This window comes from Crotalus tigris, unplaced genomic scaffold (assembly GCF_016545835.1).
Source record: "Crotalus tigris isolate CLP2741 ecotype Arizona unplaced genomic scaffold, ASM1654583v1 scf7180000024390.453493, whole genome shotgun sequence".
Lineage (NCBI taxonomy): Eukaryota > Metazoa > Chordata > Lepidosauria > Squamata > Viperidae > Crotalus > Crotalus tigris.
This window is the reverse complement of record NW_024100560.1, coordinates 69,202-130,149: the sequence shown is the minus strand read 5'-3', so window position 1 is coordinate 130,149 and position 60,948 is coordinate 69,202. Positions and strand designations below refer to the sequence as shown.

General features: G+C 38.7%; 3 protein-coding genes across 7 annotated transcripts; all 3 read left to right on the top strand.

The window, feature by feature from the left end:
• The first annotated feature begins 492 nt into the window (after nt 1-492).
• On the top strand, nt 493-3,028 carry LOC120301689 (olfactory receptor 14A16-like). 4 transcript variants are annotated; one of them, XM_039329223.1, is made up of 3 exons: nt 493-677; nt 1,539-1,588; nt 1,988-3,028. In XM_039329223.1, the coding sequence occupies exon 3, from the start codon at nt 2,019-2,021 to the stop codon at nt 2,931-2,933; it is 915 nt and encodes a 304-aa protein (XP_039185157.1). In that variant the 5' UTR covers nt 493-677; nt 1,539-1,588; nt 1,988-2,018; the 3' UTR covers nt 2,934-3,028. The 4 variants fall into 4 exon arrangements, with proteins under 4 accessions (XP_039185157.1, XP_039185155.1, XP_039185159.1 ...); XM_039329221.1 differs by having other exon boundaries at nt 1,539-1,742; XM_039329225.1 differs by lacking the exon at nt 1,539-1,588.
• A 12,728-nt stretch (nt 3,029-15,756) lies between these two features.
• LOC120301685 (olfactory receptor 14A16-like) lies at nt 15,757-22,132 on the top strand. Its single transcript, XM_039329214.1, has 2 exons — nt 15,757-16,658; nt 22,131-22,132. Coding segments are annotated over exons 1-2 (894 nt in total). The 5' UTR covers nt 15,757-15,766.
• A 7,983-nt stretch (nt 22,133-30,115) lies between these two features.
• On the top strand, nt 30,116-33,246 carry LOC120301683 (olfactory receptor 14A16-like). Of its 2 annotated transcripts, XM_039329212.1 has the most exons (3): nt 30,116-30,143; nt 31,698-32,302; nt 33,032-33,246. In XM_039329212.1, exons 2-3 carry the CDS (start codon nt 31,718-31,720, stop codon nt 33,059-33,061), a joined length of 615 nt encoding a protein of 204 aa, XP_039185146.1. In that variant the 5' UTR covers nt 30,116-30,143; nt 31,698-31,717; the 3' UTR covers nt 33,062-33,246. The 2 variants fall into 2 exon arrangements, with proteins under 2 accessions (XP_039185146.1, XP_039185144.1); XM_039329210.1 differs by having other exon boundaries at nt 31,698-33,246.
• The last annotated feature ends 27,702 nt before the right edge of the window (nt 33,247-60,948 follow it).

The following is a 60,948-nucleotide window of genomic DNA, read 5'->3' as shown; positions in this document are numbered from 1 at the left end:
GATCTGGGCCAGTTCTCAGCTCTTCATCCAGCCATGATGGACAGAATAGAGAGTGAGATTTCTTAAAACCCAGAGCTGAAAGTGAATTCCAAGTGATGAAATTTGCTTTAGGGAAGTCTTCTCATTTGATACAAGTTTCACGTCTCACAATTTGCTATGACTGCAGCCCCAATTCTGCTAATATAATTCTGAGATATTATTGTTCTACCTGATAACTAGTATGGGACTCTTGGGAAGTAGCTATATAATTGTTAATGACCAAATATGCTAATGAGCACATAGAAATTGGTTTTATTTCAGATTCTTATTATTTTAATAGGCATACAGAAATAAATTTTTAGTTTGGTTTGCTAATTATGCTAAGAAATACACAGATGTCTGTTTTATTTTGGTGTACAATTGTCTTGAGGGAAACAAAACTGATAATAAACATTCATAATAAATTAAATTGCAGAGAGCTGTTTCACTACATGAACATTAGATCAATAATAGGAAAATTTATCATTTCAAACCTCTCTGGATATGAATAAAAGAGATTATAATATTTCTAAATATCTTTTTAAAAATATGTAAATATTGTTGAAAATAAGGAGTCACATTATTGAAAGAAATATTGAGATGTCAGAAATCATAGCTATAATAGCTTGTATTTCATTTTCTGCCTGGAGGGACTACAGGTTTGTATGTGATGGGGGATGGGATTTATTAATCCTTTCTGCTAATATCTGATTTCTTATTCATTCAAAATATTTTACAGTGTGATTGTCATGTATATTATAACCTAGTAAATATTAAGGCAAAATTTATGTTGTAAGAAAAATTCATTCTTTCTTTACATATGTCATTAAATATATGCTAAGAAATCTAATATTTATTTATTACTTTAATAAATATTAATAAGCATTCAGAACAGAATCTCTATGACTGCAGATAGATATTTCACTACACAAAAATACTGATATTGACTTAGTGATAGTGTTCAGATACAATGAAGAAGTCAGATGCTTTTAAGAAAGACAATAATTTTTAACATTATTTATTAAAAATATGGAGCTCATACAATTGTTGTGAATCAGATTTCAATGTAGAGAGATCTCTGTATTTGTATTAATGGTACCTTTTACTGTATAATTTCCAAAAAAGTAGATCACACCTTCATGCATGTAAAAAAAAAATCAAATGTAATTGAGAGGGTGGAACTATTACTAATAAGTAAATTATCATCCACAAAGTCATTTCACAATTTCCACAGATATGAATAAAAAAAAGGATGGTAAAATTTCTCAATGTCTTTTTATTTTATTTTTTTTAAATATCTAAGTATTATTGTTGAAAATGTGGGTTCACATTTTAAAAAATGCTGACATGTCAGAGTTCAGAGGTAATGTGTATAGTTCTATGGCCAAATTCTGATGGAAGGTATATAGATGTATATTGAATGGGAGACTGTTTTTTTTAAATTGAGTTTTTATTTCCTTCTCATAACTGAACAAAGGGATTAATTTATTTGCTGATTTCTTTTTATTTATGTTTTACAGGGGGATCATATATAATACCAATAAGAGAATGTCAAAATAACAGTTATGTTGTAAGTAAAGTATTACTTACAACACTATCCCAATCCTTTTACCAGTGGTAAGGGATTGTGTCAAGACCAAGTATTCCGAGCAATCTTCCTCTGTTGAAAATTGATTTGAATATGTTTTCTTAATCCTAGATAATCTTTTTGATCAGGACAGAAGGTAAGAGAATTGGAAGGAGGAAAGAAAGAAAAATATCAGATTTATGACTAGTCCTTGAGTGGATCTTTGATGTATGGAGATTGACAGAATGTGTTCTATGCAAACATGCATTTTATCTGTGGTCTTAGCCTCTGTTCACTCCATCCATGCTTTATTATTCTTTTAGTTTTCTGTTCTCCCCACAGATAAAAAGGCCATTTCCCAAAATTTACTTAACTTCATCTCCCTCTTCTGCTTTCTTGCAGTTATGCCTTGCAGTTTTCTCTTAAATGACACATGGAGAATCAAACCACAGTGTCTTATTTTCTGCTCCTGGAATTATCAAAAAATCGGCATCTGCAGCTTTTTTATTTCTTCTTGTTCCTTGTGTTATACCTGGCAACTCTAGCAATAAATCTTCTCATCATCTCTGCTATAACTTTAGACCATCGACTACAAGGACCCATGTACTATTTTCTAATGAATTTGGCTGTGCAAGATCTGGGCATTGTTTCAGTTATTGTCCCCAAATCCATGAACAATTCTCTCATGGATACCAGACACATCTCCTATTTTGGTTGTGTTGCTCAAATCTTTCTCCTTCTCTCCTTCGAAGGTGCTGATTATTCCCTTCTGACTGTCATGGCTTATGATCGATATGTTGCCATTTGCCATTCTCTGCACTATGAAATGATGATGAACCAAAAAGCCTGCACTGAAATGATAATTGCAGTGTGGATTGCAGGTCTTCTCTATGGAACAATACATAGCATTGGCACCTTTTCCACTCCGCTTTGTTCAAATGTTATCAACCAATTCTTTTGTGAAACTCCACAGCTGCTAAAACTATCCTGCTCTGGCTTCAATCTACTAGAAGTTGGAATCATTTTGGCTTGTATCACTGCTGCACTAGGTTGTTTTATTTTTATGATTATATCTTATGCAGTGATCTTTAGGGCAGTGTTAAGAATGCCTTCTGATCAAAGTAAGCAAAAAGCCCTATCCACTTGTATTCCTCACCTTATAGTAGTATCTATGTATTTATTAAGTGGATGTTTTGCCTATGGGAGACCTCCCTCTAACACACCATCTTATTTAGATTTTGGGTTTACTGCTCTGTATTCCCTTCTTCCACCCCTGTTCAATCCAATCATCTATAGCATGAGAAATAAGAATATTGGACGTGCGCTTTCTCAACTGTGGAGATTCTAACAATTTTTTCTAATGTTGTTTTTATTCTGTTCAGCACAGATTTGTATTTTTCTGGCATTTCTTTTACTTCTATAAATAAAGGATTAAAGTAGAAAGGGATAATTGGGATGAAGGCAAATCTCACATCTCAAACCAGAAGAACCATAGAACTCTATATGCTGTTAGTAAATGCCCTGCATCCTTAATTACTGTCAATACACTCCATAGATGCTAAATATGAGTATTTGATAGCTCTGGCATTCCACAAACTGACAATTCCTGATTTTAGTGAAGTGAGGATCAGGGTTTAATGTGAATAAGGGAAACATGTGAAATCCAGAGGAACTTTAAATGCTGTTACCTATTTTTTCCCCTGTGCTTTCTCAGATAAAATAACAAACCTCTAATGCTGGCCTATAATATAACTAGTTAAAATCTCAACTTTTACCAAAGTACATGGGCTACTATAGTCCCTCTTGAAATGGTCATTTCCTCATGAACTTTGATACTTTGCATGTTTCAGTCCCTACAGTTTTCTTGGTAGCATTTTTCAAAATTGGTTTGCCATTGCCTCCTTTCATGGCTGAGAAAGAGGGACTGGCCCAAAGTCATAAGCTGGCTACATTTCTAAGATGGAATAGAAGTCCCAGTCTTCTGGTTTCTAGCCTCATGTCTTAACTTCTATATCAAGCAGATTTTCAGAGTCTTTAGCTCAGAATATTATTTCTTTCTCTATTTAAAAATATTAAATTTATTTAAAATGCTTGAGCAAAAACAAACACCTGGCAGGATGAGCCAGATGTGTGAGCTGAAAAATTAGGATGATATTTACCACTAATGAAGATAAAAATAATAAAAAAAAGATTTCAGAAATCTTACAACTTTTACAAAATGGAAGAGATAAGATATATTCCCTGGTCTAGTATCTGGGGAAGGGAAGATAGATAGATCTACACTGATTCATTATTTCTTAAGGACATTATTGAAAATAATGAATTTTATCCAAGCGACTGATAATGCATACCTAATACCATATTGTTATTTTGTGATCTCTTTGCTACCACCCTCAAAATACCAGGACACATAACTAAGTCAGAATATCAACAGTCAGCCAGAATCTGCAAAGATGAAGTCATGAAAGCAAAGATTCAGAATGAACAAAGACTTGCAACAAAAGTCAAAAATAATAAAAAAAGTTTCTTTCAACATATTAATAACATGAAAAAAGTCAAGAAATAGTCAGTCCACTAAAGAGAGAAGATAGCAAAGAAGTAACAGGCAATAGAAAGAAAACAGAGCTGCTTAATATCCTTAATGGTACTACATCTACATGGAGGGAAATAAGCAGTGGGATATGACAAGGGTTTAGGCCCAGTACTCTTCAATATCTGCATAAATGACTTAGATGAGGGAATAGAAGGAGAACTCATAAAATTTGCTGATGATACTAAGTTGGCAGGAATAGCCAATACCCTAGATGATAGACTCAAGATTCAGATGGATCTCGACATACTTGAACACTAACAAAATGAAATTCAATGTAAAGAAATGTAAAGTCCTACACTTAGGCAAGAAAAACCAAAAGTACACATACAAATTAGGTGAAACATGGCTTAATTGCAGTAACTGTGAGCGGGATCTTGGAGCCCTAGTGGACAATCAATGAAATATGAGTGAGCAGTGTGTGGAGGCAGCCAAAAAAGCCAATGCAGCAGAAGAAATTGCTTGGGATATTTTATTAGCAGAGATGGTGTTTTGTATATCACTCTAAAAGATGATTAGTGGAATAAACTATAATTTGCTGGAATGTAAAATAAAGTATCTTACAAATCATGATTATAAAATCTATTAACCATTTACAAAATGGTTTACGAAAGCACAATAAACCCTAAATTAAAGAAACAGTTGTGGGATTCAGTTGGTTTGCACGCTGGTAGCTAATTTTTTATTGCCCGGCCCAGAATGGACTTCCAGAAGTGGCATCCACACAGAGAACCAGTTGTTCACATATCTGAATCCCAACATTGTAAATAAGGATATAATAACTTATGGAGTCCAACATGTCACCATTGTTTTTATGTTTATCTTTTAAAAAAAAGTTTCAGCAGCAGAGTACTTGGCAATGTTATCTCTGCACTAGGTTATTTATGGTTTCATATTGATGCATGGGGGCAAAAAGGTTTCCAAAACTAAGAAATTTAGATACTTCTTTATCTGGAAAATATTATTTGGAGTATTGGATAATTCATTTATAAAGAAGTCTGGTAATGTCCTGCCAATCACACTTTGTGACTGTCCCATTACTGACTGAATTTAGATGTAGCCCTTGTTGAAGAGGGTCTTCTGAGTACTAGACATTTTTGCAACTATAGCAAAAAATAAGACTGAAAGATTGACAAATATGACTGGAGTTTGGTACTTTTTTCAATACTGTTATCATGTTTCTGTTCTTTCCTCTCACTACCCTCTCCTTTTTGCTTTCTACCTTTACTAAATATCAAGTTTTAGCTTTCCAAATTATATTTCTCTCTCACTTCTACTTTTTACAAGTGTATAATTTAATTTCATTATAAATGACACATAAATAATCAGCACAGTGCTTTATTTCCTGCTCACTAGATTTTCAGCACTTGACAACTGTAGGTTTTTCATCTGAGAATTACAAAAGCAAATGTTCTCATCATCTTTCCACTAAATTTGAATGCTTAATTGCACAACCCCATGAATTTCTTTCTGATGAATTTGACTGTGTGGGAACTAGGCTTTGTTTCAAACATTTCTTAAGATTATAGCAATTTTTTTCATGGCATGTGACATATTATTTACTTTGCTCATATTGCTCAGTTCATTTTTAAATCTCCTTTACTGCTCATGGTTTTTCCTTTCTCTAATAATAGTAGTAGTAGTAGTAGTAGTAGTAGTAGTAGTAATAATAATAATAATAATAAAGTTGGAAGGGACCTTGGAGGTCATCTAGTCCAACCCCCTGCTCAGGTAGGAAACCCTATACCATTTCAGACAAATGGCTGATCACAGCCAAGAGTCAGGGCTGTGATCAGGTAAACAGGCAATTGATTCTTTTGGATCCAGAACAATAAGTGCAGGGTGAATAAAGAGACGTTAAGCTCTATTATTAATCCATGCAAACTGATTTAAAATGATAAGATAAAAAGAAAGATTATACCTAGATTTCTTATAAGCTATCAGGAGCTCCTTAATAACAACATCAGACATACTCCAGGTGTGGCCAATTTCCACATTACCCAATATTCGGTTCTCTGCAGAAGCTCCCAGCTTAAAGGGCAATGGTAGTTTCTTTATTAGAACCTGGCACCATGAATTCATGGACGTGCTTCTATGGTCATGAGATGGCCAAACCTCAGAATTAAAAGTCTGAGAAATTCACAAGCACTTTGGAGTTATGTAAAAATTCCCCACTCCCTTTATTTAGTAAGCAAGAGGGAAAAACAAGTAGTTACAATGGATTTAAATTTTTTAGACTTTTCTTAATATGGAGAAATCAAAATGCGCTACTAAACTTGTCCATATACAACAGTCATTCGCATTGCCACTACACTGCATAACAACAACAACAACAACAACAACAACAACAACAATAATAATAATAACAATAATAATAATAATAATAATAATAATAATAATAATAATAATAATAATAATAAAGTTGGAAGGGACCTTGGAGGTCATCAAGTCCAATCCCCTGCTCAGGCAGGAAACCCTATACCATTTCGGACAAATGGCTGTCCAGTCTCTTTTAAAAACTCCCAGTGTTGGAGCATTCACTGCTTCTGGAGGCAGGTTGTTCCACTGGTTAATTGTTCTAATGGTCAGGAAGTTTCTCCTTAGTTCTAGGTTGCTTTTCTCCTTGATTAATTTCCATCTGTTGCTTCTTGTCCTGCCTTCAGGCACTTTGGAAAATAGCTTGACTCCCTTTTCTTTGTGGCAGCTCCTGAGATATTGGAACACTGTTATCATGTTTCCCCTTGTCCTTCTCTTCGTTAAACTAGACATACCCAATTCCAGCAACTGTTCCTTATATGTTTTAGCTTCCAGTCCCCTAATCATCTTTGTTGCTCTTCTCTGTACTCTTTCTAGAATCTTAACATTTTTTTTACGTCGTGGTGACCAAAACTGGATGCAGTATTCCAAGTGTGGCCTTACCAAGGCATTGTAAAATGGTATTAATACTTTACGTGATCTTGATTCTATCCCTCTGTTAATGCAGCCCAGCACTGTGTTGGTTTTTTTGGCAGTTGCAGCACACTGCTGGCTCATATAAAATTATTGTCCACTAGGACTCCGAGATCCCTCTCACAGTTACTACTATTGAGCAAGGTACCCTCTATACTATATTTTACGTATTGGGATTTGCGGCATTGAAGCGACAGACAAATTGTTAACCAAGCTCTTTCTTTTATTTGTTCCACAATGCAACTCAGCAAGCAACAGGTGCACAGGCCTTTTATAGCTTCCCAAACCCAATCAATCACAAGCACCTCTTTTCGCGCCTTGCGCATGGGCACAAGACCAGTGCCAACCAGTCTGGTTCTGGGCAGTTTCTAAGTTGCCCGGGACTGTTTGCAACATTTCTGGGCCTGCTGAATCACCTCAGCAGGCCCAGGACACAACACCCCTCTCCCTGGATAAAGCACACATGACTATACACACAAGGGGCAGGGAATAGTAATTGTTCAAGGGACAGGGAATAGTAATTACTCTGGCCAGCACACAGGCAGAGCACCTTTATAAAATAATGGGTTTAACTTAAACAAAACGCTTTCCAAAATCATAATTGGTATATATTACGCTATACTGTGTGTTAGTCAACATCATCCTGTTACAAACTAGCAAAGTTCCTCTGCAATGACAGAAACCTCACATAGTCTCCCAGATGCTTGGGAGGGGCCTTGGCTCTTTGTGATCTTCGCAGGGTCAGGGAGGGTGCCTGGTCTGCCAGCTCACCTGCCAGGCTAGGCAGACCAGGACTTCTACTTAATGGTGCCTGGCCTACCTGCCTGTGTGATGAGCTAGATAGATCAGGACTTTGATGCCTCAAATTGCTAGGTGACCCACCCTGCTGCTGGCTGGCTGGATCCTCTAATTCCCACCAGCTCCCCTCAGAGGGGTGGAGATCCCCGAGCCCAATGGTGGTGTGGAACTTTCCCAGTCCACAATGGACTCTTCTTGGGAACACTGTCCCTCAAGCCCGCAACCGGCAACGGACGTGGCCTGTGATCCAAAAGTGCCCCAGTAGCCCCAGTTCCCCGTAGAAGGGCCCAAGGTGCCAGAGTCAGGAACTGCCTCCATGGCAAACCCCCTGTCTTGTGAATTCCTGTTTGGTGCACTTGCAGATGCGCAGGCTGCCCCCCCCCCGGGAAGACTCCCTGTTTGGAGCAATAGCTGAACCTAGAGGATGCCCTTGCTCATCCACTGGGACATGAACAGCAGCCTGCGAAAATCCACTGGCACTGTAAGACTGTTTCCCAGGATTTTGAAGTTGAGCTTGTTCATGGTCCCCCCCGAGAGCAGAGCCAGGAGCTGAGATGTGGTTGGACAGCCGCCAATGCAGTTGGTCAATGTGGCGCCGAAGGACGCAGCCATTTCCCAAAGTCACTTCATATGATAGCAGCCCCGAGACCTTGCAGACAACAGCAGTGACACCTATGAAGCCACCCAGTCTGGGTGCAGTCTGTCCAACTTTGTGATGAGGCGGTGACCCCAGCGAAGTGGCAGTGCATGGTATGGTGTGGTGTGCAAGAAGGAAATCAGCTAACCTGTGATGCCAGCTACCATGTGTGAGTCTCTTGAGAGTGTCCTTCATTGTGCGTACCATCCTTTCTGCTTGCCTATTGGTTGAAGGGTGGAAGGGTGCTGACATTGCATGTCTGATCAAGTTGGCCTGTAAGAAAGCCTGGAACTCAAGAGAAGTGAATTGAGGTCCATTGTCAGATACGAGGACATCAGGAAGTCCATGAGAAGCGAAAATTCCTCTCAACACCTGGATGGTCTGAGCAGTAGTAGTGGAGGAGACAGGGACAACTTCTAGCCACTTAGAGAAGCTATCAACCAGGATAAGGAAGAATTGCCCCTGAAAGGGCCCAGCATAATCTAAATGTACCCTTGACCAAGGGGTTTGTGTCTCCTCCCACCTGTGTAGAGGGGCTTGAGGCATTTCAGACCATGATTGTTGGCACACCTGACACTTGTGCACCTGGGCCTCGATAGCTTTATCAAGCCCAGGGCACCAAAGATGGCTGTGTGCAAGTGCTTTCATGCGCACAATGCCCGGATGTCCCTCATGCAGAGAGGACAAGACTCTAGACCGTAGTGAGGCTGGGATAACTACTCTACTACCCCATAACAGGCACCCCTTGAATGTAGACAGTTCGTGCTTCTTTTCCAGAAGCTTTGAATTGCAGCATCTGGACACGTGTCAGGCCATCCTGACAACACCCATGTCAGCACGCATGTAAGCGTGTGATCAGTGGCAGTTTCTGCATCCACGTCTCTAGCATTGAGGGGAGATTCAGGCAGCTCCAGAATAGAGAGAATGTTAACAGCAGGGGCAGGATCTGCCTCTATTTGTGTGAGAGGTAGCCTACTGAGGCCATCTGCATGGCCCATTTCTTTCCCAGGTTTGTGAATAAGCGTGTAGGAAAATGGACCACCTCAGCATACGTGGGGAAATGATGTGTGGGGTTTGTTTGTTAGTAGTAAACAAACCCAGAAGTGGCTTATGGTCTGTATAGACCGTGAAGTGGCGGCCATATAAGAAATCACTAAATTTCTTTATACCAGCCACTATGGCAAAGGCCTCTCTGTCAATATGAGCGTAATTATGCTCTGCAGATGACAAAGTCCTTGAGTAGTAGGCTATAGGGACTTGTGTCCCATCAGCCTTCAGGTAACTAAGTATTGCTCCCACCCCATAAGGGGATGCATCACACGCGATGCACACAGGCAGTTGCTCATTAAAATGCGCTAATACGGCATTTGATGAGAGCAAGGCCTTGACCTCATTAAAACTCTTGTCATGGATTTTAGTCCACTGCCATGGAGCTTGCTTATCCAAGAGCCGGTATAACAGCTTAGCCACTGCAGCCTTATGGGGAAGAAATGCGTGATAGAAATTGAGGACTCCCAAGAAAGCCTGAAGCTCACTTTTAGACTTGGGACTTGGGGCCTCCTGAATGGCCTTTAGTTTGGATTCTGGGGTGGATGCTTTGGGCATCTATTCTAAATCCTAAAAATTCTGTGGAAGTGACTCCTATCTTGCATTTGTCTTTTTTCAATTTGAGGCCCGCTTAGCGAAACCTCAACAATACAGCCCTTAACCTCTCTGCCAAATTTTGTGATGACTCCCCTGCAATGAGGATGTCATCAAAGTAGGGGCAAACCCCAGGTATTCACCTGTGTATGCTTCATGATGCTCTGAAATATACTAGGAGCAACATTCACCCCAAATTGTAACCTCTTTACCTTAAAAGCGCTCCTATGGGTCACTATTGTTTGGGCCTCTGCAGTTGCTTCGTCAACAAGTAAATGTGCTAAATCAAGCTTTGCAAACAGCTTTCCCCCTTTGACGGAGGCCAGAATATGACTCACTACCGGTACAGGATATGCGTGTTGTTGCAAAGCTGTATTCAGGGTGCATTTGTAGTCTGCTGGAGCAGCTTGTCCAGCTCTGCATCAATCTTGCCCTTTAAGGCGAATGGCACCCTCCTGGGCTTAATTCTAATGGATGTGATGGCTGGGTTTAATCACAAGGAAATGGGAGGCCCCTTGTAGGACTCAAATTCTGGGCTAAACACATCTGCAAACTCATTGCAGACTTCTGCAAGGCCTGTAGTTTGCAGACTATTTATGCTAGTTAGATTCCTAAGGCCTCGAACCACTCAAGTCCAATTAGACTCGTACGCTCATCCCCAACAACCATCACATCTAATAGACCTTGGAAAGCCTTACACTGCACTTTGAGCATGGCTTCTCCAAGTACTTTAACCCTTGAATTTTGAAAATCTGTGAGGATTAAGTTCGATGGTCTAAGTTTGATTCTAAGGTCACTACTGCTACAAATCCTTTTAAAGGTATTGTGTGAAATGATCGATAGAGCAGACCCAGTGTCCAGCTCCATCAACAAGGGAACCCCTTGTAACTTCACATCAATGTGAAGTTTCTTTTTAAGGGGCTTGTGTGTCCCTGTCCACAAAATGCTTCTGCGCTATGCGCAGAAACCCACCCTGTGTTGGCTGGGGACCCTGGTACCTTTCTGAAATAATTCTTTCCGAGGTTGCACCTGCTGGCGACCCAAACAGATGGAGGCAATGTGGCTTGCTTACCACATGCCTGGCAAATGGGGGAGCGAAACTGGCAGTCTGTTTGCTTGTGGCATCCTCTGCATCCAAGACACTGAAGAGCTGCTGGGACCCTGTCTGGCTCTCTCGCAATTGTTGTGCTGCAGGCTGGTGCAGTCTCCACCTCTTCTTCCTGGTCCAGATCTTGAACTTCTTGGGCGTCCTCTTGATGGATGGTCGCAATTGCTGGAGCATTTCTGGTGAGCTGCAAGGCCTTCACAGCACCGCCTGCTGCCTCTTCAGCTGCAACTTCATGCAAAACATCTTGGAAGGTGACTTCAGCTTTGGCAAAGATTTTTTGTTGCAGCTCTCTGCTTCTAAGGCCGCAGACGAAGCAGTTTCTTAAGTGTTCTTCCAGGTCCTTGAATTCACAATGTCTGGTAGCTTGTCTCAAGGCAGCAATGAATACCGCAGCAGACTCACCAGGCTTCTGGTCCCTCTGCTCAAAAACATGCCTCCAAGCAATTACAGATAGCTTTGGATTAAAGTGATCCTTCAGCATGTTCTTCAGGTCTGTGTAGGTTACAGACTCAAGTGGTGCAGGAGCTACTAAATGTTCAGCCACATTGAAAATGTCCTGACCGCAGATGCACAGCAGGGTTGTTGCCTTCAACCCGTCTTCTCGAACCTGGTTAACTCACAGGTAGTTTTCCACTGGGCCATGTAAGAGTTCCAGCGCTTCGGGTGAGACACGTCAAACTCTGACAACCGGCCAATCTTCGACATTGCTAGCTTCTCTTAGCCTCGCTGCAACTCAAGCTGGGAATAGGCCCGTTTACCAAGCCCACCTCCAGCATTTGCATACTGGCAGGTGAGTGCAGATCTGGGCACTGACTTCCCGGCTTCCAGTTCTTTTGTAGAGGCTAGGTTCTTCAAGTTGTCATTGAAGCGACAGACAAGTTGTTAACCAAGCTCTTTCTTTTATTTGTTCCACAATACAACTCAGCAAGCAACAGGTGTGCAGGCCTTTTATAGCTTCCCAAACCCAACCAATCAGAAGCACATCTTTTCTCGCCTTGTGCATGGGCGCAAGACGGGCACCAACCAGTCTGGTCCTGGGCAACTTCTAAGTTGCCCAGGACCGTTTACAACATTTCTGGGCCTGCTGAATCACCTCAGCAGGCCCAGGACACTATATCTGTACATTTGGTTTTTCTTGTCTAAATGTAATTATGGTGTGTGATTACGTATGTTATAAGCCAGAATCTTATTCTGCATTTGGTGAGATATCCCCTTTTTGAGGTGGACCAGTCAAGAAACCAGCTTCTCAAGTTTGACTAGAATTATACTTTTATAGTCTTGAAAGTCTAATTGTGTTTACCTTCCCTCCTTTTTACATAGAAGAGAGTTAGCTCGAAGAGAGTTTGATTTTTTTTATGCTTTGCTCATTTGCTGGATGTAAAGATTGTTCTTGTCATTGATGCTGCATAGTTATTCAATTCTTTCAGGCATCATATTTAGACATGTTTTGTTTAAGCATGGTTTATAAAATATAAACAAGATAAAGGTTCAATACAAAATAGCAACAAGAAAAAATGAATTGACCAAAGCCAATAAGATCTGGTGGAGCTGAAACTCTTGAGGTAATCAAGATTATTAGGAAACAAAATTTATCTGGCCAACAAAAGGAGGCTATCTTCTACCCCTTTCATATTTAAGTGTGAGATTTTAGTACATATATAAAGCAAGTGTTCTATCAAAAGTTGTATCAAAATATTGATGTACAGACTTTGTCAATGTGAGCATCTTTACTGTTGCCTTTCTATTAACTTAGAAGAACATAGGAATCCTGTATTTTTTATTATATGCTGTGCCATCTGAATGGATTGCTCATTTTTTTTTCTTCATTTTCCAGCTATGGGTTTCATTTGTTCAACCCAGCCAAGGCTATTGAATTCATTAAATTGCACTGGTCATCTTACCAATTTAGAGATATTAAAAATATACTGAAATATGATAAAATATGTTGAAATATGAAAAATGCTGAAAATTGTTTTTTGATGTTTTGCCACATAGGCTGTAGATGGGTTCTTCTGGGGAAATGGTAGAAATCACAGGGGGATGGGAGGATAAATTTTGCAACTATCAATTATGTTGTACTTGTATTTGTATAATCCCCTTTCTAAATCTTATCTGTTGTGCATCTTGTGCTGTGAGGTTTTTTTTTACCAATTTCCATGGATTTACTATATTATTTTTTCTATTATAGGCATTGTATAAGTCTCTATGAGCTTACATTGTGTCTCATTCTATGAGTCTTGTTTTAGACATGTATCTGCAGTCACACCAGAGAGCCAAATGCACCCTACAAAGGGGTGAGGCTTACAATACAATAGTTCGATAATCATGTTTTTTGAAGTCCCACACTAATGCCACTGATTTTTTTAGTTTATTATGTAACTATTGGCAATCCACTAGATTTGTATGGGTTTCCTAATACTTCTTTTTTGCTTTTATTGTTTACAGGAAGACATAAATTTTCAACCACTGCATAATCATTTAAGCTTAACTAGTCCAATTCTCAGCTCTCTGCCACAGCCAGGACATCCAGAATAGAGGATGGGATTTTTTGATAACTGGAGGTGAAAGAGAATCCGAAGTGATGAAACATGCTTCAGGGAGGTTTTCTCACTTGATCTATGTTTCACCTCTTACAATCTGGACTTTTGGTATGACTATAGCTATTAACAATCTGGGATATTATTATTCTATGTGATATGATAACTGGTCCTGGAGTATTTGGAGATAGCTCTTGTGCTCTTAATGGCCAATTATGTTAATAAGCAAACAGAAGTCAGTTTTATTTTGGTGTACAAGTCTCTTAAGGGAAACAAAACAAAGATTATGATTATGACCTATATGACAGTGAGGACAATTAACCAGTGGAACAGCTTGCCTCCAGAAATAATGGGCGCTCCATCACTGGAGATTTTTAAGAAGAAACTAGACAGTCATTTGTCTTAGATCATATAGGTTCTCCTGCTTGAACAGGGGGCTGAAGACCTCCAAGGTCCTTTCCAGCTCTGTTCTGTTCTGTTCTGCTGTGCTGTGCTGTGCTTCTATTCTATTCTATTCTATTCTATTCTATTCTATTCTATTCTATTCTTAATTAACAGTCAAAATAGAAATCTTTATGACTGCAAATGGATGTTTCATTACATGAAAATTAGTGAGACAGCATTTGCTTAGCATTTGCTTACCTTAGGGCTGGTAACTTTTCAGCTGGAAGAGAATTTAAGTGAATAATTGCATGAGGTAGTTTTCTGATATAATGGAATAAGAGGTTATACAATTTGGGGGGAGAGAATAAAGTTTTATTCTTCAAAAGGTACTTTAAGTATTACTATACTGTTGAAAAAAAATGCTGAGATGTCATGGTTCATAGCTGCAATAGGTTGTATTTCATTTTCTGTCCAATCCCTACTATAGACATTATTAGTTTGTATTGAATGGGAGACTGCCTTTTCAAACTGAGTTTTAATCTCCTTGTAAATGTTGTATAAGGGGATTTATTACTATATTATGCTAATGTTTGATGTCTTTTGATTAAATGCAGTGCTTTTTTTGTAAAAAAAAAAAAAAAAGGTGCCTGAACTCACACACATCATACAACCTGCCTTGCCTACCCTACAAGGTTCCATCCAAAAAAGGTGCTGAAACTCCATTCTGGGCATTCTATGAGAAAAAAAGCCCTGATTAAATGTATTTGACAATGTATAATTGTGTCTTTATCACCAAGTGAATATCCAAATACCACTTATATTGTAACTAAAATTCTTTCATTTTCTATTTAACAATATGCCACTAAATATATATTTATCAATTTTATATTTATGTATTAGTTTAAAGGCTTTTTATTTTATTATTATAGTCTAATATCTGGCAGGGAAATTGAGAAAAAAACTATCACCGTCATTACCCAGAGAGAAATTTTACAAGGAGTAAATGTCTGCTCTCAGGTTTTCCCAATAAGAGACATAGTAAATATTTTTATATTGATTGGCTAAATTTACATTGCCTTTCTTCTGGAAGCACAAAACACCATACATAGTTTTTTTTTTTTTCAATTTTCCAACACTACCACAATCACACACAGTGCAGACACAGGATAATGGGTTTAATTATCCCAAGTAATCTTTCATTGAAGAAAACAGACCTGAATCAACTTTGTTCTACTTTTAGGCAATACTTTTTATCAGTAGATAAGATAACACAACTGAAAACAGGAAAGAAGGAAAAATATGAGGTTTGTACTTGGTTATTTAGTACAGATGTACAGTAATAAGTGACAAGATTGTGCTCTAATATTCCCATCCTACAACTCTGTTTTCCATGCTCTGACTCTCTATTCATTCTGTCCATCCTTGACATTTTTTGATATTTTTTATATTCACCACATATCAAAATGCCTCCTCCAAAATTTTATCTAATCGAATTTCCCTCCTTTGTTTCCTTGCAGTTATGCCAGCTTTATCATAAATGAACATGGAGAATCAAACCACAGTGCCTTACTTTCTGCTGCTGGATTTTTCAAAAAATCGGCATCTGCAGCTTTTGCATTTCTTCTTCTTCTTTGTGTTATATCTCACTACTGTAACAACAAATTTTCTCATTATTTCTGCAGTTGCTTTTGATCGTCGACTGCACAGCCCCATGTACTTCTTTCTCATGAATTTGGGTTTGCAGGACCTGGGCATTGCTTCAGTGATTGCCCCAAAATCCATGATCAATTCGCTCATGGACAACAGATGCATCTCTTATGTTGGTTGTGTTGCTCAAATCTTCCTTTTTGTTTCTTTTGCAGCTTCTGATTTCTCCCTCTTGACAGTCATGGCATATGATCGATATATTGCCATTTGCCATCCATTGCACTATGAGATGGTAATGAATTGGAAATACTGTACTGAAATAATAATTCTAGTGTGGATTACAGGTCTCCTCTTTGGAATGTTGCATACCATTGGCACTTTTTCCATCCGTTTTTGTTCTAATATGGTCAACCAATTCTTCTGTGAAATTCCACAATTGCTAAAACTATCCTGCTCTGGATTAAATCTACTTGAGGTTGGTATTCTTGTGTCTGGTATCATTGTTGGACTAGGTTGTTTCACTTTTATTATTGTATCTTATGCAGTGATCTTTAGGACAGTGTTAAGAATCCCTTCTGAACAAGGAAGGCAAAAAGCCTTATCCACTTGTATTCCCCATCTTACAGTAGTGTCTGTGCTAGTATTAAGTGTATGCTTTGCCTATCTGAAACCTTCCTCTAACACTCCATCTTACATAGATTTGGGGTTGACTGTTGTTTATGCCCTCCTTCCACCTCTGTTCAATCCAATCATCTATAGCATGAGAAATAAGAATATCAAATGTGTCCTTTCTCAGCTGTGGAGATTGTGACAAATTCTTTTAATGTTATTTATATTCTATTTAGCCTGGTTTTTGTTTTTTTTCATCTTCCTGTCTGCTCTTTTACTTCTGTGAATAAAGGAATATGGTAGAAAGGGATAGTTGGGATGGAGGCAAATCCAACCTATTAAACCTATCACTCCATATATTGCTTAGCCAATGTCTCTCATCTCTAATACTGTCCATACACTTTACAGGTACTAAACATAGATGATGATGATGATGATGATGATAATAATAATAATAATAATAATAATAATAATAATAATAATAATAAACCCCCAGTGAGGCACTACCTTGACGTGGTTGTGGGGCTTGTGTACTCTGAGGAAGATGAGAGCTATGCCAGAGGTTCAACCATACTGGACAGGTCTCATCAGAGGAGTCAGACAAAGAGTGTCTCTCCCATAAAAAATATGGTGAGACGTAAATTGCAGAATGCCATACCGGCTCGGACGTCGCCCGGGTTAACAAGGTCCGCACTAGATATTGGAGTTCCTGGATATCTGGTGAAAAATGGGTTACAGGACTCAGGACTGTTGGCTGAGCAACCAGGGCCAGCAGCTGCAGAACTACTGGAAGAAAAGGTGTTTACCCGTCGCAGATACACAGTGATGGAAAACAAAGAAATAATGATCTGTTACTACAGATCAAGTCCAACAAGAAGAGGATATCTAAAACGAATGCACCAGTTCTGGAAAGAACAACATCCAGAATCAGAAATAACAGAACAGAGACTAGCAGATCAACGCCGATTTATAACACGAAATAAAGTATTCACAGAAACAGAATTGGACGAACTGCAAAGGTTTACCCAGGGCAAAGAAATCAAAGCCTTACCAGAAGTAATTCAGAATGTAGAGGCAAACCAGGGGGAGTTGGCAGTGAAGGAATCTAGCAGAGATATACAACTGTTCTCATTTGGAAACCAGGCACCTCTACCTCAGGAAGAACAAAACCCTCTAACTAAAGAAATAAAAGAATTGAAACAAAGAATAACTGAGCATCTAGAACAGCACAAAAACAACAGAATAAGGCTACCTGCATTGAAGCTTGTTCCAAAGAAACAGCTAGCACAAGCATTAAAAGATGCAAATATTGCAATATCAAGTATAAGCACCAATTCATTGCAAGAAACAAACCAACTAATGTACAGCACAGCTGCAGTTATAACAGAATACCTGGGATGCAAAATCAACAAAGAAGAAAAACAAACAAACAGTGCACCAGAAAAATGGAAGGTTAGACTAGAAAATAAGATCAGCAAGTTAAGATCACATGCAAGCAAGCTAGAACAGATGAAAGAAAAGAAGCTGAAGAACAAGAAGACCAAAGAATACCTAATCAAGAAATACCACTTAGAAACAAGGAAGATCAAGGAAGCACTGGAAATAATAAAGCAACAAATAACAGCTATAGCCAGGAAAATCAGTAGATATGAAGCTCGAATTGCAAACTATAGGCAGAACCTCCAATTTCAATCCAATCAGAAACGTTTCTACCAATCCATCAATGGAGAAACTGCAAGGAATCAGTCAGTACCTGACAAGGAAGAAACAGTGCACTTCTGGAAGCAGATATGGGATAACCCAAAGAAATACAACAAGGATGCGGCTTGGTTAAAAGAGGTGGATGCAAATAAAACAGAAGTTGAAATGAAAGAACTAGTAATAACAACAAAAATGGTAGAAAAAAGAGCAAAGAAAATCAAAAATTGGTCAGCACCAGGTGAAGATGAACTGCATGGGTTTTGGTTGAAACATCTAACTGTTATACACCCACTCATTGCCAAACAGTTCAACAATATACTACAAGGAGGAGAAATTGAAAAGTGGCTAACAACTGGGAAAACCTACCTAATAATGAAAAATCCAGCAAAAGGGGCAACACCAGGTAACTACAGGCCAATTACCTGCTTACCAACAACTTTCAAATTACTAACTGGTGTGGTAGCTGATGCAGTACAACAGCATCTAGTTGAAAACAATCTCTTTCCACCTGAGCAGAAAGGAAACCGCCCCAATAGCAGAGGAACAAAAGATCAACTCCTAATAGACAAAATGATCTTGGAAAACTGCAAGAGAAGGAAGACCAACCTGAATGTGGCATGGATTGACTACAAAAAGGCATTTGACTCTCTGCCACATGATTGGATAATAAAGTGCCTAGAAATAACAGGAGTCAGTAGAAACATCAGAAAATTTGTGCAAAGATTGATGGCACAATGGAAGACACAGTTGCAGATCAATGGTGAGAGGCTGGGAGAGGTTAATATCAAGAGAGGAATATTTCAAGGAGATTCATTATCACCATTACTATTTGTTATTGCACTGTTTCCTCTGTCAACAATACTGAATAACTCAGGACATGGCTATCAAACATCAAAAACATCTGCCAGACTATCCCACCTCCTTTATATGGATGATCTGAAGCTGTATGGAAAAACATCATCTGAAATAGAATCGCTGCTCAACACTGTCCGTATATATAGCCAAGATATTGTAATGGAGTTTGGCTTGGACAAATGTGCCACACTTACTATCAAACAAGGAAAAATAGTGAAAACTGAAGGAATCAAGATGCCCCACGAAAATAACATTAAGAGTCTGGATGAGGAAGAATACTACAAATACTTGGGTATCCTTCAAGCTGACAACATCAAGCACACTGAAGTCAAGAAAAAGATTAGAGGTGAATACATCAAGAGAGTGAAGAAGATCTTAAAATCCAAACTCAATGGAGGAAATACCATAAAGGCAATCAACACCTGGGCAATCCCAGTCATTAGGTACACAGCTGGAATAGTGGACTGGACTCAAGCAGAACTAAAAGCAATGGATAGGCAGACCAGAAAAATAATGACAATGAATCATGCCCTTCATCCACGCAGTGACATTGATAGACTTTATCTACCAAGGCAAATAGGTGGGCGTGGAATGCTACAAGTACATCAGATGGTTGAAGAAGAAAAAATGGCTTTGGAAGAATATCTGAAGAACAATGATGAAGATGCACTGAAATTAGTATATCAGGAAGGCTTACTAACTACTGGAGAGACCAAACTGGCCTACAAGAAAGACCAAATGAAGAACAGAATAGAGGCATGGGAAGACAAAGCACTACATGGCCAATACATTAAAAAAATAGCTGGGAAAGCAGATAATAACAAGACCTGGCAATGGCTAAGAGCAGGAAAATTGAAGAAAGAGACCGAGGGACTAATTCTGGCTGCACAAGACCAAGCCTTAAGGACAAATGCATACAAAGTCAAAATTGAGAAGACAGCAACAGACAGTAAGTGCCGCCTATGCAAAGAAGCTGAAGAAACAGTGGACCACTTGGTAAGCTGTTGCAAGAAGATTGCACAGACTGATTACAAGCAGCGGCATGACAAAGTAGCAACAATGGTGCATTGGAAGATCTGCAAAAAATATCATTTGCCTGTAAGCAAAAACTGGTGGGATCATAAAATAGAGAAAGTCATAGAAAATGATAAAATTAAACTGCTCTGGGACTTCAGAATTCAAACAGACAAGCACCTGCAACATAACACCCCAGACTTAACAATTGGTCGATGAAGTGGATGTGGCAGTGCCTGAGATAGCAGAATAGAAGAGAAAGAACTGGAGAAGATAACAAAATACAAAGACCTACAAATAGAAATAGAAAGACTGTGGCAAAAGCAAGCAAGGGTAGTACCAATAGTCATAGGCTCCTTGGGTGCAATCCAAAACAACTGGAGCACCACTTTAACACCATTGGCATTGTAATGTCCGCTATTAGTCACATTGCAAAAGGCAGCCTTATTAGGAACCTGCTTCCATCCTGCCAATATCTGTAATCCCAGCAAACTCCACATCTGCCTATCCAGGTCCTGGTAAGTGACTCGATAAAGTAGACACAATGCCAATCCATTCTGAAACATCTGGCTGACTGTGCGACTGATCGATAATAATAATAATAATAATATAATAATAATAATCATAATAATAATAATCATAATAATAATATAGAATAATAATGTTGGCAGGGAAAAAAACCCTTGGAGGTCATCCGAGTCCAACCCCCTGCTGCAGGCAAGGGAAACCCCACACCATTCGGAACAAATGCTGTCTAGTCTCTTCTTAAAAACTCCCAGTGTTGGAAGCATTCACGCTTCTGGAGGCCGGTGGTTCCCCTGATTAATTGTTCTCACTGTCCGAAGTTTCTCCTTATTCTAGGTTGCTTCTCTCCTTGATTAGTTTCCACCATTGCTTCTTGTCCTGCCTTCAGGCACTTTGGAAAATAGCTTGACTCCCTCTTCTTTGTGGCAGCCCCTGAGATATTGGAACACTGCTATCATGTCCCCCCTGTCCTTCTCTTCATTAAACTAGACATACCCAATTCCAGCAACCGTTCCTTATATGTTTTAGCCTCCAGTCCCCTAATCATCTTTGTTGCTCTTCTCTGTACTCTTTCTAGAGTCTCAACATCTTTTTTACATTGTGGTGACCAAAACTGGATGCAGTATTCCAAGTGTGGCCTTACCAAGGGATTGTAAAGTGGTATTAATACTTCACGTGATCTTGATTCTATCCCTCTGTTAATGCAGCCTAGCACTGTGTTGGCCTTTTTGGCAGCTGCAGGACACTGCTGGCTCATATTTAGGTGACTGTCTATTAGGACTCTGAGGTCCCTCTCACAGTTACTACTATTGAGCAAGGTGCCACCTATGCTGTACTTGTGCAATTTGTTTTTCTTGCCTAAATGTAGAACTTTGCTTTTTTCACCATCGAATTTCATTTTGTTAGATAGTGTCCAGTGTTCACGTCTGTCCAGATCCTCCTGTCTTCTGGAGTGTTGGCTATTCCTGCCAGCTTGGTGTCATCTGCAAATTTGATGAGTTCCCCATCTATCCCTTCATCCAAATCATTGATGAAGATGTTGAAGAGAACTGGGCCCAGAACAGAGCCCTGGGCACCCCACTACACACTTCCCTCCATGTAGATGCAGTTCCATTGCTGAGGACCACTTGCTGAGTACGACCGGTCAGCCAGCTACAGATCCATCTGGTGGTGATTCTGTCTACTCCACATTTTTCTATCTTATCAAATAGTAGTTTGTGATCTACTTTATCAAATGCCTTACTGAAGTCCAAGTAAATTACGTCCACAACATTCCTCTGATCCACTAATTTTGTCATTTGGTCAAAAAATGCAATAGGATTTGTCTGGTATGATCTATTTTTGACAAACCCATGTTGGCTTTTAGTAATGACTTTGTTTGCCTCTAGGTGTTTGTTGATTCATTGTTTATTATCTTTTGCAGGATCTTCCCAGGTATTGAGGTCAGGCTGATAGGTCTGTAATTTCCTGGGTCCATTTTTTCCCCTTTTTTGAGGTTGGGAACTACATCAGCTCTTTTCAAGTCCTCTGGTAGTTCCCCTGTGCTCCAGGATCTTTGAAAAATATAGTTCAGTGGTTGCGAGATCACATCTGCAAGTTCCTTGAGAACCCTGGGGTGTAATCCATCTGATCCTGGTAATTTGAACTCATCTAGGCTGGACAGGTGCTCACTTACCATTTTCTTGCCTATCTTAACTTGTGTTTGTGTTTTTATTCTGTTTTTTATGGCACTATTTTTGATAGGTTGGTCTGTTTTTCCCCTTTGTGTAAAGACAGATGCAAAAAACAAATTAAATAGTTCTGCTTTCTCCCTGTTGCTTGTCACCTTCTTGCCACTTTCACCCACTAATGGACCAATCATTTCCTTCACTTTTTTCTTGTTTTTTACATGTTGAAAGAAGCTTTTTTGTTATTTTTGACTTTGGTCGCAAGCCTTAGTTCATTTTGAGCCTTGGCTTTCCTCACTTCATCTTTGCAGGCTCGGGCTATTTGCTGATATTCTGACTTAGTTATATGCCCCTCTTTCCACTTTCTATACTTGTCCTTTTTATCTTTCAATTTTTCAGAGAGTTCTTTATGTAGCCATGCTAGTTTCTTTTGTTTGGCAGTGATGGCATTTTACATGCTAACAATTCCTTATGTTTAGTGATGTGAGTATCAAGATGTAATGTCACCAATCTGGTTTCATTCCTACAACAGGAGTAGGCATCATTATCTCCTGGTTTCTAGAATGGTGCCTTAAGCACCCAAGAAACAGGTTCCTATTTATTTTAGCTCAAGAGGTTTTTTTTTCCGCTCTCTCTTTTAGAAGTTCTTTGACAAAACCAGGCACTTGGTATGGTGGCAGGATGGGTGAACTGGTACTATCTACCATAACTGTTTTACAATCATGACAATATAAAAAAGCAAGAAGTCTATGTCATTATTGTAATAGAACATCATATAAGCTTACTTTAACTGTGCAACATAATGTAAATTGGAAGAGATAAGAAATACTCCATTGTCTAGTAACTGAAGAAAAAAAATCTAAATTGATTTGTACCAGAATGATATTTTATTAAAATTTGCTGAAGAACAGTTTCATCCGAGCTGCTGATGACATATGCTAAAAGCTTTATCCAGGATTGTGGATAAGGCTTATGCCTGGCAGGGGGGGAATGTGTGAGTGGCAGGTGCAGGCACACACTCAAAGCTCCATTTGTGAGAATGGTGGGAGTGCATGCCCTCCCCTCATGCAAATGGAGCTTCGCCCGTGAGCGGAGGGTGCATGCGCTCAATCACAAAACTCCCTCGCATGATTGGCAGGCACTTGCACTGGTGCACAAAGCTCCACTATCCTGATGGTCAAATCTGGCCCTAGGTTCTTCTTTGATTTACCTTCCCAATAAGCAACCAAGTTGGAAGATTATTTAAAGGCAGCTTGTTAGAGTATGCTGATAAAATGGGATGTCTCCATAAAAAATGAGAGAGAGAGAGAGAGAGAGAGAGAGAGAGAGAGAGAGAGAGAGAGAGAGAGAGAGAGAGAGAGAGAGCAATCTTGAGCCCTGTGTGTTTCATTCCTTTTCATGGTTAACAGAACAAAGAAAATGCAAGAGGAAGTTGATTGGATTGATATATATATATATATATATATATATATATATATATATATATATATATATATAATATATATATATAATGTTTTTCGAGGTTTTCGCGGGTGTTTGTATGTAGGTCTTTGGTTGTTCGGGTTTTCTCCTGCGTAAAATTGGAAGTGTCTTGGCGACGTTTCGACGAAGTCCATTCGTCATCTTCAGGCTGGTGTTTCAGCTTCGTGCTTCGTGCTTCGAGCAGCAAGCACGAAGCTGAAAACACTCGAAAACAACTTGCTGCTCGAAGCACGAAGCTGAAAACACCAGCCTGAAGATGACGAATGGGACTTCGTCGAAACGTCGCCAAGACACTTCCAATTTTACGCGGGAGAAAACCCGAACAACCAAAGACCTATATATATATATATATATATATATATATATATATATATATATATATATATATGTATGTATATATCAGCTATGCAAGTAAAAATATGACTCTTGGGTATGCTCATATTAAAATCAATAAATAGTTGAACACCAAGAGAATAAAATTATACAAAAGTTAAAAATGTTAAAACTTTTATTTACTAAACCTAGCTTTCGTCAAGAGCTCTTGACATCATCAGGGTGTAAACAGCAGTCATTGGGAGGGCTTATATGCAGCCTCCAAGCAATGGATTGACTGGTTACGAGCTAGGCAATGCCTTACTGATAGGCACACACTCCAGAATGACTCCTCCCAAGAATATAGGGAGGAGAATGATGATAGATCTAAGGGAGTGATGGAAAGGAATAGGAGGGAGAGCGGTGCAGGACGGGATGGCACATGGGGGCTACGATCTGAGAGAAAAGGAGGATTGGAATGTGGCTCAGAGGGGATGGTTGGAGGAACTAAAAGGAAGCAGAAAACAGCAACTACTGCCCATGACAGACAGAATCACAAACGGGAAACTAGTGAAACATGCACTAACTGCAAGGAAAGGGGAAATACCCCAGCTAATTTTAGAACTAGCGAGAAAGACACACATAACAGCACACGTAGAAAGGGTGAGAAACAATTACACCCTAATGCAGGACACACAGTTGGATTACAACGCACACAGCTGGGACCTATGACACGATCCAAGAGCCGAGCGCAAATGATTGGAGGCTGCATATAAGCCCTCCCAACGACTGCCGTTTAAACCTGATGATGTCAAGAGCTCTTGACGAAAGCTAGGTTTAGTAAATAAAAGTTTTAACATTTTTAACCTTTGTATAATTTTATTCTCTTGGTGTTCAACTATTTATTGATTTTAATATATATATATATGTATATATATATGTAGGTCTTTGGTTGTTCAGGTTTTCTCCCGCGTAAAATTGGAAGTGTCTTGGCGATGTTTTGACGAAGTCCCATTTGTCATCTTCAGGCTGGTGCTTTCAGCTTCGTGCTTCGAGCAGCAATGTGTGGTCTTAGCTGTTTCTTCCTTTTAACTGCCAATGGGGGTATGAACTGATTGGGTGGGAGCTTGGCTGTGTTCTGATTGGGTGGAGGTGTGTTCTGATTGGTTAGGGGCTTGTCTGTGCTCTGATTGGCTGGGGGCTTGTCTGTGCTCTGATTGGCTGGGGGGTTGGCTGTGCTCTGATTGGCTGGGGGAGTGTTCTGTTTGGTTGTGCTTAGGTTAGTCTGAGTTGCAGAGGGGTTTAAGATTTTGGGCTACCTTGCTATTTTTTGGCTTCGCGTTCGTGGTCATGCCTCCTCTTCATGGAGGGTGTCAGTTTGCTTCATGTATGGATTGGAGGGGTTTTAAGTGGCTAATGATGCAGCTGTGGTCTGGCTTCTGGTTTGTGGTCGTACCTCATCATCGGTGTGGCTTTGGGTTTGTTTTTTGTGTGGATGTGTCATGGTGACATCCTGTGTGGTTTTTGTGAGTGTGGGTCTGGTATCATTTTTTGTGTTAGGGAGTCGTTTGTCAATAAGGGCGGGTTTCCAAATGGCTGGTAGGCGGGAGGTATCATCTCGCTTATTCATGCTGTGTGGGCGTTTTTCTATCTCGATGGCTTCTCTGATTATTCTGTTATTAAAATGTTCACTTTTGGCAATGGTTCTGGTATTTTTAAAGTCAATTTCATGTCCTGTGGCTTTAAGGTGTTGGACCAGGGAAGATGTTGGTTCCTCTTTTTTGACTGAGTTCTTATGTTCTTCAATGCGTGCACTTATTCTTCTGTTGGTTTGTCCGATGTATGTGGTGGGACAAGTGGTGCATGGGATTTCGTATACTCCTTGATTTTCTAATTCAATTTTATCTTTGGGGTTTCTAAGGATGGTGGATATTTTTCTGTTTGTGCAGAATGCTGTTTTGATGTTGTGTTTATGGAGGATCTTACTGATTCTGTCTGTGGTGCCTTTTATGTATGGGAGGAGGGCTTTGCCGTTTTCTTGTTCTTTGTCTTGGATTTTAGTGTCAAGGCTTCTTTGATAGGCACTTGGGTGAAGAGGGATATGACATCGAAGCTTCACCCAAGTGCCTATCAAAGAAGCCTTGACAGCTATTCAAAACAAATATAACCCCCCCCAAACACATCTTAGATCTGACCAACCACTGCCTATCCAACACATACTTCATCTATAATGGACAAAAATACAAACAAACAGAAGGAGCACCCATGGGATCACCCCTCTCACCTGTCATTGCCAACCTCTACATGGAACACTTTGAAACCCAAGCTCTAGAAAAAGCGGATCACAAACCCAAACTCTGGCTCAGATACGTAGACGACACCTTCATAATCTGGCCACATGGGAAAGAAAAACTGGACAACTTCCTCACACACCTCAACAGCCTACACCCCAAAATACAGTTCACCATGGTAACAGAAGCTAACAACCAACTTTTCTTCCTGGATGTCTTAGTCTACAAGAAATCCAATGGCTCCCTAGGACACACCATCTACCAGAAGAAAACACACACAAACCGCTATCTGCACGCTCTTTCACACCACCACCCAGCACAGATCAACTCTGTAGCCAAGACACTCATCTCCAGAACAAAACGCTTAGCTGACGAACAACACCTAAAAACTGAACTACACACTCTCACCAATGTACTAACATCCAATGGATTCCATAGAAATAAGATTACAAACCTAATCAAAAAAGAAACCCCCACTAAAATCCAAGACAAAGAACAAGAAAACGGCAAAGCCCTCCTCCCATACATAAAAGGCACCACAGACAGAATCAGTAAGATCCTCCAAGGTCCCTTCCAATTTTACTACTACTATTATTAGATGATTGCACTTTAAACGTATCCTTGACACCAGCACCCAGCCCTTTCCTGTTTTTACTTCGTACACTCCCATTCACTCCTCCATCACTAATTCTTGGACTAAGTGGGATCCTCTCCCCCGCATCCCTAATTACTGTCAATTTACTTTACTGATAGTAAATATGGATATTTGGCAGCTCTGGAATTCCATTGGCTGGGGAAATATACTGGAGAAAATGACATTGTGGGTTTGATAAGGACCCCTTGTGATGGAATGCTACTGTTACTACAACTGTGTAGTAACGTATAATCTTATTTTGAATTTGAGGAGATGTCGTCTGTTTGAGATAGTCCAGTCAAGAAACCAACTCCTCAATTTTAACTAGAATCATAAAATACGAACAAAATAAATGTTCAATCAAAAATACCAGCAAGGAAGAAATGAAGTTGCCCAGAGCCAATAAGAACTGGGGAACTAAACATTCCTGGGGTCATCATAAGTTTCAGGAAATCAAATGCACCAGTCCAATAAAAGGAGACTTTTGTAAAGAAATACTATTACATATTTCACATAGTCTTGATTCTATCCCTCTATTAATGCAGCCTAGGATTGCATTGGCCTTTTTGTATGCTATTGCACACTGTTAACTCATATTTAAGTAATTGTCCTTTTGGACTCCAAGATCCCTCTCACAGTTACTGACATTGGGCCAAGTTTGATCTAGTCTATACCTGTACAGTTGGTTTTTCTTGCCTAAGTCTAGAAGTCAAACCTACACAAAAGAATATTCTCAGACTGATGGTTGGCACCTGGCTAAGAGTAGATAAGGTCCAACAGCATTCAAAGGGGAGGGAGGGTGTCAGACTTTGCCCTCTTATGCCAACATAGGGATTCCAGACTAATTTCCCATTTGACTACTCCCCTGACTCAGCCAGTTGTTGATTGGTAGCTTCTGGCTTGCAGAAAATGACTAGTCCTGATTTTTGATGAAGTGAGTACTAGGATGTAATGTGATTATTGGAAAACATGTGTATATGTGAATTTGTTTAAACTATGTGGCTATTTTCCCCTGTGCTTTATGTATAAAATGGTTTCCCCTACAATGCTTACACATAATATGATTCATTAATGCTTCAGCTACTCCAACGTACACAAGACTCTATGCTATTCTCTACTTAAATTGTTAATTGTGCAGACTCTGTGATATTTAGTTCCTTTGCGTCCGTCTTTAATTCCTTCAAACAGCCTGGAAAAGTCATTGTAACTTTTATATTTTTGGACAAATGGTTTGCCACTGCTTCCTTCCTAGAACTGAGAAAGGGAATGACTAGTCTAAAGTCACCCATTTGGTTTCCTTCCTACAGCAGGACTAGATATCACTGTCACCTTAAACACTGCACCAAACAGGTTCTCACACATTTCAGCTGAAGAGTATTCCTTCTTTCCCTTAGACATGTTTTAGCTAAACCAGGCGCATGGCATAGTGAGCAGTATGGGTGAGCAGATACTATATACTGCCACCAATATGAATATGCAGTATGAAAAGCAAGAAGTCTATGTCATGATTGTAATAGAATATTGTGTAATTGTATTGTATTGTAATGCAACATGATATAAATTGGAAGAAATAAGACCTGCTCCAATGTCTAGTTCCTGAAAAAATGAGTATAAATAGATGTACATCAGAATGATAATTGATTAAAGCTGCTATTAAGATATACTAAAAAGCTTATTCAAGTTTTGTGTTTCCTATGCCACCATCTGTCGAATACATTTTAAAATTTATATATATTATAAATTTATAATATATATTATTATTATATTATATATATTATAAATTTATAATATATATTATTATATATATTATACATATATATATATATATATATATATATATATATATATATATATATGTTTTCTGAGGTTTTCGCGGGTATTTGTATGTAGGTCTTTGGTTGTTCGGGTTTTCTCCCGCGTAAAATTGGAAGTGTCTTGGCAACGTTTTGACGAAGTCCCATTCGTCATCTTCAGGCTGGTGTTTTCAGCTTCGTGCTTTGAGCATCAATGTGTGGTCTTAGCTGTTTCTTCCTTTTAACTGCCAGTGGGGGTATGAACTGATTGGGTGGGAGCTTGGCTGTGTTCTGATTGGCTGGAGGTGTGTTCTGAATGGTTAGGGGTTTGGCTGTGCTCTGATTGGCTGGGGGAGTGCTCTGTTTGGTTGTGCTCAGGTTAGTCTGAGTTGCAGAGGGGTTTAAGATTTTGGGCTGCCTTGTTATTTTTTGGCTTCTCGTTCGTGGTCGTGCTTCCTCTTCATGGAGGGTGTCAGTTTGCTTCATGCATGGATTGGAGGGGTTTAAAGTGGCTAATGATGCAGCTGTGGTCTGGCTTCTGGTTTGTGGTCGTGCCTCGTCATCGGTGTGGCTTTGGGTTTGTTTTTTGCATGGATGTGTGGTGGTGACATCCTGTGTGGTTTTTGTGAGTGTGGGTCTGGTATCATTTTTTGTGTTAGGGAGTCGTTTGTCAATAAGGGCGGGTTTCCAAATGGCTGGTAGGCGGGAGGTATCATCTCGCTTATTCATGCTGTGTGGGCGTTTTTCTATCTCGATGGCTTCTCTGATTATTCTGTTATTAAAATGTTCACTTTTGGCAATGGTTCTGGTATTTTTAAAGTCAATTTCATGTCCTGTGGCTTTAAGGTGTTGGACCAGGGAAGATGTTGGTTCCTCTTTTTTGACTGAGTTCTTATGTTCTTCAATGCGTGCACTTATTCTTCTGTTGGTTTGTCCGATGTATGTGGTGGGACAAGTGGTGCATGGGATTTCGTATACTCCTTGATTTTTTAATTCAATTTTATCTTTGGGGTTTCTAAGGATGGTGGATATTTTTCTGTTTGTGCAGAATGCTGTTTTGATTTTGTGTTTATGGAGGATCTTACTGATTCTGTCTGTGGTGCCTTTTATGTATGGGAGGAGGGCTTTGCCGTTTTCTTATTCTTTGTCTTGGATAACAATCTGAAATATTGTTATTCTATGGGATAGTTATAACTGGTCCTGGAGGAAGCTGTTGTGTTCTTAATGTCCAATTATGTTAATAAGCACAGAAGAGTCAGTTTCATTTTGGTATACAAGTCTCTTGAGAGAAACAAAACAAAGATTAATGAACAGAAATTTCTATGACTGCAGATAGATAAAATTTTCAATACATGAAAAATAGTGAGACAGCATTTACTTAGTGGTAAGATATCTAACAGTCTTAAAGGCATGGAATACATAACCTATATAGAGACAAATCGTCAGTTATTAATGGAAAGTTTAACAAAAAAGATATTTCCCATTTTTTCTGGCACAAATTGGTGTTTATTTCAGTATGTTTTATGTGTTATATTTCAGGTTGGTTTTATAACTTTTCTGCTGGAAGAGAATTTAAGTGAAAAATTGCATTAGGCAGTTTTCTAATATAATGGAATAAGAAGTTAGGCAATTGGGGGGGGGAGAGAATAAAGGTTTCTTTATGTTTTTTTCCCCCAAAATATTGGAATTAGGCAGTATATATAAAGATACTATTAAGTAGAATACCATTTGGAGAGATTTTTGTGTAGACTTCAAATAATGAATAAACTACATATTTAACATTTGTGCCTTTTCCACATGATAATTATAAAGAATAAAAAACAGTTATAATTTGCAGAAATCTGGACCAAACTTTCATGCATGAAGTGATCACTAATAGGTGATCAGCACTGGCAAAGTCATTTCATAATCTATCTGTATATGAATAAAAGAACTGTGTAGTAAGATTACTAAATTTCTTTTTATTATTCTTTTTAAACAAGTTAAGTATTATTCTTCAAAATGTGCTTTAAGTATTACTGTTGAAAAAAAAATGCTGAGATATCATGGTTCATAGCTGTAATAGGTTGTGTTTCATTTTCTGTCCAAACTCTACTACAGACATTATTAGTTTGCATTGAATGGGAGACTGCCTTTTCAAACAGAGTTTTAATTTTCTTGTAAATGTTGGATAAGGGGATTTATTACTATATTCTGCTAATGTTTGATGTCTTTTGATCAAATGTATTTGACATTGGTATAATTGTGTCTTTATCACCAAGTGAATATCAAAATACCAGTTATATTGTAACTAAAATTCTTTCATTTTATAATTAACAATATGCCATTAAATATATATTTATCAATTTTATATTTATGTATAAAGGCTTTCTATTTTATTATTTTAGCCTAATATCTGGCAGAGAAATTGAGAAAAAAATATCACCGTCATTACCCATAGCAAAATTATATGAGGAGCAAATGTCTGCTCTCAAAATTTCCAAATAAGAAACATAGCAAATATTTTTATATTGATTGGCTAAATTTACATTGTCTTTCTTCTGAAAGCACAAAGCACCATACATAGTTTTTTTTTCAACACTACCACAATCCTGTAGGAGTGCAGACACATGATGATGGATTTAATTATCCCAAGTAATCTTTTATTGATGAAAATAGACCTGAATGGCTTTGTTCTACTTCTAGGCAATGCTTTTTATCAGTAGATAAGATAACACAACTGAAAACAGGAGAGAAGAAAAAACATGATGTAGTACAGTAATAATTGACAAGAGTATGCTCTAATATTCCCATCCTACAACTCTGTTTTCCATGCTCTGACTCTCTGTTCATTCTGTCCATCCTTGACATTTCTTGATATTTTTTATTTTCACCACATATCAAAATACCACCTCCAAAATTTTATCTAACCGAATTTCCCTCCTCCATTTTCTTGCAGTTATGCCAGCTTTGTCATAAATGAAAATGGAGAATCAAACTACAGTGCTTTACTTTCTGCTGCTGGAATTTTCAAAAAATCATCATCTGCAGCTTTTGTATTTCTTCTTCTTCTTTGTGTTATATCTCACTACTGTAACAACAAATTTTCTCATTATTTCTGCAGTCGCTTTTGATCGTCGACTGCACAGCCCCATGTACTTCTTTCTCATGAATTTGGCTCTGCAAGACGTGGGCATTGTTTCTGTCATTGTCCCAAAATCCATGATCAATTCTCTCATGAACAACAGATGCATCTCTTATGTTGGCTGTGTTGCTCAAGTCTTCCTCTTTGTTTCTTTTGCAGCTTCTGATTTCTTCCTTCTCACAGTCATGGCATATGATCGGTATGTTGCCATTTGCCATCCATTACATTATCATGTAATGATGAATTGGAAAGCCAGCACTGAAATAATGATATTTGTATGGGTTTCAGGTTTTCTCTGTGGAATCTTGCACACAACTGGTACTTTTTCAGTTCTGTTTTGTACTAATGTGATCAACCAATTCTTTTGTGAAATTCCACAATTGCTAAAACTATCCTGCTCTGGATTAAATCTACTTGAGGTTGGTATTCTTGTATCTGGTATCATTGTTGGACTAAGTTGTTTCACTTTTATTATTGTATCTTATGCAGTGATCTTTAGGACAGTGTTAAGAATCCCTTCTGAACAAGGAAGGCAAAAAGCCTTATCCACTTGTATTCCCCATCTTACAGTAGTGTCTGTGCTAGTATTAAGTGGATGCTTTGCCTATCTTAGACCTTCCTCAAAAACTCCATCTTATATAGATTTTGGGTTGACTGTTCTGTATGCTCTCCTTCCACCTCTGTTCAATCCAATCATCTATAGCATGAGAAATAAGAATATCAAATGTGTCCTTTCTCAGCTGTGGAGATTGTGACAAATTCTTTTAATGTTATTTATATTCTATTCAGCATCATTTTCCTGTCTTTTTTTTACTTCTGTGAATAAATATGATAGAAAGGGATAGTTGGGATGGAGGCAAATCCAACTTCTCAAACTTAAAGAACCTATCACTCCATATATTGCTTAGCCAATGTCCCACATCTCTGATTACTGTCCATGCACTTTACAGATGCTAAACATGGATTCTTGGCAGCTGCAGCATTTTACATGCTAACAATTCCTTATGTTTAGTGAAGTGAGTACCATGGTGTAATGCAAATGGGGGAAACACCTGAAATGCAGAGGAGCTTTAAATGATGTGTTCTGTTTTTCTTTATATGAAATGGCTTCCCCCTAATGCTGCCCCTCTATTGCTGGGACCCCTAAGGCTTTAAGACGGGACTGGATTTCTGCTTGAACAGGAGGTTGGACTAGAAGAGCTCCAAGATCCATTCCAGCTCTATTCCGATTGATTGGTCCATAATATGGCCAGTTAAAGCTCCAGAGTTTCCAAAGTATGTAGACCTCTATAACACTTCCCTCCTGAAATGGTTATTTCCTCACAAACTTTGATATTTTGCTCCTTTCAGTGAGCCTCAAGTCCTGGCAACTGTGCTCTATATTTTTCCTGGCAACATTTTTTTCCAGAAAAGTTTGCCATTGCCTCCATTCAAGGGCTCAGAGAGAGAGACTGGCCCAAAGTCATACAGCTGGCTACATTCCTAATGTGGAATAGAAGTCCCAGTCTCCTGGTTTCTAGTCCAATGGCTTAACTTCTATATCTTATTGGTTTCCAGATTCTTTAGCTCTGAATATTTCTTTTCTTTAGAAGTGCTTTGGCAGGACCAAATATCTAGCAGGGGTGTGCAAACTGTGTGAATTGATACTATCTCATGTAACCTTTTGATAACCAAAGGAAATAAAAAAGCAAGAAATTAAATTAAGATAATGCATAATTCTACTAGAACTTCAAATAAGCTTTTAGAAGTTTTACAACTTAATACAAAATGGAAGAGATAAGGCATGTTCCTTCGTCCAATATCTTGAGAAGGGAAGATAGAATCTACGCTAGTGGTTCTCAACCTGTGGGTCGCGACCCCTTTGGGGGTCAAATGACCCTTTCACAGGGGTCGTCTAAAACCATCAGAAAACATATTTCCGATGGTCTTAGGAACCTGTCTCACTTTCAACTCCCCCTAAAATTCTTCATTCAGGCAGGTTTCCAGAGTTCAATGGTCTTAGGAACCTGTCTCACTTTCAACTCCCCCTAAAATTCTTCATTCAGGCAGGTTTCCAGAGTTCGGTCGGCAGGATGCAGGTAACCTCTCCCCCCTGTCCTGCCACCTCCCACGGCACTGCGCCTCTCCATGTCCCACGTCTCAAGCCTCCATGGCACAGAACTGCTGGCATGGTCCTCACTGGCCGCTGATGCACTCCCCGCCACCGGCAACCATGCAAGCCCTGGCAATTGCTCCAGCCAAAGAAGTGGGTGGCTGGGAGGCCGCCGCGGTGCCGATCTTCTGTGCCTGTCAGCTGGCAACCCCCTGAATATGTGCTTGTCAGCTGGGAGGTCTGGCGACGGAGCCGGCCAGTGTGGAGGGCGATGGGGAGGTGGCGGCTTGGCAAGTGGGTTCCCACCAGCCTGTGAATGTCGGGCCCATGGGGGCTCAACACAGAGTCAACAGTCCAATATAACTTCCCTCCTCAGATGAGAAAGAAGGAATCTCTCCTGCCCATGTCCCCCCTCCAAGGATATTGTAAGGACCCACTTCAATCCCTCATCTTAAGAAAGCAGAACTCTTGGAAACAATTTCTTCCAACAGGAACTTTTATTAAGAGTAATTGATAGCAGGCATAACAGGATCTGTTATGGAGGGATTCCTTTACAGATCAACACTTTAAAGTGTCCCCAAGCAAACCCCACCCCACAGTTCATTTGGACAGTTCAGATCGGCCAATGCCCAGGTGTTAAGTCCATTGTAGGAAAGGGGAGATAACATTGGTCTGGTTCCGGTCATAGCATGATGGTCAAGCAGCTCTTTGCACCTTCTTTTGAGACCAGACAAATAAGCCAGGCTCTGGAGATTGTATTTCTTTCTCCTCCCCACTTTTCCTAGCTGACAGGTTAGGGAGAAGAAAGTTCAGAGAGAGAGATGGTGCAGGAAGCAAATTGTTACATTGTAGCAGGCAGCAGACACAGAGGCAATAAACAAAGCAAAAGGTTACATTGTAGCGAATAGAGGAAGTGAAAGTAATAACCTCGCAGGCATATCCCCCTCCCTTTTGGGAGTACGGCAGAACCCAGGGAAAGGTGAGATTTGTTTTTAGATCAGAGGAGGTAGATAGAAATGAAATAGAAATGGGTTCTGATAAATATCTTATTTTAATGTCTTTGAGAAATAATGAGTTTATTGTTGATAACATATACCAAAAGCATTTTTTCGATGCTTGCGGGCAAGAGAGACCGATATGGATTGTGCTTATAGTAGATGCAACTGGCTTATAGTAGATGCAACTGGCTATTAGACAGAAGATTATGGATATTGAATGAAAATTTTAGATAAGAAGTTTGTGTTTATAGTGGGTGCAACTGGTTATTGAAAATTATGGACATTGAATGAGAACTTTAGACAAGAAGTTTACTATTGAGATTGTGGGAGAAGTAAAACTTATATCGTTTTTGGAAAATGTCTTATGTAATGTCTAAATATGTGTTTTGGGATAATAATATATTTCAGTTTTAAGTTTTAAACCTTTAATGATAATATTGTTTAAACCTGTGTTTTGAAGGGATTATAATTTGTTTATTTCAGTGAGGGGATTCTAATAAATTTGTGTTTCGAAGGGAGTATAATTTGTTTAAGTTTCAAGTAATGCTTAAATTTGGTTTTTAAATATTATTATTAATATTTCTAAGAGAAAATAATTTGCTTAATTAAATGTCTAGATTTGTTTAGGAAAGAAAGTAATGCTTAAATCTGTGTTTTTGGAGAAAGTTTATATAGAATGATGATTGTATTTAGATTTGTTTAGGATTTAAAAGTGTTTCAAGCTTTTAAATATTATTATTAATATTTTTAAGAGAAAATAATTTGTTTAACTAAATGTGTCTAGATTTGTTTAGGATTTTTAAGTTTTTTTTTTTTTTTTTTGGATAGGTGAGAAGATTATGAAGATTGTTTTTGTATTAGGATAAAGAAAGAGGGAGAAATTAGATTTTACATTATAGCTATAGATATTCAAAGAAAGTAATGTTTAAATTTGCGTTTTTGGAGGGAGTTTATATAGAATGATGATTGTATTTAAATTTGTTTAGGTTTTAAAAGTGTTTTAAGTTTTTTTCTCAATTAAGCCTGTACTCAGCTCTGGGAAGTCTAGGGGAGGGTTTGGGAGGTTGGGGAGGAGGGGGGTGAGGTAGGGTTGGGGGGGGTATGGGAAGGGGATTTGTTTTTGTAAAAATTTAAAAATTTTCAATAAAAAAAAAAAATAATAACATATACCAAAAGCCACATCATTATTTTGTGATATCTCTGCCACCACCTTCAGAATACTTTTGTAAATGTATAGAAAATGGAAGATTCACCATGTATTTTGAGTTTACTTGGGGATACCATATAATTATTAATCACTTAGGTGATATCAGTAGCTTGCTTTGAAGAGGATGAGGGACTTTGAGCTAAAGGGATATGAAATTTTCTAATACATTTATAGTGTAGTGAATTCTCCAGTCTTGTTTTCTTGTCTTATTCCTTGTCTACATTATGCTTAACAGTTAAAGTTATGATTTTGCTTTGCTTTGCGGAATAAACTGAAGCTTTAAGGGATGTGTGTGTGTGTGTGTGTGTGTGTGTGTGTTGTTTCATTCTAATCAATGACCATCTTCTTCACATCTTGTATGGCAAAAAAATGAGCCTATTCTTTTTTAAGAATATTTCTAATTCCAGTTGCATATCAAGATGTTCATATAAGCCCTTGGTTTGATGAAAGAAGTCAACATTCTATCAAGGATAAAGATAAAGCAAATATTACATTTCTGCAAATCTGTTTATGAGCTTCTTCCGCATGCCTTCACTGGATTACTCAAGTCTTAAAAGATTTAACAGGAGAAATTACTTGGGCTTTTTATTATCATAGATGGTTTGCTATGTCACACTACATTATGATTAATGGTTTTATTGTGGAATAAACTACAGTTTTCTGGAAGCTCAAAATAAACTAAATCACTATTATAAAAGTTATTAACTACATTCACAACAGCATACAACCCTCCAAATCAAGAAACAATATAATTTAGAAAGTTGTGTAAATAAGGATTTAATAACTGATAGAATAGCCCAAGTCCGCATTATTTTTCCATATTTATATAAAGTTTCAGCAGAAAAGTCTTTTGCACTGTTACTTCTGTACTACATTTTTAATGAGTGGGGGCAAAATGTTTTCCAAAAATGAGAAAGATAAAGTATTCCTTTATTTGGAGAATATTAGTTGGGGTATTTGATTATACACATTTTCCAAGTGTACAATCCAATACCCAACTAATATTCTCCAAATAAAGGAATAATCTATTTTATTTTTGGACAACTTGGAAGCCCCTTGGAAATCTCACATGACTGATCACATTTGGCTGTTGATATACCTGAGGAGGGTTTACTGATTAGTAGGTAAACATTTTTGCAACTATATAGTATAGCAACACAATGAGACTTTGTGGATTGAAAAAAAATATGGTTGGAAATTGGTACTTTCTTTAATATATATATATAGACACCAAAATGTAAATTGTACCTGTGATCAATTCCTTCCCTCTTTCTCTCTCACTTTTGCTTTCTGCTTTCACTAAACAAAAAGGAATAGCTTCCTAAATTGTATTTAATTTTATCTCTCACTTCTGCTTTTTACTGGTGTATGATTTATCTTTATTATAAATGAAAAATAGAAACATGGACAAAGTTCACTGGACTCTCAATAATTCAACATCTGTAGGTTTTGCATTACATTTGGCAACTGAAACAGGAAATCTTATCATATCTGCAGTAACTTTGGGTGATTAAGTGCACAACCCCATGAATTTCTTTCTTATAATTTGGCTATGTGGGATCTCCGTTCTGTTTTATACAGTCTCAAGGCTATGGCAATTTTTTTTCATGTGATTCCTTTCTTACTTTGGTTGCTCAAATCATTCTTAAATCTCCTGATTTTGTCTTCCTCTTTTGCCAAGAGTAAGGTCAGTGATCAGATACATGGGCAATTGATTCTTTTGGATCCACAGACAATAAGTGCACAGTGAATAAAGAGATAAATAATGAGATGTTCAGCTGTACTATTAATCCAAGTAAACTGATTTAATATATAAGGTAAAAAGTATGCATACTGTTATGTATTGAGCTTAAACGAGGAACAGGTGCAAGGAAACCATTAGCAGACCATGTGGCCTGCTAGTCAGACTTACTGTCTGGCTGATCATTAGTATGCATTTGAGCAGGAGAATATGTTGCATTGATTGGCTGACAGCACCCTAAACTGAATGTATAAAAAGGGGCGGAGCCATTTTGTTTTGAGTTCTGTTTAGCTGCAAATAAAGAAGTATCTGTTTGTTACTCCTGCCTCTTCAATGCCTACAATGCAAGAAACAGAACACACACTAAGAAAGATGATATCCAAGTGTCTTAGAAGCTAATAGGTGCTACTTAGTAACAATAGAGATACCCTAAATTTGGTAAATTTCTGCATTCACACACTTCATCTTTATTTAGCAAACAATCAAAGTATGTCACTAAATTCCTTTAAAAACAGTGGTCCTCTGCATTGCCACTACACCCCCTGACAAATATGGGATAAGATTGGTATGTTGCCTTTTGAAAACCAATGCAATATATTAATTCATTGGAAATCCCATACTGATATCATGATTCTAGTTTGTGTCACCAGTCTTGTCTATGGAGTGTTGCTTACCAGCAGCGCCTTTTGATTCCTTTTCTATTATAATGATGTTAACAAGTCTCTCTCTCTCTCTCTCTCTCTCTCTCTCTCTCTCTCTCTCTCTCTCTCTCTGTGTGTGTGTGTGTGTGTGGGGTGTGTGTGTGTGTGTGTGTGTGAAATTCCACAGTTACTAAAAAGATACTGCTCTAGACTCAACTGGCTGACATTGGAGTTGCTGAAGCTGGATTGCAGGATTAGGCTGTTTTATGCTTATAATATCTTATAACCCTCAAGCAGTGTAGAGAATGCCATCTGTGGAAGGACTGGAGATGGCTTTCTCCACATGTGAATTATTTTCTACCTAAAATGCCAGGTTTTTGAAACTTTCTTTCAATGAAGCTTTCTTTACATCCCCCCCCCCAAATGGACTTTGTACATGCTGTGTTTAAGCATGGTTTCTAAAATAAGAATAAGATAAAGATTGTGCAGAGCCAATAACAACAGGGAAACTAGACCAAGGGTCTGCAACCTTAAATACTTAAAGAGCCACTTGGATCTGTTTTCCAATGAAAAGAAAACATTGGGAACTGCAAAATGTGCGCGCGCACATGAGGGATGGGGAGCTTGATTAAAGAGTTTAATTAAAAAGAAATAGAGGCTGCTGTGCATGAGTTCTCTCTCTCCTCTCTCTCTCTCCTCTCTCTCTTTTTTTCTCTCTCTCTTTCTCTTTCCTCTCTCTTTCTCTTTCCTCTCTCTCTCCCCCTCTCCCTCTGTCTCTCTCTCTTTCTCTCTCTCTCTTTCCTCTCTCTCTCCCCCTCTTTTCTCTCTTTCTCCCTCTCTCTTTCTTCTTCCTCTCCCCCTCTCTCTTTCTCTCTTTCTCTCTCTCCTCTCCCCCCTCTCCCTCTCTCCAATCTTCTGTTCACCTGGCAAGCTAGCTTCAAGCTTTTTCCAACAAGCTGACACACATTATTGGGCTGGCTCTCTCCTGCCCTTCCTGCTTCCTGTAGAGATTCAGCAAAGGGAGGAGCCCAGCCCATAAAGCTTGTCAGCTCATCGGAGAACAACATGAGGCCACTCTCTTTTTTACACACACACACACACACACACACACACACACACAGAGAGAGAGAGAGAGAGAGAGAGAGAGAGAGAGAGAGGAAGAGCAAGTGCCTCTCTCTGTCTCTCTCTCTCTCCCTCTCTGCAAATGGCAGAGGAGACTGGGAGCTGCAGGAGAAAGCTCAAAGAGCCACATGCAGCTCCGGAGCCGCAGGTTGCCAACCCATGAACTAGACCCTCCTGAAGTCATCAACAATTGTAGGAACCAAATCCACCAGTCCAGTGAAACGAGACTTGCTGTGTCATGAAAGGTTATTTTGTATCCCTTTCATGTATAAAAGAGATTTTAGTGTATATGTAACAGGAGTGGTGCTTGCATCATAATACTGCTGTACTGATATTGTCTATGGACACTGCTGTTTTTCTTTCTACCTGCTTAGCTGTCAGGAACAATAATCAGACTCAAGCATGAAGAGCTCAATCAGCTGTTTAATTAATCAAACCTATGCAAAGGAATCTTCCAGACTGACACCTGGGTAATACTAGATAAGATCTAACAGTATCAAAAAGTGTGTTTGTGTGTCAGACTTTGTCCTAGTGAGCCAATATAGACTAATTCCACATTTAACTCCTCCTCCTGGCTCAGCCAGCGTCCCTCTCATATTAGCAAAACTAATTGTAGAAAGAATTATACTTCCCCCAATTCCATGACCCTATAAAAAGGGAAAAGAACCATCCATAGATGCATTGGAGGAGGAATGTCAGACTTTGAGATTACTGACTAATTCTCCATTTGACTCCTCCCCCTACTCAGCCAGTTTTGCTTCCGACATTAGCAGAGCTTATGTATCTTGTACTTTCTCTTCTCTGCCTCTAGGGTGTTCAGCTTTTCTTCATTTTCTACCTATTTTTCTATTCATTCCAGTGAAAGCAGCAGAACTATCACATACAGCAGTGTTTCTCAACCTTGACAATTTTAAGGCATGTGGACTTCAACTCCCAGAATCCCACAGCCAGCAATGCTGGCTGTGGAATTCTGGGAGTTGAAGTCCACATGCCTTAAAATTGTCAAGGTTGAGAAACACTGACATACAGAGAAACAGCCATCCTAATCTGCCTCTAGAGATCTACTTATTCTTGTATTTTACTCTGTATGTTCCTTAAAACATTTAGGATTTACTTTTTTACTTGAGTAAAAAATAGTGAAATATGAAAAGTCTGAAATCTGTTTCTTGGTGCTTTGCCATATGAGGTTTAATGGATTCTTCTGAGGAAGTGCTAGTGGCCAAAACCCCAGAACAAATTCTATCATTACCTTATTGCAGGGAACAATTCATTGCAGAAAGCAAAAAATTATTAACAAAAAAAATTAGGATATGTACATTGATTTTCTAAAAACATGTACCTATATAAACTCATTAAATCTTATATGCTGTGTTTCTTCTGTGAGTTTTTTTATTGATTTCTATGAATTTGCTGTATTACTTATTTTCATAGGTCACTATGGGCTTATATCTCATTTTATGAGACTTGTTTTAGGTTTTTATTTGCAAACTACTCAGGCAGTGAAATGCATCTTCTAAAGAGGTGTGGCTTGGATTGCAACAATGAACTATCAACATGTTTGTTTGCACTCTCACCACAAATGTTTCTGGTTTCTATGATTTTATTGTGCACCTTATTCTATTGGCAATAATTAGGTTTCTATGGATTTCTTGACATTCTTTTCATCTTATTCCCTTTTATTTTCCAGAAGGCTTGAATTTTCCACCCCTATGCTAATGATTTGGGTTTAACTAACCCAGTTCTCAGCTGTTCTCTAGCTGTGGTGGACAGAATGATGGATGGGATTTCTTAAAAGGTAGAAGTAAAAGAGAATCCCAAGTGATGAAATATGTTTCAGGGAAGTCTTCTCATCTGATTCATGTTTTACCTCTCACTGTGTGGACTGCTAGAAGCACTGGAGTCCCAAATATTTCAACATTATTCTGAGATATTTTTATTTTATGGGATAACTGGTACTGGAGCATTTGAAGATAGCTATAGAATTGTTAATAGCCAATTATATTAATAAGCACAGAGAAGTTATTTTTATTTCAGATGGATAATTAGTTTAACAAGTACACAAAGGTCAGATTTATTTCAGTTTGCTAATTATCTTAAGAAGCACATAAAATGAGTTTTATTTTTTCTACAGGACTCTTGAGGGAAAAATAGATAATAAACATTCAGAAGAAGATCCTCTTAAATATGCAGACAGCTGTTTCACTAAATGAAAATTGATCATTAGTAGGAAAATTAGCATCAGCAAAGTCTTTCAAATCATTGCACCTTCAAACTGCCTGGAAAAGTCACTGCATTTTTCTTGACAAGGTTTTTTTTTAGAAGGGGTTTGCCATTACCTCCTTCTGAGGGCTGAGAGAGTGAGTGACACACCAATCTGGTTTCATTCCTACAACAGGAGTAGACATCATGATCTCCTGGTTTCTAGTATGGAACTTTAAGCACCACAAGAAACAGGTTTCCATTTATTTTAGCTCAAGAGTTTTTTTCTCTGTGTGTCTTAGCTTTGACAAAACCAGGCACTTGGTATGGTGGGCAGGATGGGTGAACTGATACTATCCACCATAACTGTTTTATAATCATGACAATATGAAAAATTAAGTCTATGTCATAACTGTAAAAGAACATCGTATAAGCTTACAGTAACCTTGCAACATGATGTAAATTGGAAGAGATAAAAAATACTCCATTGTCTAATACCTGAAGAAACAAAACTAAACTGATGTGTACCTGAATGATATTTTGTTAAAATTTGCTGAAGAACAGTTTCATCCGAGCTACTGATGACATATGCTAAAAGCCTTATCCAGGATTGTAGATAAGGCTTATGCCTGGCAGGGGGAGAATGTGTGAGTGGCAGGTGCAGGCAAACACTCAAAGCTCCATTTGTGAGAGTGGTGAGAGCTCATGCCCTCCCCTCATGGAAATGAAGCTTCTCCTGTGAGTGGAGGGTGCATGCGCTCAATCACGAAATGCCCCTTGCACGATTGCCAGGCACTTCCACTGGTGCATGAAGCCCCATTGTCCTGATGGCCAAATCTGGCCCTAGATTCTGCTTTGGTTTGCCTTCCCAATAAGCAACCGAGTCGGAAGATCATTTAAAAGCAGATTATTAGTGTACCCTGATAAAATGGGATCTCTATATAAAAATGAGAGAGAGAGAGAGAGAGAGAGAGAGAGAGAGAGAGAGAGAGAGAGAGAGAGAGAGAGAGAGAGAGAGAGAGAGAGAGATAAACTCGAGCCCCATGTTTCATTCCTTTTTATAGTTAACACAACAAAGAAAATGCAAGAGGAAAGTTGATTGGACACGATAAAAGTAACCTCCCCTTTGCATAGGAAATCAGCTACATGTAGTCAAACATGTTACATATTTACTCCCATAATATTACACATGTTCATTAAAATGAGGTCTGACGTCAAGGTTTTTTGGAGTTCACAAAAGAGATAAACCAGAAACCAATTTGTACTAAAAAAAACTTTTCTTATCTGGATGTAGTCTCCAGCCTGTTTATCAGTTTAGAAATGTTAAAAGCTAATAAACCTGAATATCATTTTAAAAGAGGGAAAATAAATCAAATTAAAATACAAAGTAATTATGTTAGTTAGCAATTTACAAAATCCATGTCATGTACCGCTTGGTTTTGAGTTATGTAAGATTCCCCACCTTCTTTGTTCAACAAGCAAGAGGGAAAACCAAGAAGATTAGCTAAGATGAGCTCTAAGCATGTAAACTTTTTTTTTATTGTAAATATTTATTGAGTTTTTAAAATTTTACAAAAACAAAACAACCCATTCCCAAACCTCCCGAACCCTCCCATTCCCTCCCCCGACCTTCCCAGAGCCGAACATAGGCTTAATCTAAAAGAAAGTATAAACCATAAATAAATCTAAATACATTAATTAAACAAACTATAAAATAATTAACAATAATATATGTATAAGAAAACATAACTACCAAAAGAATAATACTTTAAAGAAAAAAAGAAGAAAAAGATAAAAGAAAGTATAATAAAATAAAAAATAAAAATAAAAAGAAAGGGAATAAAATCTATAAAATATTTTAAATTTTAAATATAAGTTATTGAAAAGCTAAATAGTATTTTTTAATATTCAACTTATATTGTATAAAATCTATCCATTTTTTCCATACCGCAAAATACTTCTCCTGCGATTGATCCTTCAAGAAAGCCGAAATCTTTGCCATTTCCACCAAATAAGAAACTTTAAAAAACCACTCTTGCAAAGTAGGCAGAGATTCCTTCTTCCAACATTGCCCTACTAGCAGCCTTGCGGCTGTAATTAAATTTAACATCAATGTGGTCTCTTTCATATCATAGTCGGTAACAATACCTAATAAAAACAATTGTGGGGTAAATTTTACCCTCCTTCTAAAAATTCTTTGAATATTCCACCATATCTTAATCTAAAAGGCTTTTATATTTTTACACGACCACCAAATATGATAATAAGTAGCATCCATACAACCACATCTACAACATTTGGGCTGTAAGTCAGGATACATACGAGACATTTTTTGTGGATCAAGGTGCCATCTGTAAAACATTTTATAAAAATTCTCCCTTAAATTCTGGGCTTGTGTAAATTTGACATTCCTCACCCAAATAATTTCCCAGGTATCTAGTAGAACTGGTTCACCAAAATTTTGTGCCCATTTGATCATACATTCTTTAATTAATTCTGCCTCTGAATCCAATTCTACTAGCACCCCATAAATACTCTTAATATGAGTTCGTCTTTGATCTTTTATTTGTTTAAGAAAATTTTCATTTTCTCTAAGTAAACCCACTTTACAATCTAACTTCCATCTGTTCACTATTTGTCTATACTGAAACCATGAATATATAATATTTTCTTGTGCTAGATTTTCCAAAGATTTTAACTGCCAATTTTTACCATCCCATCTAAGTAATTGTGCATAAGAAGCACCATCCATCTTAACTCCTCTCCTTATCCCCTCTATCACATGCCAAGGTATAGCCCATAATGGGATTTTAAAATCACTTCCGTAATATTTCCTCCAAACCCGAAATAGAGAAATCCTTATAATATGAGATTTAAAAACCCTATCAACTTTTTTATTAAAAATTAAATAGGCATGCCATCCAAAAAGTAAATCCCAACCCTCCAAGAGGAGTATTTCTACATTTGTTAAATTAACCCAATCACTAATTAATGTTAAAACCACCGCATCATAGTACAATTTCAAATTCGGTACCTTGAGTCCACCTCTCTCACGAGTGTCTTGTATTATTTTAAGCTTTACTCTTGGTTTTTTCCCCGCCCAAATAAATTTATTGATACCTTTTTGCCATTCATTTAAATTAATCTCATTCTTTAAGATAGGTATCATTTGAAACAAAAAAAGGAACTTTGGCAGAACATTCATTTTAATCACCGCAATTCTTCCCAAAAGGGATAATTGCAATTTCTCCCAATTTTTCAAATCTCTTTGTATCCTGACCCACAACCTTTCATAGTTATTTTTGTACAATTTTGCATTAGAAACAGATAAAGTAACCCCCAAATATTTTACCTTATCAACAACCTCAAAATCTGTCAACTTAACCAAAGTCTGCTTATCCAAATTGGTCATATTTTTAGGTAATATTTTAGTCTTATTGTTGTTAATTTTAAAACCTGAAACCCATCCATATTGGTATATCAATTGTAGTAGCTCTACTACAGAATAAGTAGGTTGAGACAGGGTAACCACCAAGTCATCTGCAAAAGCTCTTAATTTATATTCTTTTTTTATTAACTTCTATTTCCTGTGATTCTCGAATTTTAATCAACAATATTTCCAAAGTTAAAACGAACAGCAGTGGTGACAATGGACATCCCTGTCTAGTCCCCTTTTCTATTGTAAAAACCTCTGATAAACCCCCATTAACAATAAGTTGTGCCGTTTGTTTTTGATAAATAAGACCAAGAGCTTGTAAAATTTTTTCTCCAAAGTTCATTTTCTCAATTAATCTTAACATAAATTGCCAATTCAGTTGATCAAAAGCTTTTTCAGCATCTAGAAATATCAATCCTGCAGGAACTTGATTATTTTTGTCTAAATATTCTAATAAATTAATAATTTGTCTAACATTATTCTTCATGTACCTTCCAGTTATAAAACCCGTTTGATCCTTATGTATAACCTGATGCAAAACCCTCATAAGCCTATTAGCCAAAATTTTTGCAAAAATCTTATAATCTACATTTAAAAGAGATATAGGTCTATAATTCTTTGGTAAAGTAAGATCTTGATCTTCTTTTGTAATTAAAGATATAAAAGCTCTACCCCATGAGGGGGGAATCTCTAAACCCTGTAGTATATTGTTAAAAAGCTCTCTTAAAGGTTGAATCATCTCTTGTGCCAAAGTTTTATAATACATAGATGTCAAACCATCCGTACCCGGTGCTTTACCTAATTTTAATTCTTTAATCACTATCTCGATTTCCTCACTAGTAACTAAACCATTAATTTCTTGTTTCTGATCTTCTGTTAATTTAGGGAAGTTGGCTTCATTTAAATAATTATCTATATCTAAAACCTGTATTTTAGTACTCTTATAATAATCTAAAAAAGATTTCTTAATCAAATCCTTATGATATACCAATTTACCATTATAATTTATTTTATCTATAATTCTCTGTCTCTGTTTCTTTCTTAATTGATAAGCCAACCATCTCCCTGGTTTATTACCATTGCAAAATGTATTTTGTTTCATATACAATAAATTAGTTGCAGTTTGATCAGCCATCAACATGTTAAATTGTGTTTTAAGCAATTTTATAGATTCTTTAACCTTTTCATCTGTGGGATTTGAGATCAAAATTTTTTCTTTTGACTTAATCTCATCTTCCAATTCCTTACGTTTCTGAATCTGCTTTTGTCTATGAGCATTATTCATTTGTATCAAAATCCCATGCATAAAGGCTTTACCTGCATCCCATACCATTGACATTGAAGTTCCCTTATGCATATTTAAAATAAAATAATCCTTTAAGTGCTCCTTTAATTTTTGAACATTCTTTTCTTGTCTAAATAAATTTTCATTCATCCTCCATGATCTCCTCTCCTCTCTTTCATCAACCAACTCCATCCAGACTGGACTATGATCCGTCAATATCCTAGGAAAAATTTTAACATTCTTTACCCTAAAATATAAATCAGTTGTGATAAAAAAAGTCAATTCTTGAAAAGGATTGATGTCTATCTGAAAAGAAGGTGAAGTCTCTCTCCTCCTGATTGCGTTCACGCCAGTAGTCTCGTAGTTCCCAGTCCTCTTTCAAATCAAAAAAAGCTTTAGGTAATTTAGCCTGTTTAAAAGAAGTAGAAGATCCTTTTTTGTCTTTTTGTGTATCTAACACACCATTCCAATCACCCATTAATATCACAGATCTATAGTCCAACAAAGTTAATTTCTGATGTAACAATCTATAAAATTGTTCCTGTTGTTGGTTTGGTGCGTACAATCCCACCATAAGTATTTTCTTACCATATAAACCAACTTCAATTATAACATATCTCCCTTGAAGATCAGATTCTACCAAACAGGCTGATAAGTTTTGCTTGACATAAATAACTACGCCCCCTTTTTTCCCAGGAGCAGAAGATACAAAATGAGATCCCAAACGAGCATTGACTAAATATTTTTGATCTTTAGCTATAATATGTTTCCTACAAACAAATAATATCATTATTATGTTGCTTTAAATAATGAAGGATTTTCTTTCTCTTCTGAGGGGAATTAAGGCTGTTAACATTCCAAGTCAGGAGCTTTACCATCTCCCTTAACCAGAAGCCTGGAGAAGACTGCTTGGAGATCTGCCATTGAAGAATGTACCGCAGAACTCTTAGGTCTTGCTCCTCCCACCGGCAACGAAGCACTTTCTTGAAGAGATTCTTTAACCTCTTTCCTCTGTTGTTCCTTTTCCTTGCGTCTATGTGCTGCACGGGTCATTCTTTGCTCTTTAATCTCTGCTTGTCGGGACCACTCCGGCTGTAACTCTCCAACCGCCATCACACCTAGTCCTTCAGAGTGCTGTTCAACCTCTTTACCATCCAGAACTTTCTGCATCATAGATGATGGTGAGCCTGCTCCCAGGACCGAACTGTAAAACTCCTTGGCTTTAGTGACTGTATTAAGTCTATAACGCGTCCCTGCATGGCTCAGAACAATACCCATCGGAATCTCCCATCTGAATGGCATCATTCTTTTTTTAAGTTCATTAGCTAAAAAAGCAAAATCTTTTCTCTTTCTTAGAATTTTAGATGGGATCTCCTTTAAAATAATAACATCTTGAGCAGCAATCTGGAATCTCTTATTATAAAAAGCTTGTATGATTTCATTGCGCAGAGATCTCTTTCCAAAGTAAATCACCACATCTCTTTGTAAGTTTCTCTGTTTTGCAATCCAGGAATTAACTCTAAATAATTTTTCAACCTCTCTGCGTATCTCCTCTTTCTCTCTATTCAAAATAACAGCGAAGTCATTTACCACAATCTCTCTCAGATCTTGCTGCATATCTTCTTTCAGACCCCTAATTCTTAAAGCATATTCCATCTCTCTGTACTGAGACATAACAATGTCATCCTGTGAAATTTCCATCTTTTTTTCCATGCCTTCAAACTTATCTTCCAGGATGTCAACCTTATCTTCAACGTCTTCGACTCTAGAGTCAAGCTTCTCAACCACAGAAGCAAGTCCTGATAGAGCCATAACTATATCTTGCCTCAAAATAGTGTTATTCTGCTCCAACAAATTCTTCACTTCCCCTCTAATTTCAGTTTTATTCTGATCTAGAAGCTCCTTCATTTCCCCTCTGATTTGAGTTACTGCATTTCCCATAATATCCTTCATGTCTTGTACAGATATACTGGCAGAGGAGGAGAAGATGGTGGTGTAGCTTTAGGTTGTTGTACTGGTAAAATCGCAGGAGAAGAAGCCACCTTAGGAACTGTAGAAGCTGCTTGCCTTTTTGAAGCCATTTTAAAAAAAAAATTCTTATTTCCACTTTATAAAAAAAATCCTCAAAAAATTAAAAAAACAAAGGAGAGTTTAAAAGATATTTCAAAAACACAAAGCCACCTTCAGAAAAAGAGGAAAAAGTTTTAAAAGAAAAAGCTATATAGTCCATAACTTTCCGTTTAACTCGCTTTCTTTTTTTCCCCGAAAAAAACTTTCAAGTCGCCATTTTACTTTCACTCTCCACACAAACAAACAAACAAAAAAAAAAAAACAAAAAGAAAAAGATCAACCTAAACTAGAAAGCAAATAAAACTCAACAAGTCAAATCCTTTATCCAGCTCTGTCCGCTTTATATAAAAAAAAATCACTCACCCTGTCCCTTTAAACGCGGAGATGGTAGTGACGTTTCACTTTGTTCCCAGAGGAAACAAAGACAGCTGGGAGGCGGAGGCAACCCGAATTCCGAGGGACCTCTCTTTCTACCCCCCCAAAAAAAATCCCTGGGGGGTTTGAGATGCTCTACCTCTATTCGGGTGGTTCTCTCCCCCCTCCCTTCGCCCGGGAGGGAGATTTCGAGCCGCGGGACAGCTGGTGACTGCTGTACTCCATGGTTCTCATGCTATCCCAGGAGGACGGCTACAATGTAGCCGCCATCATCGACGCTAACCACCGGAAGGTCTAAGCATGTAAACTTTTGTTAATATGGAGAAATCAAAACATTTCATTAAATTCCTCAAAATATCATGTTCATTTGTGTTAGCACTACTCTGCTTCAGAATTATGGCATATGATTACCCATGCTATAACACAGAATCTTATTCTGAATTTGGGGAGATATCCCCTTTTTGATATAGGACAGTCAAGAAACTCTCAAGTTTAACTGGACTTCTACTTTTATAGTCATGAAAGACTGATTATATTTTCATTTCCCTCCTTTTTATACAGAAAAGAGTTAGCTTGGAGATAGTTTGGTTTTTTAAAAAAATAACTTTCCTCATTTCTTTGGTGTGAATATCATTTTTGATATTGTTGCTGCATAGATTTTCAACTGTTTCCACTTATCATGTTAAGGCATGTTGTGTTTAAACATGATTTGTAAAATTTGACCAATAGCAACAAGGAAGAAATAAGGTTGACCACAATCAATAAGTACTGGTAGAGCTGAAACACTCTTGAGCTAAACAATATTTCTTGGAGAGAAGATCTAATTGTCTAACAAAAGGAGACTTGCAATGCCATGAAAAGCTATCCTCTCAAAAGATGTTCATTCTTTTTTCTTTTTTTCTAATATGGACTTTATTCTTTCAACCCAGCCAAAGTGACTGAGTGTACTTTATAATTATTGCTAATATTTTTTGTTTGAATAAAAGATGCAGAAGTATGAAAAATGCTGAAATCTGTTTCTTGGTGTTTTGCCAGATGAGCTGTGAATGGGTTTTTCTGGGGAAGTGGTACAGGTCATGGGGAAGGGAGGATAAATTATCTATTATTAATAATTTATTGCATATAGGTATATATTTATATGAGGGTATATACACTGATTTTCTAATACAAGTATCTGTTTCAGTCTTGTTCTAATTATTAACCCTTATATATCTTGTTCTGTGAGATTTGTACTGATTTCTATGGATTTATTTTATTATAAGTTATAAATTTCTATGGGATTACATTATGGCTCGGTCTATGAGTCTTGTATTAAGTATATATTTCCAATCTTATCATGGAGCCATATACACCCTACACAGGTGTGTGTCTTGCGATTCAACAGTATAATAATCATACTTTTTGAAGTCCCACTCTAATGCCATTAGTTTTTATGGTTTTATTCTGTAACTCAGGGGTGTCAAACTGCCGGCCCACAGGCCGCTTTCATCATACCGAAGCTATGCCCACCCCATTGCCAGCAATGCAAAAAGAGTCGCAATATGTCGTGACACGTCATATGACATAGCAAGTTTGACACCTGTAGTATTATTGTCATTCCACTAGGTTTCTATGGGTTTCCTGATCTTTCTTTTCTGCCTTTTCTCTTTGTAATTTGTGGAATTATTTTTCACCTCTGCATTAATGATGTGGGCATACCTAGCCAAGATCAAGCTCTTCCCCTACCTATGGCATGGAGAACAGAGGTTGGGATTTTTTAAAAATCTGGGGGTGAAAGAAAATCAATAATGATGGTGTAGGAAAAAAAAAAATCAAGTCCGGTTCCAAGCCAAGAGAAAGATGCTGAACATGAAATGGAGGCAGCTAGGGAAGAAGGTCTCTGTTTATTTGATAGTCACAAACTAAAGCGATAGCAGCATGTTTCTGGGAAGGCTGTCAAAATGGAGTGGAAAGTAGGTGGGTTTTTATACATTCTTCGGGGGGACTTTGTGATTCAGATGCCTGTTCCTGTGTAAGAATGTGTCCTTTAATATTTTAACGGCTGTTGCCAGATTCTTATGGGGTCATGATGTGGTCACGGCTGGCTCTATAGGTAAGAGGAAAAATGCAAATCCTAGTTTTTCTGAGCTAAATTTGTCAGTTTGGCCTTGTCTATTGTGTTGCTTATTTAGGATTTCTAGTTGTTTTTTGTTTATGAATAGTATGGCTCAATCTTTATGAGTGGATTACAAAATCTCCATTCCTAAAGACTAGCCTCAGTTTTCTGCTTGAGACAGGAGGACTGGGGGTGCTTTCTGCCTTTAAGAAGATATTTCTCCTCTTCCCTTTTAAGGGAAATATAATATTCTGCTTGTTTTAATATTCCAAAAATATTTCATTCTCTGTGAGGGAGGGCTTCCCAAAATGGAATGTGCTTTCAGGAGGTCTTCTCACTTGATTCATGTTTTACCTCTCACAATTCACACTGCAGCCCCCCCCATCCTGTTAACAATCTGAAATATTATTTAGGGAATATAATAACTGGTCCTGGAGGTAACTATTGTGTTCTTAATGGCCAATTTTGTTAATAAGCACACAGAAGTCAGTTTTATTTATGTTTGCTAACTATATTAATACATAAATAATCACAAATAAGTCTGTTTCATTTGGTGTACAAGTCACTTGAGAGAAACAAAACAAAGATTAATAAACATTTAGAATGGAAATCTTTATGACTGCAGATAGAAGTTTCACTTCATGATAATTAGTGGAACAGCACTGACTTAGTGATAATATATTTAATACTCTTTAAAGCATAGAAGGAATAATCTATAAAGACAAATATGAGGTTATCAATTGAAATTTTAACAGAAAAGTTATTTTCCTATTTTATGAAGCAAACTGGTATTTATTTCAATATGTATTGTATCAGGATTGGCTTTATAATATATTTTTTACAGAAGAGAATTTAAATGAATAATTTCATAAGTTAGCTTTCTGATATAATGGAATGAGAAGTTAGGCTGTTTTCAGGATGAGAACAAATGGTTTTAATATAATTTTAAGAAATTGCATCTCAGACAGTAGATTTAAAGACATTATGAAACAGAAGACAATTTGGGGAACTTTTTATGTAGATAGTAAACAATGAATTAATTACATATGTTGTTACCTTTTCCACAAGATATTTATAAAGAATAATTAGCAGAAATTTGGACCAAACTTTCATCAATGAACTGATAACTATTAGGTAAATTTGCATTAGCTAGTAATTTCATAATCTATATCGATATGAATAAAAGAAATGGATGGTAAGATATCTTAGTGGCTTTTTATTTCTCTGTTTTTACACATTTAAGTATTATTGTTGAAAAGGTACTTACTTTTCATTCCACATTGTTGAAAAAAAATACTGAGATGTCATAGCTGATAGCTATAATAGGTTGTGTTTCATTTTCTGTCCAAACTTTACTACAGACATATTGGCTTTTATTGGATAGGTGACTGCTTTTTCAAACTGAGTTTTCATTTCCCTCTGATTGTTGGATTGGGGGATTTATTAATTTATTCTGGCAATAGTTGATTCCTTTTGATTAAATGTTTGTAATGGTGGTATAATTGTGTCTTTATCACCAAGTTAATATCAAAATAGCAGTTATGTTGTAACTTAAGTTCTATCATTTTCTTTTTAACAATATAATTATAAAGAATAAAGAACAGTTATAATATGGAGAAATTTGGACCAAATCTTCATGCATGAACTTAATTAGAACAGGCAAAGATCTGTATATGAATAAAAAAATCCATGGTAAGATTTCTAAAATTCTTTTTATTTCTCTGTTTTTAAACAAGTTGAATATTATTGTTGAAAATGTACTTACATGGCATTCAAGATTGTTGAAAAAAATGCTGAGATGGCAGAGTTCAAAGGTACAATAGGCTCTGTCTCATTTTCTGCCCAAACTCTACTATAGACCTTATTGATTTTTATTAGATGGGAGACTCCCTTTTCAAACTGAGTTTTCATTTCCTTCTGATTGTTGGATAAGGGGATTTATTGATTTATTCTGCTAATATTTGAGGTTAGATTAAATGAATCTAACAGTGGTATAATTGTGCCTTTATCACCAAGTGAATATCAAAATAGCAGTTATGTTGTAATTTGAGTTCTATTCTATCATTTTCTTTTTAACAATATGCCATTAAATACATGTTTAATAATCTTGTATTTATCTATTAATTTAAAGGTTTTTATGCTATTATTTTAGCCAAATATCTGTTAGGGAAATTGAGAAAAAAAACACCATCACCATCACTTACATAAATACACACATCCAAAGATAAATTATACATAGAGGAGGTGTTTGTTCTCAAGATTTCCAAGTAAGAGATATATGTAGCAAATTATTTTTATATTTATTGGCTAGATTTTTTTAAAAAAGTTTTTTATTTATAATACAGTTAAAAAAAATCATTGGACATGACGTAATATTCCAGTATAAACATTTCTATCAAATTATTTCTCTTCTTACATTTAGTTCTTTATCTCTATAAATATATATGTGTTATTTATACAATACTCAATTCATTTCTCTATTTGCTAGCCTAAGATTATATACATTTCTATCTTAACCTCAACAATCCTCCTCGATTCCCACCAATAGTAAAATTTGTCCCAGATTTCAAAGTATTCTGATCCACTCTTATCCTTCAGTTCCATCGTAAACCTGTCCATTTCAGCGCAAGATAGTATTTTATATAGTAACTCTTCCTCTCTGGGAGTTTCTTTGTTCTTCCATTTTTGTGCAAATGCCAGTCTAGCAGCAGTCAAGATTTGCAACATCAAATAGATTATCCCCTTGTCATATTTCTCTTTGTTTATGCCCAATAAAAAAGTTCAGGTTTTAGCTCTATCTCCAACATTAATATTTCTTCCAACCATTTTCTTATCCTATTCCAATAATCACAGGCTTTAGGACATTCCCACCACATATGGTAATAGGCCCCTATTGCTAATTTGCATTTCCAACATATGGGTGAGAGATTTGGGCCCATTTTGGCTAACCTTGTGGTTGGAAATGATTTATTGGCTAGATTTATATTGTTTTTCTTCTAGAAGCACAAAGCATCAGACATTGGAATTCTCCAATTTTCCAACACTACCACAATATTGTAAGAGTGCAGACACATTATGATGGGTCCAATTATTCCAAGTAATCATTTATTCATGAAAATAGACCTGAACCAACTTTGTTGGTTATATTCCTAGCCAATGCTTTTGATCACTATACAAAAAATGTGAGGTTGGCACTTGGTCCTTTAGTACAGATGGGTAAAAATGGAAAAGAGTGTGCTTTAATATCCCCATCCTACAACTCTGTTTTCCATACTCTGACTCTCTGTTCATTCTGTCTATCCTTGACATTTCTTGATATTTTCTGTTTTCATCACAAATCAAAATGCCAACTACAATCTAATTGATTTTCCCTCCTTTCTTTCCTTGCAGTTATTCCACCTTTATCATAAAGAAAACATGGAGAATCAAAGCACAGTGCCTTACTTTCTACTGCTGGAATTCTCAAAAAACTGGAATCTGCAGATTTTGCATTTCTTCTTCTTCTTTGTGTTATATCTGACAACTGTCACAACAAATCTTCTCATCATCTCTGCAGTTGCTTTTGACCATCGACTGCATAGTCCCATGTACTTCTTTCTCATGAATTGAGCTCTGCAAGACGTGGGTATTGTTTCAGTCATTGTCCCCAAATCAATGATAAATTCTCTTTTGGACACCAGACACATCTCTTGGTTGTGTTGCTCAATACTTCCTGTTTATCTCCTTTGAGGCTTCTGACTTTTTCCTCCTGACAGTCATGGCATATGATCGGTATGTAGCCATTTGCCACCCACTACACTGAGATGGTGATGAACTGGAAAGCCTGCACTGATATCATAATTCTAGTGTGGGTTACAGATCTCCTCTATGGAATGTTGCAGACCACTGGCACTTTTTCTGTCCTGTTTTGTTCTAATGTTATTAATCAGTTTTTTTGTGAAATTCCACAACTTCTAAAATTGTCCTGCTCTGGATTAAGTCTACTTGAGGTTGGAATTCTTGTGTTTGATATCATTGCTGGATTAGGTTGTTTTACTTTTATAATTGTATCTTACACAGTGATTTTCAAGACAGTGTTAAGAATCTCTTTCAATTGGATGGAGAACCCATGGATGGGTTGTCTCAATCTATCTGCTCCAATTAGACTAAGTCTGAAATTTAGTACCGCCCCCACTGTGCCAACTGCACCCCAGTTTTAGACTTAGTCTCTTTGCTCTAAGACACATTTCTTCTTCGCTCCTGGAGCAGAAGACTGTGTATTTTCCTTTTTTCTTATTCCTGTTAGCTTAGTTCTAACTCCTCATTTTCATTAATTGTGATTTGACAATATAAATTTTTTTCCAGTGATCAGAATTCATCTTCAGCCTGACTGCCTGGCTGGGCTGACAGGCTGGGCATATACAGACCCTTCCCTTCAAGGGAACTCCTTTTTTCCTCTCTTCTTCTGAGAGCTTCCTTAAATTGCTGCCTTAAGAGTCAAGCTCTATTTTGACTTTTACAACCTACCGCAGCTTCGGAAGCTCCGAAACTCCAGCCGTCGCCTCGACGATCCCCCCGCTGTCAGCTGTTCATCGGAAAACTCGATCTTGACTCGCTGACTGCCCGCGGTTTCGGAGATAAGGGTAAGCCTTGCCGATCGACTGGGGGGCTCTGCAAGCGGCGACGAAGTTCATCAGGCCTGGAGGGAGCCTTTTTTAGGTCCCTCGGCCTCAGCAGAACGTCGTAAGGGAAAGGAGAGGGTATTGACACGAACTCGATTTCCGAGGCCTGGAGGCCTTATTGGTCCTCGGCCAGCATCAGCGCTTCCCAGCTGACCCATTTAAGTACCCTCCACTGCGTTAGGAGCCCAAGCAATTCTGCGGAACGAGGGCTCATCGCAGTTTAGGCCTCAGGCTTCACAGGCCTTCTTTCTAATGGCTGTTTTTGGCGCGCAGAGGCTTGCGGCCGCCATTTTGAACCACCTCACGGCCACCATTTTGAAATTTACTGAGGCCCAGACTGCCTGCAGGAACATTCCAGAAGGCAGTTTCTGACGATCTGAGGCAGAGGCCTCTAAATTTGATGAACCTTATCACCAGACAAGACTGATTGGATTGGGGAGGGCAAGCTCGTTCCGGAAGGATGCACTGCCTACCAACCCCCATTGCCCACCCCCCTCCCCCAGGCCGGATCATCTCTGCTGGGCTCCCTTAGTAAGCTTACAATGCTGAGGGGGGGGGCGTTTTTGCTGAGGTTGAGCCCCAGAGTAGATTCATCATGGCAGAGAAGTCTACCAACGAGCCGGCCAAAAGGAAACACCCAACTGAGGCAAGTGGAAAGAATACTTCCAAGCGAGCCAAGTCAAGCAGGGAAACCACTAATCCACAGATGAGGGAAGAGGAGTCCCACAGACTTAGGGCGGCCTCCCCAGGTCAGACAGGCACAATGGGAAGGTCCATTTTTGAACCCCTTTCCTCACATTTTGCCTTAGCCCCAGGGGCCTGGTCTCCCCCCAGGGGAACTTCCCATTCAGAATCAGCCACAAGAGTGGCTCCAGCGACAGGTGCAACTGGCCAGGACACCCTTAATTTGGCTCCTCAGGCCACATTCACCCCCACTGCAGCAGGGCTTCACCCTCCTGAAAACCAGACTCTAAATCCGGACCAGCTTAAGTCCATGATAGCCCAGGCTGTGGCTCAATTCATGGCTTCCAACGCCCCACAGCCACCCCCACAATCCATGTATCATTCTCAATCTCCAGATATCATGGATGAACCTTCATCAGATCTAGAATCAACAGGGGCTGAACCATCAGGTCTGATTTATGTCAGAGGACGAGGGTATCACTCCATCTGACTTCACCCCTCCTTTCGGTCTCTTTGACCATTCACTCTTTAATTCCCTGCTACTCAAGGCCTGCACAACTGCAAATCTCCCTCAAGAACAGGAGACTCCACCTTCAACATCCAAAGGTCCCCACGCCATATATACCAAGCCCTCAGTCTCTCAGAACCTATTCCCTGCCCTCCCCTTTTTCTCAATATTGTTCAAAAACAATGGGAGAATTTAGGATCCCTTTCAAGTCCTGGTGCCGTAGAAAAGACATTATTCAATTTTGCCCCTTCTTTGACCTCACTATTGGAAATTCCCCAGATTGATGAGCCCCTGAACTCATTGTTTCCCAATGCTAACATTCCTGGGGATATAAATGAGGCACTTAGGGCAGAAGATAAAAAGATTGAGTCCGCATTACGCAGGTCCCATCTGGCATCAGCCTGGGCAACAAAGGCAGCAACGTCCATGGCCTTCTTCGCCAGGGCTTGAGTCCTATGGCTACGTGAGCTCCAGGACATGATCCCTCCGGACCAGCTCAGAGCTCACCCAAATTTGGGTAAGTTAGTGGCTACGTCTCAGTACCTAGCCGACGCTTCTCTGCACACGGCCAGATACACTGCCTGGACCATCGCGGCAGACATCTCAGCACGAAGGCTCCTTTGGCTCAGGAATTGGCGAGCAGACACCAAGGCCAAATGGTGTCTGGCCTCTAAACCTTACACAGGTGGACATCTCTTTGGTAAGGCACTAGAACCATACTTAACAGAAGGTAAGGACAAACATTAAACTCTGGTTAACTCAGCAAAGAAAGGAGATAAGCACTCAGGGAACAGCATGTTGCAGAGCAATTACAGGAGGCAGCCCTTTTGGCCAGCTCCATCCTGGGACTGGGCCCAGGCATCTCGCTCTTCCTTTCAGAGACAAGAACGACAGCAAGATCGTTCAGCATACAGAAACAGAGCACAGATCCAGACCAAGCGGTCCTTTCGAGGCACAGGGGGTCATTCCTTTAAACGAGGCAAGTGATCTCGCAGTCTCACCTCCCATAGGAGGCCTGCTGGCCCTTTATTCCAGCACTTGGGCAGCCACCACTACAGATGCATGGGTGTTAGACACCGTCACCCAAGGTCTGAGACTAGAATTTTGTTCCCAACCACCTGACAAATTCCACTCTTGCCCTATCCCAACGAGCAGGACCAGAGCTGATCTTATGTCAGAAGCCATAGCTCATTTATTACAAATACAAACAATTGAACCAGTACCACAAAACCAAGAAGGACGAGGGTTTTACTCAAACCTCTTCATCATCCCTAAGACTTCGGGGGGCTGGAGGGCAATCTTAGACTTAAAAGGTCTAAACCTTTACTTGAGGTATAAGAAGTTTAAGATGCAATCACTTCAATCAATCTTGGCTAGCATCAGACAAGGTGACTTTCTTACCTCAATAGACCTGACTGAGGCATATTTGCACATTCCTATTTTTCCTAACCACCGCAAATTCCTCAGATTCAGTTATGCCCAACGCCACTACCAGTACAGAGCCCTACCATTTGGCCTCTCATTTGCACCGAGAGTATTTACAAAGGTACTGGCAGTGCTCGCAGCCCACCTTAGACAAATTCCAATTAGAATTCAATGCTATTTAGATGACATACTAATTCAGTCATCATCACTCCAAAATGCTCAGTCAGACCTCGCCCTAGCCATCAAGATCTTTCAGGAGCACAGGTTTTCTGTTAATTTCCAGAAAAGTCATACCATATCAACAACTCGGCTCCTCCATTTGGGCGCTGTTATAGACACAGACAATTGTATGGTCTACCTATCTCAGGACAGACGGAGCTCTATTCAGACCCTTGTACGTCGGATCCGAAAGGACAGAGTAGCCTCATTGGCCTCCCTATCACAGCTACTGGGGAAGATGGTGTCCTGCATGCAAATTGTGCATGGGCACGTCTCCATGCCAGAGAATTACAGTGGCTTCTCCTTCCATTTCAGAGACTTCACACCAGCACATCCCACCAGAAGGTCCGAGTTCCGTGGTCAGTGTTGAACTCCCTTCAATGGTGGGACTCTCCAGCACTGTCATGGGGAGCAGAATTCAAAGAGCCAGACAGGATTATCATCACCACAGATGCAAGCCTGTTTGGGTGGGGGGCACACCTCCACAGACACTGGGCTCAAGGTTGGTGGTCCAAGCAGGATCTAAAGAACAATATAAACTGGCTGGAACTCAGAGCCATACACATGGCCCTAAAGACATTCAGCAACATAGTACAGGGCCAGCATGTCCTGATTTTAACTGACAACATCACAGCCAAGGCCCATGTCAACAGACAAGGGGGGACAAGGTCCAGGCCTCTCTTGCAAGAGGCCAAATTGCTGGGGTCTTGGGCGGAATTAAATCTTGCCTCCATCAGGGCAGAGCACATATCCGGAGTGACCAACCAACAGGCGGACTCACTGAGCAGAGCCACCATGGACCTCTCCGAATGGCAGCTGGATCTGAAGGTGTTCAGAGAGATCGTGGACAGGTTTGGTTCCCCAACCTTGGACCTTTTTGCCTCCCCAACCAACTCACAACTTCCCAGATTCCTTTCCAGGTTCCCGTCTCCATCAGCGGAGGCAACAGATGCACTCCGCAGTTCCTGGCCCAGGGAACTGCTCTATGCCTTCCCTCCCCTACCGCTTTTTCCTGCCACGATCAGGAAGATCCTTCGCAAATGAGCAGAGGTCCTCCTGGTTGCACCGCATTGGCCGAGACGCTCTTGGTTCGCCGACCTGATGGAGCTCTCCGCATCCCCTCCATGGAGGATCCCAGCAAATCGCATCTCCCTCATTCAGGGGGAACTGCACCATCCGGACCCTCAATGGCTCCAGTTAACCATCTGGCACTTGAGAGGCAGGCCTTAGGCCGAGACTCATATTCGTCAAGGGTCATAGCCATGATTCAGCAATCCAGGCGACCCTCGATGAATAGAATATACGATGCCACGTGGAAAAGCTTCTGTAATTGGTGTTCGGTTCACAAAATTGACCTTTTGGCAGTTTCAGTGCCAGTCATCTTGGAGTTCCTGATGGATGGTCTGGACAAAGGGCTTTCCACAAGCACCATCCGTAGGCAGTTAGCAGTACTTGCCATAGTTATTTCCTGCAGCAATGAATCCTTAACACATCACCCTATGATACGCTCCTTCCTGAAGGGAGCTAACAACGCCAGACCACCAACTGTACATAGATACCCCTCGTGGGATCTTCATCAGGTTTTACAGGCTCTTGTTTCGCCACCCTTTGAGCCTATTGACACTTGTTTGTTCAAACAGTTATCGATGAAGGTGGCATTTCTTGTTCTGTAACTTCAGCCAGAAGGATCTCTGAGCTGGCTGCTCTTTCAGTGAGGAAGGACCTGTGTACTTTCCATAAGGATAGAGTAACCCTTAGGCTAGATCCCTCCTTCATGCCCAAGGTTAATTCCTTGTATCATAGATCTCAGGAAATAATTTTGCAGGACTTCTGTCCTAACCCATCAAATGACATAGAGCTTCAGTGAAACAAATTGGATGTGCGCAGGGCCTTATATTGTTATATACAGAGAACCTCATCCTTCTGCAAAACAGAGGCTCTGTTTGTGTCCTTTCACCCTTCGTCACTAGGACAAAAGGTTTCTTCACCCACAATAGGCAGGTGGATTAAAACTTGTATTTCTCTGGCATACCAGACTCAGTCACTCCAAGCTCCTAGGCATATCATGGCCCATTCCACCTGGGGCGCAGCTACTACAGCTGCCTGGTCTACCCAGACCTCTATAGAGGAAATTTGTAGGGCAGTAATGTGGGCATCGCCCTCTTCCTTTGTCCGTCACTACAAGATGGATATATATGTCTCTTCTATGGCTTCATTTGGCCACAAGGTTCTAGAACACGCATTAACATTGGATGGGACCCAGGCCCAAGCTAATTCCCACCCCTAGGGACACAGGGCTTTGGTATG

What these genes read in the sequence shown, in the direction of transcription:
- LOC120301689 (XM_039329225.1), top strand. Translation starts at nt 2,019, where the DNA reads ATGGAGAATCAAACCACAGTGTCTTATTTTCTGCTCCTGGAATTATCA.
- LOC120301685 (XM_039329214.1), top strand. Translation starts at nt 15,767, where the DNA reads ATGAACATGGAGAATCAAACCACAGTGCCTTACTTTCTGCTGCTGGAT.
- LOC120301683 (XM_039329210.1), top strand. Translation starts at nt 31,718, where the DNA reads ATGAAAATGGAGAATCAAACTACAGTGCTTTACTTTCTGCTGCTGGAA.